The 64,317-nt window shown below is 33.6% G+C and overlaps 4 protein-coding genes across 5 annotated transcripts; 1 reads left to right on the top strand and 3 right to left on the bottom strand.

The window, feature by feature from the left end:
- Nucleotides 1-17,473: 17,473 nt before the first annotated feature.
- LOC128184664 (perlucin-like protein) lies at nucleotides 17,474-19,526 on the bottom strand. The gene is made up of 5 exons (XM_052854230.1): nucleotides 19,405-19,526; nucleotides 18,874-18,983; nucleotides 18,238-18,331; nucleotides 17,760-18,000; nucleotides 17,474-17,605 (listed from the first exon to the last, which is right to left on the bottom strand). Exons 1-5 carry the CDS (start codon nucleotides 19,427-19,429, stop codon nucleotides 17,572-17,574), a joined length of 504 nt encoding a protein of 167 aa, XP_052710190.1. The 5' UTR covers nucleotides 19,430-19,526; the 3' UTR covers nucleotides 17,474-17,571.
- Nucleotides 19,527-24,355: 4,829 nt separating this feature from the next.
- On the bottom strand, nucleotides 24,356-27,842 carry LOC128184665 (perlucin-like). Its single transcript, XM_052854231.1, has 3 exons — nucleotides 27,815-27,842; nucleotides 27,338-27,548; nucleotides 24,356-24,494 (listed from the first exon to the last, which is right to left on the bottom strand). Exons 1-3 carry the CDS (start codon nucleotides 27,840-27,842, stop codon nucleotides 24,458-24,460), a joined length of 276 nt encoding a protein of 91 aa, XP_052710191.1. The 3' UTR covers nucleotides 24,356-24,457.
- A 7,920-nt stretch (nucleotides 27,843-35,762) lies between these two features.
- LOC128185892 (glutamine synthetase-like) lies at nucleotides 35,763-52,590 on the top strand. Of its 2 annotated transcripts, XM_052855595.1 has the most exons (6): nucleotides 35,763-35,934; nucleotides 46,261-46,419; nucleotides 46,938-47,120; nucleotides 47,317-47,453; nucleotides 48,372-48,571; nucleotides 51,821-52,590. In XM_052855595.1, the coding sequence occupies exons 1-6, from the start codon at nucleotides 35,787-35,789 to the stop codon at nucleotides 52,170-52,172; spliced, it is 1,179 nt and encodes a 392-aa protein (XP_052711555.1). In that variant the 5' UTR covers nucleotides 35,763-35,786; the 3' UTR covers nucleotides 52,173-52,590. The 2 variants fall into 2 exon arrangements, with proteins under 2 accessions (XP_052711555.1, XP_052711556.1); XM_052855596.1 differs by lacking the exon at nucleotides 46,261-46,419.
- A 1,599-nt stretch (nucleotides 52,591-54,189) lies between these two features.
- Nucleotides 54,190-61,078, bottom strand: LOC128185893 (S-adenosylmethionine-dependent methyltransferase Rv2258c-like). Its single transcript, XM_052855597.1, has 4 exons — nucleotides 60,746-61,078; nucleotides 60,279-60,463; nucleotides 60,024-60,149; nucleotides 54,190-54,945 (listed from the first exon to the last, which is right to left on the bottom strand). The coding sequence occupies exons 1-4, from the start codon at nucleotides 60,913-60,915 to the stop codon at nucleotides 54,380-54,382; spliced, it is 1,047 nt and encodes a 348-aa protein (XP_052711557.1). The 5' UTR covers nucleotides 60,916-61,078; the 3' UTR covers nucleotides 54,190-54,379.
- Nucleotides 61,079-64,317: the final 3,239 nt, after the last annotated feature.

Genomic DNA, 64,317 nt, shown 5'->3' with positions numbered 1-64,317 from the left:
GGATAGGGCCATTTGCGTTAGCGCGACATCGCATTCAGATAAACGAGACATCGCGCTAACACACAACACGCCGTCGCGCTAACGCAACTTTGCACAACACGCCGTCGCGCTAACACACAACACGCCGTCGCGCTAACGCAACTTTGCACAACACGCCGTCGCGCTAACACAAATTTGCACAACACTTTGCAAGTTTCACAGTCTAGTAGGAAGTCGTGTCCGGAAATATCAGACTGCGCATGCTGAAATATGTAGGCCTGCATGCAAGCATGGATGAAAAATAAATAAAATGTACTTTGAAATATTTTTCATTTATTATCAATGCATATGAATAAAAATATAGTTACTTGTGTGTCACTGTATAAGGATATAAATTATTATGAAATCTACCAATTGATACATTTACCATAAGTATTTGATATAATTAATTAATTCAGCAATGATATATTTATAACATGTAAATGTCACAAATTCATATTAGGTGCTCTGTATATTACATGTACCAAAGCAAAGTTATTTTAAAATGTAAAATTACAGGTATATAACATGTCACCCTGGCGTCGGAAGCAAATTGAAAGGGGGGGGGGGGGGCTAGACTGATCCTCAGAAATATTGAGAAAAAAACCCATAATTCCCAAAATCATGAAAATCCTAATCCGTGGTGGGGGGGGGGGGGGGTAATCCTATACTTCAAAAACAAAAATCTTTCCGGCCATACATCTTTTTTCCCCAAATCATGAAAATCCTAATCCGTGGGGATGGGGGGGGGGGGGGTTATGCCTTTTACTCCAACTTCTAAATCTTTCAAACGTACATTACGGAACAATTATGTTTCCTGCGAAAAAAGTGTGTGTGGGGGGGGGGGGGGGGGGGGCTGAACCTTCTATTCTGCTATGTTCCTAATGGTTAGGTATACATGTAACTTAGCAAAAAAAGAGCCCCCCACCCGATTCGACGCCTATGTGTCATGAATATATTATTCATGATTTAATGAATTTTATTAAATATTTAAGGTAAATGTATCAATTGGTAGATTTTATAATAATTCATATCCTTATACACAATCGCAACCTCTCGGGTCTTTCCGACAGGCTCGGAAAAACACCTCGAATGTATTAACATTACCAGATGTTAGAATTTTATACAAAATGGAGTCGCTTCCCATTAAAATAAGTATCTGCTAGACAGCCGTATAAGTCGCTTCTGTGTTATATTTTAGGGGATATCATTTACTTTAATGAAGTCTAGCGTATATCTCGACAAATCGTAAAATGTGTTGTATTTGTATCAGGTTTTTTTTTTTAAAAAAAAGGGGGTTGTCATGGACGCCTAGGTAATACATTCGAGGTGTTTTTCCGAGCCTGCCGATAAGGCCCGAGAAGTTGCGATTGCCTTATACAGTGACACACTAGTAACTATATTTTTATTCATATGCATTGATAATAAATGAAAATAATAATATATATTTCAAAGTACATTTTATTTATTTTTTATCCATGCTTGCATGCAGGCCTGCATATTTTAGCATGACTTCCTACTAGACTGTGAAACTTGCAAAGTTGCGTTAGCGCGACGGCGTGTTGTGCAAAGTTGCGTTAGCGCGACGGCGTGTTGTGCAAAGTTGCGTTAGCGCGACGGCGTGTTGTGCAAAGTTGGGTTAGCGGGACGGCGTGTTGTGCAAAGTTGGGTTAGCGCGACGGCGTGTTGTGCAAAAATGCGTCAGCGCAACGGCGTGTTGTGTGTAAGCGCGACGGCGTGTTGTGCAAAGTTGTGTTAGCGCGACGGCGTGTTGTGCCAAAATGCGTTAGCGCAACGGCGTGTTCTGTGTTAGCGCGACGGCGTGTTGTGCAAAGTTGCGTTAGCGCGACGGCGTGTTGTGCAAAGTTGCGTTAGCACGACGGCGTGTTGTGTGTTAGCGCGATGTCTCGTTTATCTGAACGCGGTGTCGCGCTAACGCAAATGGCCCTATCCGGACACCATAAAAACATGACTGACCAATCATGTAACTGTATACATGATGGAATAGTTGTGTGACTGTATATAAACAATGTAAAAATGAAGCGGGCAGCCTGTTAATGTATTTTTGGTTACAGTTATTCCCCTTTAATTTATTGATTTTTGATAATTTAATTAATGTTTCCAATAATTACCAATAGTGTGATGATTATTATTTTTATACAATAATAAATATTCAGTGCATATAAGTTGTTATGCATAAGTAGTTTTGGGTTAGGCCTGATAAGTTTGTTTATTCTTTATTTCCCGTTTTAAGAGACCATAAATTATTTTAGGCCGGCACATATATAGGGACATTGTCTATTACTAATCGGAGTACGACTGTTTGGGGATAAACTCTGAACAGGTACGGCTTGATTGAGTGTGGGTGTGAGTTCCTGCTCTTTCCTATCTTTGTGTGATATTACATACGATACAAAGAGTGCGATCATTCCTTCTCTATATCGCATTGATATAAGTCTGCGGTCATCCCCGTTTGTTTTGGTGGTGGTTGCGGCGGAGCACTAGTGTGTAGTTAACCCTGCTGGTGTTCTGGCCTTTTTAGCCCAAGTGTGTGGCACTCCCTGCTTGCGTTAGGTTGCGTTGTTGGCGTAGGTGTGCGATCATCCCTGCCTGCGTAACGCTGAGTCCCTAGATATGTGCAGGAGCGGTGATTAAAGTCTGCACGTGTAAATAGCAATCAGGGCTATCCGATTCTATCTTGGGTACGGGCCCGCGGGGATCCCAGGCAGTGACCCCCTTGCACGTTACAAAAAGACTTAGTAAAAAAAAACTTAGTGCCGAATTCCGAATACCATATATGTTATCTACACTATCATAAATTACCACTATGTTTGAAGTTTGAATTCCTTGAATTCTGAGGTGAATAGTCAGAGCTATGCGTGACATAATATACAAATTTAGAGGCTGTAGGCAATATCAAGACTTAATTCTATTATTCATCAATATGATAACAAATGGTTTCCCTTATACATGTTATCATCTATACTTATAAATTAAGGCATTTTGCAAATAAGCTACGAAATGCATGCACCAGAGTAACTGCTTACACCTCTGGTATTTCAACACGAGTGAGATGATGTCCGTAGGCTATAATAGAATTTTAAATGAGAAGTAATTATTGTGAAATTAATTAAAAACCTACTTTCATTTTCGATAAACAAGCCCAAAATAGCAAAAATGAGAGTAAGGTGGTGGACACGCTTTGGCGGATCTAAGTCACTCGGAGTTTTTAACAAAATAGATACTTGCAATTATATAATAATAAATAATCGTGTGAAGAGTGAATACATTTAACGGAAATTTATTTTGAGCAAATATAAAAATAAGGATTCGACAAATGTTGAAAAAATAAAATGCGCCGATTCGTTTCTTGAATCCGCAATTTTAGTTTTTATTGAAAGAACGTTCCAGACGATGGTCAAAACGAGATTATAAAATGGCGGAACACCACCATGACCATGTGCGTCGAGCATCTCAGTCATCTGCTGCATTATCTGCATCTGCTGCTGAAACCCAACAAGTGTGTGTAAGTATTCAAAGATATAGTTTTAATATTTGTAAGAATATTATTGTATTTATAAATAACGCCTGTTTATCGTATTATGTATAAAGCTATAGCCGAGAATATTTTGACGATTTATCCACTGAAGAAATTTCCGAATATCCTATGCTTACACCAGATCCAGTACAATCTATTTAACTACACATAGCTTTAACATGTTAAAAATCAGACACGTAGCATCAGCATAGTTTTGAAAAAGTGGGGGAAGAAATCATCCATAGAATCTTTACAAAGAAAAAGAAAAAAAAAACCTAAAACAAGCGTAGTATTTAGCATCAGCATCGTTTTGTAGCGTGGTATGCCTTCAACTTAACTTTTAATTACCTTATTTTCATTTCAATTTTTTCCATGCTCCCAAAAATGTGGGGGGTGGAGGTCAACTCCATGTTAATTCAATTTTTTATATGTAGATTTAAGAAAAAATGTTTGCTGCAAGAAAGTGTGTGTGTGGGGGGGGGGGGGGGTTCCCATGATGCTACATGCCTGGAAGCCAGCCTTCAGTGAGTGCAGCGTTAGTTTCAATTAAATTTGAAGTGCTTGGTAAACAATGCATGCGCGGATCTAGAGGGGGGGGGGGGGGGGGTCGGGGGGGGGGGGGTCCCGACCCCCCCCCCCCCCCCCTGGAAAATGAAAATTTATTAAATTTACATAGTAAAATTATCGCGAAAATATGCCTCGGACCCCCCCTGGCAAACACAATTATCCTTCGGACCCCCCCTGGAAAAATTTTCTGGATCCGCGCATGCAATGCATGTAGAGATAACAAAGTTTAAAAGGTTTAGGGCAATTCTGTTCATGACCACACAGTTGCTTATGAAAGGAGGCAAATAATGGTAAACAAGAAATGTATAGCATAATTGATTGGTAATTATAATTGCCTTTTGAACAATCCCTGTTGCAAATATGAGTGTTTTGCCAATTTTTTAAAAAATTATTCTCATGAATTTTTTTGTAAAAGATGCATTAATATACAAACCTTTTTTATAAGTATTCTGTACTGGTGTGTGACCAGTTCTTGCCAAGTACCATTTCTTCCCAGTGCATTGTTACATCATTTTTTGTAAACAATTTTATATGTTCTTAAAATGACATAAAAAAGAACTGGCAAGAAATTGTCCTTGGTGAGAATATCGATCATTTGCCAGTATACCTTAATAAAGTAAAATAACTTATTCAAGAGCTAATATAAATTTTAATGCAGAGATCGCACTGAACCTGTACAATGCTACAATGACTGTAACTGATAGTACCTATACACAATGACATTGACTTGAATTGTCAAGATGACATATATACACACCGCCATTTACAGTGATGCATTACACGCATACATTTTACAACTGTATGCTATACAATGGTATGCAATTCATTGATATACGCTATGAGATTTTAATGCAGTGATATGAGATTTAAATGCTATGCTATGAGAAAATGAAATAAAAGGCCAAATGATATACAATGTACTATGAATTCCTAATTAAACGTGAGGAATTAATATCTGCGTAAATTCGTGAGAAACCTGTCTCGCGAATTTTAAAATCTCACTTTTCATTTTCAAACATGTAAACTACATGAAACTATGATAATATTTCAGCATTTGCGATTTTATGTTCTCGCAATTTGATGGAAAACCGTTGAATCACAGAATTAAGTACTCCCGTAAAAAAAGGAATCTACAGTAGTACGTATGCTATGCTTTGCTATGACATAATTAAACAAACCCACTTCCACAATCCACACCTACAGGAGAGTTGCAAACATATAAAATATTAAAAAACCAAAGTTGACCAACAATCTGAATTTAAACATTTTGTTCTTAAAATATCAGTAAAAAAAACCGAGATGAAATGTTGTATGCTATATTATGGTAATAATGGTATGCTATGAGCCTCTGACGAATGAGAATCTAATGATATATGCTGTAAGATTCCGATCCTATGGTATCATATTTCAATGCTTTCCAATGCTTTCGTACGAGACTTAAATTCTATGCTTAGCTATGCTGTATATTGTCAAAAATATGGTTGAACTGACTGTACATGTATAGTTGTCATTTTTATTGTTATGCCTATATCGCTACCAGTGATTTATCTGGTCTGAATTTTGTCCCTTGAAGTTTCCCCTTGCAAGATATCACTTTATTATTTTTTCCCAAATTAACCTAAACTTCTTATAATTTTTTTGTCCACTTCCCCCAGAATTGCCTGTTTATTATTTTGAAAGGTAAAATAAAAGAACACTAAGATACAATTTGCATTTGTAACAAATCATTTAATTTACTTCACATTTTAATTTCTGATTCAATTTCCCATTTGACCGGCACTTCGATTATTTTTTTTTCCAATTTGAAATTAAGCCATGTTCCTCTATTAGAAAATCACTGGCTACACATCAAGAAACACTATTTATTCTTCATTGCATTGAGATATTCTATTTCACCTGAACACGTTAAACTGGATGGAAGATTTGTAGTTAAGCGTATGTGTTAAAGAAAATATGACAACCACTACACTGGTACGGAATATCTAATAAAATGCTAAATAAAACAGTCTGAAATCCAAGCACAAATGTTTCGAAAATCAATGATCATTGTAGAAAGTTTCTCTGTGTCCTACTGTTATATATATTACTGCACATGCGCAAACCATACATATACCCAGGAGTTGATCATGTGGTGATAGCTCTGTTAAGAAAACAGACTGTTTATTTGTAGAATTGAAAGTGATTAAAATGACAACACATGGTTAACTTTCTTGCAATAATTGCTTATTTACTTCTGGATGTAATGTTGGAGGCTACAACTTGATGCATACCTTAATTCATGCACTCAATATGAGTTGAATTTACATTTTAAGGTTACTTTTCAGTACAACTACCAAGGATTCAACATCTCAGAAAAAATTTCTTTGTTTGATAAAATATTATATATGTTTTTACTGGCTATGAGGCATTCAGAGTTTAAAAACAAGGGAAATCGAATGCCGCTGATGAATAATCTCGATGACTATACACCATGGGCAGATAGCAATTGGAAACCATTTCATGGTTAGATAGAATAGCATGTTAATTCACTGCAATTTTGCATAGAAAATATTCACAGATATATATATATATATATATATATATATATATATATATATATATATATATATATATATATATATATATATATATATATATATATATATATATATATATATATATAGAATATCAATTATGCAAACCCAGCTTCCTTCCCCAACAATTAGTCTTTTGAATTTATTGGACTGTACATTACAAAATCGATTTTTAGTGTTAACGCAAAAAAAGAGATGACGCAGTACGCAAAAAAGTTAATCTGGAAGCATGTAATTCCGATACTGGCTGATTTAAACTGAGGCGAATTGTATGGGGACCGCTCTTTTGAAAAATTTGTTAAATGAATAGATTTAATTTGATAATTGGAAAATTCATTATTTACATGTAAGGTGGCATGGGACATCTTCATGTTGTGTCATATTATTTATCGAAATATAAAATCAAGTATAATTTCAGAAATAGTTTCTTTCCCATAACTGTCATCTTACAGCGTAGCACAGTGGGTTAGAGGGTTCACTATGGACCTGTACCAAATAAATATTAGATTTTTTTGTGTTTATTTGCAATGATTTTTATTCAATTTTTTTATGTCACATTTATAAAAATACATTTTCTTATAACATCAAGCAGCGTTTTCAGATGATTTGTCGACAGAGTAATAATTAAGAAGATATGAAAAATTATGTTTTGGGGAAATACTAAAAAAGAGGTATAGCACCTTTTCGCATTATTTCGCCAACACCTGTGTTTGGACGGAAAGTACCTACTACTAAAAATAGCTTCAGGTACATGTACCTATCGAAATATGATTTTCGAATCTTAGATACTGATTTTATAATGGGGTCTGTAACTAGGCTTCAGTATCGCCAGCTACCTCACGATACGATACGTATCAAGATATATTAATGTGATACATCATGTATCACGATATAGTTGTCAACTATAGATAAACTGGTATCTATGGTTGCCTACCTCTATAAGAAATATAGTATTGCATGAAGAAAATATGTCAACTATTTACAAAATCAACAAATGACAAGAGATATAAAATTCAATTGATTAAAACAAAATGAACAAATTTTTCTCACTTTAATTGAAATTTCTTAATGTCTTCATGTTATGTAAACTATGTAACTATTCTGCAAGTCAATAACAATTAACTCATACAGTGTATCACGATACACATGTGACGATACGATATGCGTATCGTGGGCCCTCGCAATCATTACGATCGATATATCACCGTATCGTTACACCTCTATCTGTAACAATCGATTTGTCATAAATTAGGAAAACTCTGTGTACATATATAATGTCAGTTGATATTCTGAACCGTAATAAGTTCAAGGAAAACACAATGAATCTAAGTGTAAATAGAGTACATGTATAGTGTTACTAAAGAGATCTGTTTATACTGAGTGTGCTCATACTCAGATTGAATTAAACAATATAATTTGAAAAAAAATCCAGAAGATTAGGCCATCATTAAAAAAATTTCTGTTTGATGTACTCCGACCCACATTTTCAAAAGTTGGTCGGTAGGTAGGTTGTTTTTTTTAATCTGACATATTATTTTCTATTGCGTGATTTAATTGCCGAATATAAAACACAGTTGTGTATACACACCTCCCACTTTGGGCCTGAAAATTCGAGAGAGAGAAAAACATAGTTCGGGTGTATAATAGGCACCAAGACTTTTGACCAAAATGTCATGGTTATTCAGGGAAAAGTGTACGAGGAAATGTTTTGTACTGGAAATTTTACATTCACGGTGTAATGTTTCTGCCGCAGATTTTTTAAAAGTCTTGACTTCCTGCATAGCGGTAATCTTCAAAGAACTTGAAGGGGTGACTGATCACAGACACCAGGGTATTCACTAAAGATGATACATTTCTTTGCCCCATGGGTACATTCTATGTCCGAGATAATCAGCATGAATTAGTGGCAAGCGCACGTTTGTACAACAATGGCTTCAATAGGACCGCAGAGGTATTAATAATAAAGGTGAAATGAATCTTCAAGATGAGTTGTTTTAATTTAAATAATAGTAATTATATAATCAGGTCCTTAAGATTGCGTCTTAATTTAAAAAACAAAAACAAGGGTAGACTTACTCAATCAGGCCCGCAATCGGGGTCTATTGCACAGATCTATTAATAACAACTTTAATGGCGGCGTACACGGAGATGGCAAATGTACAGCTCAGGTTGCTAAATAAACAGTTTATAGTAATTTTAAACGGCCATTTTAATACAATTTTTTTGTCAATGGACTATGAGCAATACATTTTCTACTAAATTCACCCAAACACTTTTTTTTTTTTTATTGTTTTATAAAAGCGGTAAACAAACAGAAAACAGGCTATATACTGACTTAACGATAGCCAATGTTCTACCCGTTTAAAAAAAACATAAAAATTCCATTAAGGTGTATAGTACGCAACCCTTTCTCACAAAGAAAATTTCTAGAAAAAAGTGCATATTAAATTCTGCGAACTATAGTAAACTAGGGACGTATATACTAAGTTAGAATATATACATGCATCCCTGGGGAAAAAACATGCGTCAGAAAAACAAATTTCAAGATGATTTACAAACAAAGCTTAGAATTGAGTATGCTTTAATGATCTTATTCTTAAAATGCTATTTAATATCTAAAATGTTAGACAGCCAGTTTTCTACAAATATCCAGTGCACGGCACGCGGTTGAAACTGTATTGTCAATGAGCAAAGCATGGCTTCATCTATGATCTTTTTTCATCGATGTTATATAGATGTTTGCAAGTTACAAGCGATATTTTTATGGATTAAAGCATCTTCGGGATATAACAAACGAAACCTAAACGATCGATATATTTTTTTTTCCAAAAAAAAATATTGAACTTCGATTAGTGATTAAAAAACGATTGAGTCGGGCCAATATTAATGGGTCGGTCAGAGTACATCAAACAAATCAATTTTTAATTTAGGCCTTAAGATACATGTAATTTAGACTCTCTATCCTTTTTATACTTCCATAAGTGAAAAAATATTTACTACTTGGTAGAATCAATCCAGTGACGTCAAAATCAAAAGACCTCTGCGTCACCACTAGGCCACGCATCTAATACTTTCATAGGATGTCTTCAATATATATATGGTTATATACATGATTGTATAAGAAAAGTCACTAATTGAAATATTTGTATAATTTCAGTATAAAGACCACGTTAAACCAAAATGAATTCAATGTAAACGTGTACAATACCTGTAAAACATAATTTTAATCAGATTTCTTTGGTCAAGCATTAGAGTTGTTCAAAATAGTCAATTATCCAAATTTTTTATCACTAACAAAACCTGAATATTTTAATGATGTCGTGTAAGATAACTAAGACTCTTTTAGTATGGTAATTGTGTAATTTACGTTTCTTTGAATATATTTTGACTAAATATTGTACAATACTGAAAATGTCCGATGTTTGCAAAAGTGCCATATTTAGGCGAAATCTATTAAGTGATCTTTCCAATAATAAATGCGAACTTCGTTTTTGCAAAATAAATTTTGGAATAAAATAAAAACCGCAAACCTTACCTTAAAGAGAAAATGTGTAAATATGCATAATGCAGGATTTACTGAGAGTTCTCTCCTTCTAAATTTGAATTATTTAATTTGTATACAATGTCATGCATGTATTCAATGCATATACACTGCCATTCATCATGTCTTTGCTAACACTGTCAAGAAATGTGGGGGCATGTGGCTTATGAGAGCTTGCTCAATTTTTTCTTTCATCTAATTATTCATTAAATTTAATTTAGTCAAATTGAAACTGGCACTGTGTTTCTATATCAGAGAATTGTGCAAATATGGAGTTACCCTAATCTTGCCACACAATTATTTCTTACCATTAATCCAATGAAGATTGCAAATCAATTGTGATACATGTACTGAAACATGAGTGAAATCTCACTGTTATCATTAGCCTAAAGATAAAGAAACCTACCTATCTACCTAACATTAATTTTTCTAAGAATTTTAAAGGAAACATCCCAGATTTTTGGGTTTTTTGGCTTAATCTATTTATTTGGTACATCTTTTGTTTTAAAAACATAAATATCAATATGATATTTACATAAGAAACAGCAAAATAATGTTGTATTTATTTAAAGTTTGCTTTCTTTTTTCTTTTTTCAGATTATTCCAAATCACTGCCTAATCCAAAAGGTGATTTTAAAACTTCAGAAACTTCAACATGATCTTATAAAAAGGACTATGAGAATCCAATTCTGGATAGAGCACTCTTCATTTTCGGATGTGGTTACTGAAGTTAAAGAAATACAAAGTAGAATTGAAGTTGAATTCAAACAACATTTGAGTGAACTGGAAAAGATCAAAGGAGATGTTGGTACAAATGAAAGTGAATTAAAGAAACTCAGAAGTGATTACCAGAAACTTCTTCAAGATCGCAATGAAAAGGAGAAGAGAATAACAGATTTGTCATTTGCTTACCTTGATTTTCCTGATGAAAAAATGGAAAAAGGAGAAGAGAACCAATAAGATACAACTCATGTGGTTAAAGTTCCTCTCTAAAGAGACATTCTAATTTTCCAATGTTTCACAGCAAGGACTGCTCATTATACTTTCATTTTTTAATTAAGGTATAAATAATGCCAAAAAGAAAAACAGGTTGTGGATTCAATAGAAATAAACATGTCGCAACTCCGAAAAATTTAACTTTTAAAGCCATTGGTTCCCTTGACAATTATGTATTATTACAAACTTTACCTACAAAACATGATTTGGGACAAATGAATAATCCATGTTTCAATTGTGGCTCTTTCATGTGGAAAGAAGAAAATCATATTGGTACGCTTGGACATTCTGCAGTTTTCTCAACATGTTGCTCAGAAGGAAAAATTTTGTTACCAACAATCAGTGACCCACCTTTAATACTGCAAAATTTGTTAACAAATGAAAATGATGAGGGAAAAGAATTTCGTCATAACATAAGAGCTTACAATTCAAGTTTAGTTTTCGCATCCCTAGGAGTTAATGAAGATGTTTTGCCATCAAAAGGTCCATATACATTTCGAATCCATGGCTCAGTTTACCATAGAATAGGACATGTTTTTCCAGAAGTAGGAGAACAACCAAAATTTTCACAAATATACATATATAATACAGAAAATGAAACAAACAACAGAATACGCTGGAACTCTGATTTAAACAGAAATATTCTTGAACTGTTACAGAATATGTTGCATCACAACAATCCATTTGCAAAATGTTTCAAACATACAACTGAACTATTTTTAAACCAGAATAGAACTGTGAATATGAAGCTCATTTTGAAGGCAGACACTTCTAAAGACCCAAGACGTTACAATTTGCCTACTGTATCGGAACTATCGGTTATTATTCCAGGTTCATCTGAATATCAACCAACTAACAGAGACATTGTGTTATACAAGCGTGCATCATATCACCATAATGGTCAAAAACTCCTTCATATCAATGAGACAAATCAACATTATGATCCATTACACTATGTTCTTTTATTTCCTTATGGTGATTCAGGGTGGGCAATTGGAATTCAACACAAAAACAGTAATAAGCAAACTTCAATAATGAATTTTTATGCTTATCACATGATGCAAAGAAATAATTTCAACACAATTTTGAGAGCTGGAAGACTCTTTCATCAGTATGTTGTAGATCAGTATGCAAAACTGGAGCAACAGCGTTTAAACTATTGTTTATTTCATCAAAATGAACTACGTTCTGAACTTTACCAAGGACTTGCTGATGCTGTACAAGCAGGTGATACAGACGGTAAACATACTGGGAAAAAAATTATCTTACCATCATCATTTATTGGCAGTCCAAGACACATGCAACAAATGTATCAAGACGCAATGGCTATTGTAAGAAGATTCGGAAAGCCAGACCTGTTTATAACCTTTACATTTAATCCAAAATGGCCAGACATTGAAAGAAACCTGTTGTCAGGCCAAACAAGTACTGATCGTCCGGACTTAGTCGCACGTGTATTTCATTTGAAGTTAAAGGAACTTTTAAAAGACATAACAGTAAAAAACGTATTTGGCAAAGTTATTGCATTTGTATATACCATTGAATTTCAAAAAAGAGGACTACCCCATGCACATATACTTTTGATATTGCATCCTACATGTAAACCCAAGTCGTCTGATGATTATGATATGTATGTCACAGCAGAAATTCCGTCTCAAACCACCACACCAGAATTGTACAAAATTATTACTCAACATATGATTCACGGTCCCTGTGGACCTCCAAACCCAAAATCTCCATGCATGGAAGATGGAAAGTGTTCTAAACAATATCCAAAAGAATTTTGTGAAAAAACTGTGCAGTTAGCAGATGGATATCCAAAATACAGAAGACCAGAAAATGGTTTATCAGTTCAGAAGAATGGTGTTCTACTTGATAACCGTTGGATTGTTCCGTATAATCCTTACCTTTGTTCCAAGTACTCTGCTCATATAAATGTAGAGATATGTTCAAGTGTAACTGCTGTAAAATATCTGTACAAATATGTTTATAAAGGACATGATAGAGTTATGGCTAGCATTCAGTGTGATGAAAACAATGAAATACAGCGTTATGTTGTTGCAAGATATGTGTCTGCTTCAGAGGCATGCTGGCGAATTTTTCATTACGATCTTCATGACAGATCACCAGCTGTTCAAAGACTCGCAGTACACCTACCTGGACAACATAATGTGGTCTACAAAGAAGGAAAAGCAGAAGAAGCCCTTCAAAATTTTAAAGACACAACTTTGACTTCATGGTTTAAAGCAAACATTGAAATCCAAGAAGCAAGAAATATTCCTTATCACCTATTCCCAGAGCACTTCACATGGAATGCTTCAACATGTTCTTGGAAAAAGAGAAATTAGGAAACACTATTGGACGATTGTATCTTGCCAATCCTGCTGAAGGAGAAAGATTTTTTCTTCGACTTATACTCCATCACAGTCCCGGCTGCAAATCTTTTCAAGATTTACTTACTTTAGAAGATGGTACAGTTTGTAACACATTTAAAAAAAAAGCCATGAAAAGAGGATTTCTTCAAAATGATGAGGAATGGATTGAATGTATGAGTGAAGCAGCAGCATCTGGATCTCCCAGTCAGTTGCGTTTACTTTTTGCAACGATATAACTGTTTTGTGAACCAGCTGAACCCGTGAAATTATGGAGCCAGTTCTACTCCCAACTTTCTTAAGACTTACGAACAAGTAAAGAAAATATCAACCACTCTGATGAAGGTACACTGTACAAAACATTGCTTCTGATTGATGATCAGTTACAGGCGCACGGAAAGACATTACAAAGTTTTCCTGAGATGGCAGAATTGTTTGCTACAGTCACTACCAACATACATATACCAGTACCAAATATTATAGAAGAAGAATTATCTTACTGTGCACAGGACTTATGCAACATATTTTTGGAACATGAAAAAAAAATGAATAAGGATCAGTTTAAAGTTTACAATACAGTAATTGAAGCTGTTTTTTTCACCCACACCCAAAGCCACGCTTTTCTTTCTGGATGGTCCAGGAGGTACTGGAAAGACATTTGTTTACAACACAATTTTAGCAAAAATACGATCTATTGGTAATATTGCTTTAGCAGTAGCATCATCGGGAATTGCAGCAGAGCTATTGGAAGGTGGTAGAACAGCACATTCACGATTTAAAATACCAATACCAATACTTGAAACAAGTACATGCAATATATCAATACAGAGTTCTTTAGCAGAATTAATTCGGAATGCTTCAATTATAATTTGGGATGAGGCCCCAATGATGCACAGATACGTGTTCGAATGTATTCATAGAACATTCTCTGACATAATGAAAAATGAAAATCCATTTGGAGGAAAAATTGTTCTACTTGGAGGTGACTTCAGACAAGTTTTACCGGTTATCCGCCATGGTTCACAAGCAGATGTGATGTTCAGCAGCCTTCAACATTCATTTCTATGGAGCCATGTGTGTAAATTACATTTGACAATAAATATGCGAGTACACACATTAAATACCGCTGAAGGTGTATCAAATGCCGATACTCTTTTCGAAAATTTCCTCCTTAACATTGGAAATGGCACAGAGGAATATCACACAAAGCTTGGGATTTCAAAAATCAAACTCCCTACTGAGACTTGTATCACACCTGATGAAAGCGGTTTAGAGAATTTGATAAAGCATGTTTACCCACATTTGTGTAAAAAATCCTTTGATCAACAAATATGCAACAGAGCTATTTTGGCAGCAACCAATGAAAGAGTAGACTTTATCAACCAAAAAATTATGGAGGACTTTAAATCAGACAGCTGTGAAATTTATTTAAGTGCAGACAGTGTTCAAGACCCTTCACAAACATTCATATATCCAACAGAATTTCTGAATTCCTTGACTCCCTCTGGTTTGCCCCCCCCCCCATTCTTTGTTCTTAAAAAAGTATTCACCTATAATACTCATACGGAATTTAAATCCAAAAGAAGGACTTCTAAATGGAACCAAACTAGCTGTTATTAATCTTGGCCGTCGTATCATAGAGGCAAAAATTATGACTGGAAAACATTCAGGAAAACTGGTGTTCTTGCCACGAATTACCTTAACACCATCAGATTCAGGTCTTCCCTTTCAACTTCAAGGTAGACAGTTTCCAGTTAGACCAGCATTTGCAATGACAATCAATAAGTGTCAGGGCCAGACTTTAGAATACGTGGGAATAGACTTGACGCAACCAATTTTTACTCATGGACAACTTTACGTAGCTTTATCTTGAGTGAAATCTTTTGACTCAGTTTCTGTACTGCCTGGTCTACAATATCTCAATAGTTATTACACAGACAATGTTGTATACAAAGATGTTCTTATTTAGGTCTTTATCATGTTCCCCATGCAACAAATTGGTGTAATCTTTTTGTGTTTTTGACCCGTCCGTCCGTTAGTCTGTCGGTCAATCAATCTGTCAGTACTGTTTTTATTTAAGGTCAACTTCTTTAAAATTGCTGCATGGTATTTAGAAACTTTGTAGGTACATATATTTAGTACACAATGTCTAGATATGAATACTACCAGAAAATTCAAATTCCTTTATTTTCATGAAAGTTTACACCCTTTTTAGCTTAAAAGTTTAGCTATATATTGAATATTGTAATAAACATTTCATAAGTGTAACGCCTCACTACTGTATGGAATTTTGTTAAACTTTGTAGGTATTTAAGACACATTGTGTAGATGTGCGTATAACCAGAAAATTCCAAATCGGTTATTTTTCTGGGAATTCTGGTTCTTTCTAGCTTAGAATTATTACCATATAAACAATACAATAATAAACAGTCAGTTCAACTCCTCTTAAATTGCTGAATGAAATTCGATAAATCTTTGCACATTTTTAGAACGTAATCTGTAAATATTCATATTAAAAGAAAATTTTGAATCTTTTATTTCTATCATAATTTTGGTACTTTTTCACTATTTTGTTGAAGACAAAAGTATAGATGTGCAGGAATTTCTGATGTTATTAATAGGAAGTTATGCCCCTTATAAAATACAATTGTTGTCAGTGGATCTAATGCATTAATTCAGTGTAGCATAATCAGGTAATGCGGGAGTCTTGGATATTTAAGTGTGCTCTTCATTTTATTTATTTGTAAAATAAATGTTTTCATTCGTTTATTGAAATGAGATGTTGCAATTATTTCTTTAAAGTTGTTTTCAGCAGACTGGATGGTCAACAAACTAACCATCAGATCAACCTTAAAATTTCATATATGATATTTTTGGCCAAAAACAGTAATTTAGTAAGGAAGAATTGAAATATTTTTACTTCCAATTTTTAGATTTTTCTATATATCTTTATACTGACCTCTTCATTTTAAGAAGGTTAATATAGTCTTTAAATGGCCATGACCATCCAGCCCTTTTAATGTTAAAGATATTGATCAGCCAAATTATTACATTGTTGATATCACCTATTCAAACTGAATGTAAAATAATAACTGTTCCCACAAATAATGCAATTTTCACACTTTTATGTATGTCCCATGAGGAGCTGTGTTTGTTATTTACTGTAACTAAGACTAAAGTTATAAAGTGAACTCATCTTTTCAAAAAAGTTATATCACTTATTCAGCTTTTGATCTAGATATACATAAATTCCCAAATCAAATCAAAATGTAACTTCATACATTTGAACAGGTGATATCCCCTATTAATTTTTTTAAAGAGTAAATTATAATAATACACTTCAGAAAAAGTTATGGGGATGATAGAAATCGGTAGATTATTATTAAATTGGAAAAGGGCCCCATATCTAATTTTCATAATTTTAAATATTTCATTATTTCAAGAAGGAAATTATTCCTAAAATTTCTTTCTGATAATTATTCAATTGAATAACGATATATTTGGTTTAATTAATGTTCAGTAAAATTTACATCTATTTAACAACAATATAAAGTGAAAATTCCCGCGCTTGCGCGGGTTATCATCTAGTATAATAATATAAAAGCACGCCCGGGACAAGAGTCGATGGAATCTCAGATAACCATAAGACATAAGACGGAAATCTATGCCCCGTTTATCGATTGGTCCAAATCTACAGCGACTGAAACTGACAAGAAACTGACATGGCTGAAATTGACATGCCTTGTTTATCGATTGGTCGAAACCTATAGCGACCCAAGAAAAATCACGGACTGCACGAAATAATCAAGTTCTTTATTTTGTGCTAACCATATCACTTTTGAATGAAAATTCATTTTTTGAATAATGATTAATTTGTTTTTTATCTGTTTATTTTTTGACGTGTGTACCAACATGAGTATAAATTATCAGCAGGAGAATCAATCATTCAAAATAATTGTGTTTACATTATCCAACAACGTCAATTGCGCCACCGATTGATCTGTAAAAGAAAGATAAATAAGTAAATGGATTGATGGAAGGAAGGAAGAAAGGATATATATATATATATATATATATATATATATATATATATATATATATATATATATATATATATATATATATATATATATATATATATATTTTTATATTACTCTGATTCGCAGATGAAATTATACAACAGGTGGCATTCTGCGTCATTCCAATGGAATTGTACGTGAGATCCGAGGTGGGCGCAGTTTTCATTGATTCCGCCATTCGGTTCCTTGGTGTCGGCGTACCAGTCGGTGTAGAGGAAGTTCTGTTTTGTTGAAAGCCAGAACCAGTTTCCTTCCACTAACATGTCCGTTCCTCCAATCCAAAAGCTGCCGTTACCATACCTACCGCCTTGTGGAACTGTTAAACATAATTATGTAGTGTAATGCCTAGGAATTTGGATTTTATATCATTGATTGGATAATTAATTATTCATTGATAAATACTGAAATTTAATTAATCATTCTCAATCTTATATGTTGCTGTTTAAAATGGCCTTTACTTTGTGTTGATTTTATTTATGTGTAATTCTTTATGTCATAAGCGTAGTAATTTGATTTTTATATATTTTGGTCTAACGAAATGCATTGGACTCACTATGTAGTTGGTGTGTGGCGTAGTTCATCAGGAACTGTTGCTCTTGTGCAGACTCGATCTCAACCAGATAACCGCCTAACTCAGTACACATCGACTTCAAGTCAAAATAGAGCAACAATGAAGCACAACTGATTTGTAGCCAACTTTCGCTTTAAAAATAGCATTTTTATACATCATGTTCAATCTTGATAAAATAGTTTTGAAAACCTGTTGTCATTTTTAAATATTTTTATGGAAAATTTAGTTACATTAGTTATTACTACATGTACACAGATTTTAGGTGAAATTATAAAAACGATAAGGAGTTACTGTAGCGGTTGTAAAACTACATGTAACATATACATTGTATTAGTTTATTCATCTCTCTTGTTCAGTATGAAATATGCTTTCAAAATTTAATTTAAAATACTTTTTGATTGGTTGAAAATCGTTGACATTCATAAGACTGAGAAAATGCCAAATAGATCGTAATCTGTTGTTAGTTACATGTTATGTATTGTAGATCTGTAGAAAGTTCCATGATGTTTGAATCGATCGATACTTGTGACTATCATTATTTAAGCTATCTTCATTATTATAACAGTATTTTTAAAACATGCAAGTTTAACAAATTAAACTAAGTTATGGAATCCTTACCACTGCCTCACTCCAGTTTTCTTTGAGGTGGGTGACAAAGAGGTAACAAGAATCAGCATGGTTCACCCAGGGAGTGTTACACGTACCGCCCAATCCAGTAGCGATAACGCCTGCAAGGGGACAATATTTAATTGTTTATACATGTACTAAATAATTTTTGAAAAAAAAAATTGCTTCGTCTTAGGACCAACATTAATTAAAAAAATTAAGAGTTCTTTAAAATTTAAAATAATGATTAAAAGATAATAATAACATTGAAACACTAGTTTCAGTATTTCACAAAACATCTATGAAATATTTTATTTAAATGTATATCATGACATATTCAACGATTGTGAAACATTCTTTTTATTCTTTTTACTTTGATTAAAGACATTGTATGTTGGTTCTATGTTTGACTATACAACGATGATATATTTAAAAAAGATAGATTCAAATTGAACTTAATATATGACAAACAGTTAGTAGTCGTGTACTCATTACATGTAAGTATGATGTACATTTAAAAAATAAAACGATTTGTTTACTTGCCACAGAATGCCAACAGACGAAGCATGTTACAGTCACAATCGCTGTCCTTAATGAGATCACAGGGCCCGATAGGAGATAAGGTTTGTGCACGGTCTTTATATATATATATGTCACGATAAATGTGTGTGTATTAACTGAGCATTCTGGCCGGTTCGAACTGCGTGCACTTACCCATCTAAATCATTGTTTGCACGTCTATTTTGGCTTCTAAACAAGGATTTTAAAAGATGATACGATTTTTTGATTGCCAATATACACCCTAATGAATGCGTTATGGTGGTAAAGTACTTATCTTAGACGTGAAATCGTGGTACACATGTAGTCTTTGCTTCTTATTGGGGTAACGCACTTTTTTCAAGCCATAAATAATACTAACTACAAATAAACAGGCGAATGCATTATTTACTAACAGTATATGCACATAAAATAAGGAAAAAATGCATGAAATCCAAAGACCACGAAAGGAATACAACATGTCGGGCACGAGTTTCAGGTGTAAAGAAATCGAAGAGTTTATATAACAGGTACTTAATTGTGTGACAGTGCCTATTTACGAGTGGTCAAGTTCTTACGTATTGTTGCGGTATTAGATAATAGTCCTTACGAGTGATTGAAGTGTAGTCTTCGCATATTATTGGGGGAAAGTTTCAACTTTTTTTTTTTTTTTTTTTTTTTTTTTTGGGGGGGGGGGGGGGTTATATTCCTTACGTTTTATAGTGCCAATAGATTATATTCTTTCGAGTGACTGTAGTATTAAAATAGTTCTTGCTTTTATTGTGGTATAGTCCTTATGTGTTCTTGTGATTTAGTCCTTACGTGTTATTGTGTTGAAGTCATTACCTGTTGGTATGGTATAATTCCTCCGGTTTTTTTTGTGGTATAGCACTGTCGTTATATTGTCGTATAGTTTTGTGGCATAGTACTTACGCATAATTGTAGTATTAATAGCTTTACATGATATAATATTTAGTTTTTACGTTTTTTTGGTAAATTCCTTAAGTTTTATAATGGTATAATATTTTACGTGTTGTTTTCGTGTAGTCCTTATGTGTTATTGTAATATAGTCTTTACGTGTTATTGTGGTAAAACCTTTACGCATTATTGTGGTAAAGTCTTTACGTGATATTGTGGCATAGTCTGATCGTGTTATTGTGGTATAGTCTTTACGTGTTATTGTGGTAAAGTCTTTTACACGATATTGTGATATAGTCTATTACGCCATTGTGGTATTTTTTTATTTCGTTATTTTGTGGTATTGTCTTTATGTGTTAATGTGGTTGGTCTTTACGTGTTATTGTAATAAAGTCTTAACATGTAATTGTGGTATAGTCTTTACGTGTTATTGTGGTAAAGTCTTTATGTGTTATTGTGGTATAGTCTTTATAAGTTACTGTTGTGTAGTCTTTACGTGTTATTGTGGTAAAGTCGTTACGTGTTATTGAAATAAAGTTTTTACGTGTTATTGTAATAAAGTTTTTACGTATAATGGTGGTATAGTCTTTACATGTTATTGTGGTAAAGTTTTTATGTGTTATTGTGGTAAAGTCTTTACGTGTTATTGTAGTGTAGTCTTTATGTGTTATTGTGGTATAGTCTTTATGTGTTATTGTGGTATAGTATTTAGGTGTTGTTGTTGTTGTATAGTCTTTACGTGTTACTATGGTAAAGTCTTTATGTGTTATTGTGGTATAGTCTTTACGTCTTATTGTAACAAAGTCTTTACGTGTAATTGTGGTATAATCTTTACGTGTTATTGTGGTAGAGTCTTTATGTGTTATTGTGGTATAGTCTTTACATGTTATTGTGGTATAGTCTTTATGTGTTATTGTGGTATAGTCTTTACGTGTTATTGTGGTAAAGTCTTTACGTGTTATTTTGGTATAGTCTTTATGTGTTATTGTGGTAGTGTCTTTACGTGTTAATGTGGTATAGTCTTTATGTGTTATTGTGGTATAGTCTTTACGTGTTATTGTGGTATAGTCTTTACGTGTTATTGTAATACAGTCTTTACGTGTTAATGTGGTAAAGTCTTTATGTGTTATTGTGGTATAGTCTTTATGTGTTATTATGGTATAGTCTTTACATGTTATTGTAGTGTAGTCTTTGTGATATTGTGGTATAGTCTTTATGTGTTATTGTGGTATAGTCTTTATGTGTTATTGTGGTATAGTCTTTAAGTGTTACTGTGGTAAAGTCTTTATGTGTTATTGTTGTATAATCTTTACTTGTTATTGTGGTATAGTCTTTACGTGCTACTGTGGTATACTGTGGAATCATTGAATTTCGTGGGGGCCAATTTTCGTGGATGGCTTAAATTTTACAGATTCGTGGGGACGTAATTTCGGGTATTCTTATATATCTACAAAGGGAAATATAACTTTATTGCCCCAATTTATCAGTTCGTGAAGGATGTTATTTCGTGGATGAGAGGTACCCACGAATTCCACGAAAATTGAGCCACCACGAAATCTAATGATTCCACAGTAGTCTTTACGTGTTATTGTGGTATGGTCTTTACGTGTTATTATGGTATAGTCTTTACGTGTTAATGTGGTAAAGTCTTTATTTGTTATTGTGGTATAGTCTTTACGTGTTATTGTGGTATAGTCTTTACGTGTTAATGTGGTAAAGTCTTTATATTTTATTGTGGTATAGTTTTTACGTGTTACTGTGGTAAAGTCTTTATGTGTTATTGTTGTATAATCTTTACTTGTTATTGTGGTATAGTCTTTACGTGCTACTGTGGTATACTGTGGAATCATTGAATTTCGAGGGGGCCAATTTTCGTGGATGGCTTATATTTTACAGATTCGTGGGGACGTAATTTCGGGTATTCTTATATATCTACAAAGGGAAATATAACTTTATTGCCCCAATTTATCAGTTCGTGAAGGATGTTATTTCGTGGATGAGAGGTACCCACGAATTCCACGAAAATTGAGCCACCACGAAATCTAATGATTCCACAGTAGTCTTTATGTGTTATTGTGGTATGGTCTTTACGTGTTATTATGGTATAGTCTTTACGTGTTAATGTGGTAAAGTCTTTATTTGTTATTGTGGTATAGTCTTTACGTGTTATTGTGGTATAGTCTTTACGTTTTAATGTGGTAAAGTCTTTATATGTTATTGTGGTATAGTTTTTACGTGTTATTGTGGTATAGTCTTTACGTGTTACTGTGGTATAGACTTATTCCCGTAATTCTTGTATTTTTTGCTTTATTGTGGTAACGACTTTTACGCGTTATTATGGTATGCATTATTGTGGTAAAGTCTTTTACGTGTTATTGTGGTATAGTCTTTACGCGTTATTGTGGTATAGTCTTTACGTGTTATTGTGGTTAAGTCTTTATGTGTTATTGTGGTAGAGTATTTACGTGTTATTGTGGTATAGTCTTTATGTGTTATTGTGGTAGAGTCTTTACGCGTTATTGTGGTATAGGCTTTACGTGTAATTGTGGTAAAGTCTTTACATGTTTTGTGGTATAGTCTTGTTGACCTGCAAGGATGAATCATTTACTGGTTTTGCTAGATAATATTTTTTTAGGTTTGTTAACATGTTTTTAACATTTATATAAATTCAATAGGATGAACATGTTTTATGTTGGTATTACTAATTGTTGAAGGGGCAGATTTGTAGCTAACTGGTATGAAAAAAGTGCCATTGTAACAATTGTGTGTTTATTGCACAATAAAACGTGCGCTGTTTCTTTGTTTATTTCTCCCTACCTATACTACTATATTAAAATAATAGACTCGAGATAACTCTAAATTCAGTGCATTTCATATGAAAAATCACGATACATGTAGTTCCGAATGTCAACTCGAATCGAGTGAAAAACGTTGCTGGAGAAAGTGTTGAATTCTTCATTAATATGAATTAAATTTTTAGATGAAAGGTATTTACAGCCTCAAAATTGTTTATTATGGTTAATTTGACTGTTATTTTTAATGCGTTTCGGAGCGATTATGCAATTTTTTTGCTATATTATTGGTATATGGGAGGCATTGGCCTGTCCCGAGACACAGATTATTTTAACTAAGCAGAGTGTAGTGAAATTAATAGCATTATTGTCGGCTTAAAGCTTTATTATGTAAATGGCAATAATACAGTGTGTCGATGAATCTATTTCGAAAATGTCCAATATCGTATACAATCTCAACCCGTGCACGCACGGGTCAAAGTCTAGTATTTCAAAATATTACATATTATAATATAGTATTTGTTTTACTACTTTCACCACTACTTCCAAAACAAAATGCATGCAGAATTGATGCAAGAAGCGAATTGGACCGGACTGTCTTGCCATCCAAAATGGCGGTGTAAATAAGTGAAATTTTTGTTGTTCTCAATGTTAGGCCCATTTAGGCTTTTAGCAAGTAGTAAATGAATATATGTTAGAAACAAACGGTTAGAGATATGTTGCTATGGCAGCTTAGAAAAGCTTAGAAATAGCGCACGTTTTTGTGCGCAATAAATACACATTTTTTTCGATGGGTAACACTGTACATGTAGCTCTCTGGTCGTCCATCCAATCTTTTTTTCAGACCAGTGAGCTGCAGTTCTGCAACTATTTAATTTGGTGAGAGCTGCAAAACCAAAGCAGGTTTTTGGCCGCTTTTAAATATCACCAGCTTGCCAACGTCGCGATAAAAATGCTGGAAATGCTTGTCGAGAATTATGTTAGTCTAGATTCAAACTTACATTGTAAAGTCAGTCTTCATTCTTTAGGTAGTTACTTTATATGGATAAACAGATTTGCATGTGTTTGTATTGATAACGTTAAATGCTGTAAAGATGGGCATGGATGTGCGCCAATAAGGTAATGAGAATGGTTTTTTCAGTTGTGTTAATTTACAATTGCTTTCTTTTTTTCTTAGAGAAACGGTAGCTTTTAGAAACCTTTTACTCAGAAAGTACGGCAAAGAATCAAATCAATAAATTGAAAGGGCAACTACTATCCCCCTTCCAAAAAAATGCTAGGAATCCAAATTGCTCTTTAAAAAATTTTTTTTTATATAATATTGATTATCGTTGTGTTAAAGAGCGTTTCATCCAATTACTGAAGGACTGCCTCCTAAGTCCAACCTACAACATGATAGAGTATACAGATTAACCCTCTAGTGCCCAAACCCAATTATGTCAGTCAGAAAATTCTGACTTTTATGAATAAAACTTGCATCATCATTTTTAACAGGAAATCGGATAGTTTAACGCAATATCTCAATTTTTCTACATTTTACAGCTTGTAGCATATATGCTACATTTGGCATTACCACTTCATGTTGCATATATGATACAAATACTCGAATAATTCAAATTGAAAATGCATTTAATTTGCTAAAATATTTTAATAACTGACAACAATTGTAAAAAATGAACAAAAAACAGACTTAAAATTTTTAAGTATAACCAGATATAGGTCAAACTAAAATAACCAATTGTCAAATCTGAACAACTCATATATATGGCACTAATGGGGAAGCATTGTTGAATGTTTCATTTTCATGAGAAAGCTGTAAAACAGTTTCTGTTTTTGTTAGACAAAGATGAGCACACAGGCACCTGACATTTTAAATTTTTGTCATAATAAAGATAAATACCCTAATAATAGTAATACACAAGGTACCCATCGCCGCCATCTTGGATTTATTTCAAACTGTCACATCAGGTGAAATTTCTACTTAAAACTCATTGGTTAATTATTTTTGACCTTCTTAATCTCTCGATCGGTCATTCAACATCTAAGCTTACAATTAATTAAACCAAAATGGTGCATTACACCTGACATTAATAAAAATCATCCTTCAAACTGCACCTACTGCCCTAGATATGAAACAAAAGGCTAAAGGGGGGCGGAATTTTTCTGCATTGCGTCAGATATACTAGTTTTTGAAATCGTATGGTCAGGAACCATGAGTTTGAAAATTGGAGTGGAGTAAGAAATCTATCAGGAGGAGCTTCCTCAGGTTTTCCCTTAAAATCAGTGTATGGGTCTTTGTACTGCTGGTTTGAGCAATTCCATTCCTGGTTTTGCAGCTGAGGTACATGTAGTACATCTAAAGGGTCTGCATCTTCAGTTATTTCACATAAATTCAATTCCCTGAGAGGAGGATCACTATGATTTTTATACTATTTCTCTCCTTGGTGTAAGCTGCTTCCAAGGGCGGGGGGGGGGGGTGTAAATATTAGGAGTCAGAATCACATTCATGAACAGAGGAAGGCTTTTGATTTTTTTAGTTGATATAAAGTCTCAAAATCATGAGTCAGATGATTCACATTCACTGATAAGAAAATAAATAAACATTAGAAATAAACATCCAAAGTAGAAATGAATGATTTATTTGCAAAATACAGAATTATTAATGCAAAACCTGTATATTGATATCTGGATAGTTTGTGTTTTATTTAACTGTAAAGCAAGTGTTTAATGCCCAATGTTTCATATGTGATACATAGATTTACCTTAATATTATTCATTGATAAGCAAAAAATAAAAACAATCTTTCGAAATAAATTGTGTAGTATTTACTGTACATAACAATACACATCACAAACAACTGTTTATTTTTCAATATTCAAGTTATTTGCAATGTTTAAAGTGCCCAAAATTTAAATGAGCTGTATTTTCTGTAAATGCCCGGTGTATCATATGATATACAAAAAAATAAATTCCCGATGTATCACATATGCAACACATCATTTCAAATAAATTTTTGCATTCAGTTATGTATTATTTTAGGGATTTTTCATACTCCATTCAATTATTTGATCCTTTTGAAAGATATTTTTTTAAGTGTTCTTACAAATACTCACTATGTACTCTAGAAATTGACTGAGGAAACTCTGGCTCTGTACAGTGTTATGTTCTTCATGGAGGCAGCCATGTTTGATAGGGTAAACAAGTCATGTGACGTAGAGTTAGGTTAAAATCCAAAACTAAACTTTGCTAATATGATAGCGGAGAGTTCAAATCAAAGGGAGATAATTTATTATATACAATAATTATCATTAAGCATATTATCCAAGTCCATGTAGCATATATGCTACATGGGGCACTAGAGGGTTAATGCTGACGGCTATGTTTGAGCTGATTGACACAATGAAGGCAACATCTTTAAATGCTATAAAATAACGGTTCTATTTTGAGTACATATGCATTTTTATTCATAAACTATACAGGATTTTTCCGGTTTTTAAGCAAATACATTATATCAAATATCAATAGGCTATGAAATATCCCAAAAGAGAAATCTATGAGTTAAAAAAAACAGCCGATGATGTGTCCCAAAACTGAAGCAGTATATCCTATAAAAAGGTTTTGACTGCCCCCAAATATCAAGTAAGGTTTCGGAACTGTTTTGTTTAATAATATATATATATATATATATATATATATATATATATATATATATATATATATATATATATATATATATATATATATATATATATATATATATTCTCGGAGAGTTTTTTTTAATGAATAACACATCTGATGCTAAACCGGATCAGACAGCTTTAATACATGAAGTCATAATTATGCTTTATTTTCTCATTTGAAAAAGCAAGATATAGCTGTTTGTTCGCTCTATTTTCAATCCTCATACATCAAACACTTTATTTTTCCTAATATTCAGCGCCTGGTTAAAAATACATGTATGACTGTGTCTGTACTAATATCTAGTCTTAACATATTAGAAAAAATTATTACTTATTTTGTGTGACTGGTAATTGTTTGGAAATTACTTATTTTGGCCTGTAGTCACTAAATAAAACTCGCAAAAGATTAAACTTGTGTATAGAGGAACACTGATATTGATAATTTAAAAACATCAATGTTAAGAATGTCAAAACAGTTCGTGTTATATAATCTCATAAAATCGTCAAAGTTTTCACCCGTTTTATAACCATTTATTACTGTAACGTACTGTTTTTCACAAATGAAAGACTGAAGCGAATGACAGTTGGCATCGTTCCAGTGAAAATGATATTTCCCGCCATTCAACATGAGACAGCCTTCCCGTGTAGCCCCATTCGGTTCGCCTGGTCCCCAGTCTGTGTACTCGATCCTCTCCTGACTGCTTATCCATATCCACTGACCATCCACCAGTACATCAGTACCACCGACCCAAAAGTGACCTGATATTTAAATGATATCGATTGCGTAATAGATGAATTGCGAGAATGATTTTAAATAATGCTCAAGGAAAATGTTCACTCTAATTACTTTTTACTGGCACAGTATGTTGTGTTCGTTTGTTTTTGGATTCGATCTTGCTTTTGTTTGTTCGTTCGAATGTCTGTTTGGTTTGTTTCTTGTGTGATATTTTTTTAGCATTTTTAACCACAGGTGAAATATTCCATTTAACATTTATAAGGTTAAAAAGATACATGTCGTATGCTACCTTCTGGATTTATTTCAAGAGCATGCATATATATCTTAGTACTTGTACGTGGTTAATGATAGGGTCGAGCTATGCTTCTTGTTATAACAAAACAGATCTAGCATGACCTGTTGCAAAACGAGAATCTGTAATATGTGATATTTTTTTCACGTATTTCGCACAGTTTTCAAATCTTTGAAAACATTAACCGTTGATTGGATAATCATTGACTTCCGATTTTTTATTCACAAGAATTTATGAGAGGTGATAATGATAAACATGGTAAAATTCAATGCAGGGGATTTCCATAATTTATAAAGTTGGGACAGAAAGGAATAAGAAAAACTTAATATAGTTGTATCATAACAACTAGAGCAGTCTCCAATGCAATTTGTTACTAAAACTCAGGAGACTTCAAATGCACAAAATGCTGGAGAGTGGGTAAATTGTAAAAGCATATTGCTTCATTAGTCAAATATGTAAAAACAGCGAAGATTTATAGAGACACTAGCCAAGATTATCTACACAAGTTTTGACAGTTGTCAATCAAGAATTCTTGTGTACTACATACTTGTATTCTTTCATAGTTTTCATTAATTTTGAGGTTAATTGATCATTTAGTTATATCATAACACCTCCAGTACTATTTTATAAAAGTCCACCAAGGGTTATATGGAGTGTTATGATATTTAATTTATATAGATCCCCGAGATCTTTGTTCCAACTGGTCCCAGCCTGGCGGCTGCCCTAGCCAAGGTTTTCCGGAATGTCTCCTCCTCAACCTGGGGAGTAGCCTGCGTCCCAGTCTGTATAAAAAGAGGAGACAGAAAGACAGCTTCCAGAAGACTACTTTTTTTAATTAGATACAACACATTGATATGACATTTCAATAATAAATATCAATATTATTTACAATAACATTTATCAACATTAATATTTATTGCAAAAATCTCTGAAAATAAAATATTATTTGAACCCTCTGGATATATTAACTTTACTTTTGAGAATGCGCGCAAGCGTTATAATTTATCTTACCTGTATAAAAAGAGGAGGCAGAAAGATAGCTTCCAGATGACTACTGGAGAGCTGTGTTTCCCGCACCCCCATTTTATACGCACGGACACTGCGCTACAACATTCTCCTCCTAATAAGTAAATGCGATCAAGTGCATGCTAATGATCTGACGCACCGTGGTCAGTAGTAGTATTTTATTTAGATTTCTGACCCGGCGTCGACAGACTCATCACTGGACTTAGTAATAACACATTTCTCCATGAACATAAATAAACATACGTAAACAGACGTCGAAAGCAAATTGAAAGTGGGGGGGGGGGGGGGGTTAGACTAATCCTCAGAAATCTTGCCAAGCAAAAAAAAATACCCAAACTTGGCAATGTTTTCATCTTTTAAAGGTAAATTTAGGAACATTTATCTTTCCTGCGAGAAAAAGTGGAAGGGGGAGGGGATGCTGAACCCTCTATGATGCTATGTGTCTAATGGTTAGGTCTAACTTTGCAAAAAAATTAAGCCCCCCCCCCCCCCCAGGTTCCGACGCTTATGTACGCTATCTATTTATCGCATGTACTTTAAACGCAATTTCTATAGAATTTCCGCTATGATAACTGCCTGAGAGTGTGCAAGACCCTAACCTAGGTCGTTAGGGTCGCAATGATGCAATGATGAAAGATTTTGTTCCCATGAATCTTGGTTTCAATCACACTTCTCGGGAAAGCATCGTTGACAATCACACCACAAACATTTCTAAACAGCTCTTTACAGATCCGATTTCTGACACCGTTATTCTGGTTTTAGATGGAACATATATTTACATACAAAAAAGTTCGTCTTACAAGTTCCAACGCCTTACATACTCAATGCATAAAAACCGACCTTTAGTCAAGCCTTTCATCATTACAGCAACAGATGGATACATCGTCGATGTGGTAGGTCCATTCTTTGCCAACGGTCGCAATAATGACGCCTCCATTCTATCTCATATTGTGAAAACAAACGCCGGCAATTTCATGGGTTTTTAAAAGAATAAGACGTATTGATCGTTGACAGAGGATTAGGGATTCGGTGCGATTTCTTCAAGAATGTGGCTTTCAAATAGAAATACCGTCATTTCTACCTAAACTAGAAAATAACATACAACAAAAGAGGCTAATTCGTCAAGGTTGGTGACCAAAATTCGGTGAATGTCGAGGCAGCTAACGGAAGGATAAAAAAGTGGCTATATCTTAACAATGTGGTCCATAACAGTCAAATTCCGTACATAGAAGATTTTGTGCGAATAGTGTGCAGTATGATTAATAAATACAGACCGGCACTTAAAACCTGCGACAATGGTGATCTTAGTCTTGGTTATAAGATGTTAATAAAATCTCGAGAAAACGCAAATGCTCTGAAACAATTGAGTACAACAGACACGCATGCATTTAGAGCTAATTCCAAGTCATGGAAAAGAATTGATGCTAATGATGTTGTTGTTGATTGTCCTGTTCTTAGTGAGGATGAAGTGAGAGAGTTAACATTTGGTGTATATCAAGTCCGGCAAGCAAATTCCTACGTCATAGAGCACACTGAAAACGGCCAGTACCACATAGACGTGTCTGAAATTGAATCTGGATTAATTCATAAAGAATTCAATCCAGACATCGAAACAGTACTCTTTACAACCTGTGGGTAAAGTACACTACCAAAAGTGTGTGAGGTTGGTACTGTCAGTGTAAATATGGCGCCCGCACTGTCGGATGTTGCGCCCACATCTGTAGTGTCATTTGGTATCTTGGGTACTCTCCCCATCAGTGCAATTACGCTGTTAGTGCTAATAAACAATTCATTTCAAACATTAATGATGCATACGAATGCCAAACAGATTCTGATGATTTTTCTGACTAATCATAATATTAAAATAAACCGACTACTTGTAAATTGAAAATTGTGTTTAGTTTTCTATATTCTTGAGCGAGACATGACGTAACTTTTGTACCAATCCTTACGAAATCTAAAGCACAGGTAAGTCGGAGTGGAATTTAAATACCCGTTTAACTCAGCAAGCGAGCATTTATGAATGGGCATTCACACGGCTTCCACCCCCATCTTCTTTTATTTTTTGTAATACTGTTAACACATGTATTCGTAACAACACCTCATAACACATTAATGTCAACGTCGAATAACGTCAATTTCAGCACGCTCGAAAGTCACTGTTATTTGAAATTGAATTCACAAAATTAATAACGCGTGTGACTACCATTTGCGTTCACGCATTCTTGACAGTGACGCCTCATTGATGCCACTAAAGTGTTCAGAAAGGCTTGAGGGATGTTGTTCCAGATGTTGGTTAAAGCCTGGCCTAAATCAACCAATGTCACTGGCTGATTTGGTAAACGGCGTAAACGTCTTTCCATTTCATCCCAGACGTGCTCGATCGGCGACAAATCGGGGGAAACAGCTGGCCAAGGCAAGACATCATAACGCTACCTCCACCAAATTGTCGACGTTGCACAACACAAGCGTCCTGGTAACGCTCCCCAACGCGACGATACACCCTACAACGGTCGTCACTGCTATCCAAATGAAATCTGGATTCATCAGAGAACAGAATATTGGCCCAGTCCTGTATTCTGAATCGCAGATGTCGTGTGCACCACGCTAGTCTGGCGATACGATGACATTGAAGCAGTACTGGGCGCACCGCTGGACGTCTTGGTCTGATGTTTTGCTCGCGCAGACGATTACGCACAGTTCTTGGACTACTTGTAATTGGTCGAAGCCCTGGAATGCTACGGGTAGTCAAACTTGCTGTCTGGAAACGATTTCTTAGATGCACAAGTCTAATGTCTTTGTCCTGTTGACGTGACGTCACACGAGGTCGCCCAGAGCGCGGTCGATCCTGAGTGTTGCCAGATTGTTGAAAACGTCTCCATAATGACTGGATGGTGTTCCGATGAACTCCAAAGTGTCTTGCTACAGTATTTTGTGCCATTCCAGCTTGCAGCATCCCAACAGCACGATTACGTTGGTTTTGGTTGAGTCGTGGCATGACATAGGGTTAAATTTTGTTGAAACTTAAGTGATTTCCTTAACAAAAAAAGTTTAAACAAATTCTTTACAGTTCTTATTCCAAACAGTATTGGCCCGTACAATTCGTGCGTACAAATTCTTCAATAAACAACAGGTGCTCACTAATTATGAAAAAGTCCGTGCACCAGGACGGTTACCATCCGATATTGTCAAAAACATTACCATTATATAAATTTTTTAATAGTGTCTGTTTGGGAGGGTAACAGTTGAAATTGACACCCCGAGGAAACCATTGTCAACCGACGCGAAAAGGAGGTTGACAATGGTTTACGAGAGGTGTCAATTTTCCACTGTTATCCTCCCAAACAGGCACTATTTATTTTATTATACTGAATGTCTTCATTTTAGAGAATTTTTTACTGCTTTAAGTGAATTCTACAGCGAACCGTACGCGCATAATTTACGCGCATGTAACAATTCGTTGTGTTACCCGTTGCGAACGCTGAGGGTAATAGAACGGATTATCAACTGCGTCTAAACCAATCAGATTTCAGTATTTAACATGAAAGTATAATAATATTGATTGTTTAAATTTTATAAATACAAACAATAGATATAGAAAAATTATACTAAATTTTATAATGCACAGATTCTTTTTTCCACTAGTATATATATCTATTATGAAGAAAACTGTGTCTAACACCTGGGACTAATTTAACAAAAAGCTATAAAAAAAAGTCTTTAAGTTTGCTTAGCTTTCTTGCACCATTACCTTTGAGTTATTAGAGGGACAAAACTGCTTTGTGCGTGTGCGTGGGGGGTGGGGGTCAAGAGGTGGGTCAAATCCAATCTCTTGAAAAACACCGGTAGCGGACACATAATTGTTGTAGACTTGATCATCAGGAAATAGTTACCTTCTATCTTCTACAACCTATTCAATAATTGAAAATATATATCTAACTTGTTACACTGGTCTATACACAAGATGCTATGGAACAGTAAAATTGAAAATGCATACACATGCATGTTTTTCATATGCAAGGATAAAAGAAAACCACTGGTGACAAAGCTCGTCGTTCCATGTCATTGTTTTTATGGCAAAGAAGAAGTTTAAAAAACCTGACGTAAATTGAATGATTGCGACTCTTATCTTTACTGAGACTACATTGTTCCCTTCAATTTTAACTAATTGAGTTAAATCGAAGATTTTATTTTATCAAACTGCACCAATTATAATGTTTGATTTGATATAAGCTTAATATCTCTAAGATAAGATATTTTTTATTCATCTGTTGTCAGTGTTTAAAATTAGTAAGAGTTGTGGCAATGTATGGGTTATCGACCCAACAAAAAATGAGTTCTCTCTGCACTTCAATTTTGACTGCTTTAAGAAAAATTGTCAACTTTTTATGAGTCTAATTACCCCCCTCCACCTCCTTTGTACAGTATAAGGGGGTCTTTTAATAGTTTAATTTCATCCACAACTAAACATGGAAAACGTTTTCTACTTGAGTGGAGTATTCTCGATCAGGCGTACCAAAAGTTGTTTTTTATAATTTGAATTGATGAATAAATCTCAATGTTTTGAGCGAAGGGTTAACAGGTAGGATCTACGTGTTTGATTTTTTGATATTATGCTTTTTATAGATTTACCAGAATAATCACTTTACTGATATTAGATTTTAAAATATGTTTTATTTGTTTCAAAGTGTAGTCTCAAATTATGCATTCTTGGTATTATTTAAGCATATATATTTATTCCAGCAGTTAAAACACAATTTAAAAGGCCACAAGTTGGGTATATACATGTATGGGCACGCTCGGCGCCAAGATTCACGGACTAGGACTCGGCAAAGCCTCGTCCCAGACCATGAATCTTGTCCCCTCTGTGGAATTTCACTGTCCCACACGAGTATATAATGAATGATTCTATTAATATTAATGATTCTGAACGGTTTGCCATTCTCAAACGTAAATATAAGTAAAAGACAGCAATGTAAAAATGTTCACCGGAATGAACTTGGTTGGTACGTGATCAAATCTTCTAAGAAGCCCTTTGGGCTTCACAGGATTTGATCACGTGACCAACCAAGTTCATATCCCAGTTAACTTTTTGAATTGCTGTTTATTTCTTAATTGTGTGTCTATGGAAGGGAAAAGAAACTCAATATTCATGTGTTGGCCAAACGATTTTATGATATTTAAAAATAAAATATGTGGAAATTGTGTATATTAAATTCGATATTTGGTAAATCATTGGTTTGTGCAACACCATCATGATGTCTCTGTAAGATACATTTTTTATCTGTCATGCATATGTAAATCAATTTAATATATATCTGATACTGTTTTTCGTCTTACGCAAAAGAAAATGTACTGTCTTTCCACAAATTTATTTAAAAATTAAATTTGTTGTTATGACTACAAATTTAATTTTTAGATAAATTTGTGGAAAGACAGTACCCTAAAGGAGAAGAGTTGTCAATAGTGACAATTCCTCGCTCGAAATTACTACTAGGATGACAAAACGTGTCTCGGTCGCTTTACGAACTATTTCACGGTTATTTGACGAACTTTTATCCGTTCATTCAAGTGTAAATGTGGATTAGGCAATAAACCTCGTATTCCATGATGACCGCAGTCAGGCGAAGATCTTGTATATTTCAGCATGCGTTAATTTCTGTCATTCAAACCCCACGTATTTAATATTATTCCGGTTTGTATATTTTCGTTAGCCAAGGGTTTCCGATACACTACGCTTCTCATAACGTATTGTAGAAACGCATTGTAAGGGAAACCCTTGGCTAGCAAAGATGGGTTTGGGTAAATCTTAAGTTGAACACACTTTTTTTCAGCTATACTGTCTCTTTAATTTTTAAAGCAGTTCAACTCTATATCAAGTCAACAAAAAGTTTCTAATTTTTTAATACCTATGCCATTAATGATTTGCATAGTATCACCCTACATTATACTTTACATTTACAATGTAGTAAACCTCTTTCTGCACTAAATTCTTAAATCTGTTATTTTTATCATATATTTCATTTATAATTATTATAATTCGATCTTTAGTGTTCTATTTTTTACCTTAATTAATTTTTATTGCTTATGTGACTTTTGTAAAAATTACATTTTGTGTCTCTTCCTCTTTTCTTTTTCCCCATGGCTAATTTCAAATCTTTTAATATTGCAATATTATGTTTCATATTATATTATGTGCTTACTATTCTTTATACCTATATAACATAATAAATAAATATCGATTGTAACTTTGATCCTTAGGGAAAGGAATAACGTATTAAGTACGACTTTGTGTCCAATCCGTTAATGTATCCATTTGTTGGGAACGACAGTTTATAACTGTTCCTGAGCATGAAATTAATACATGTATTTGTAGTAATATCTTACTATATTTACATTTCCCAGTGTCTTTGCCTGTGATAACACTACGTATCGATTTTGTACTATATAACCCATAATACAAATGACTCCAAATTGAAGCGCCAGCGGGGTTTGCTAATTTATATTTATATATTTAATTGTACGATGGCTTAAAATTATACAAATATAAGTAATAAGGAATCATTCTTTGAATATTATGAGGTGATAATTTCAGTCGGGCGTGATCAAATCTATCATAAAGCCCTTCGGGCTTTATTGGATTTGATCAAGCCCGAACCGAAATTATCACCTCATAATACTCAAAGAATGATTCCTTATTTCTTATTTAGATGTAACTCCTTGTAATTCCACATTTCACCTTTGTGTTACGAAACAGAGAGCGGAAGTTATAGCGATTTGTCACTCTTAGTTACAAATACTACACGTTTCGTACATTTTCGGTCGACATTTGTAAACATTTTCATTGCATTTATTTTAGTTCACTACCAGTTATTTATGAATTAGTTAGTTTTGAAATAACTTTGACATCTTTCAGTCGAAAAACGAACTGTGTGTCATTTAGATGGCGACAAAGGAACCGGATCATTTACTCTCAGGAATCCGTAACAGGACAGGGAAAGTGATTTTGGAATACGTTTTCCTGAATCACACAAGATGTGATATCTTGGACCAAACGCGAGTGGTGGATTCCGAGCCGCGGTGTGTGGGCGGTGAGTAGTGGGGGGTGACGGGTCACCTTAGTGTACTGAGTAGCTTCATTTACACTGCAACATTGAACAGTCTCATTTAAGCAAACTCAGGAAATCAAAATCCTCCCCTAAATAAAGGGGGGGGGGGGTCAATATTGTACAGGGGACTGTTTCTTCAGGCAGTGATGATTATACTTGATATGACACTTCCTCTACAGGTTTATTTTCTAAGTCGACTATTGACCTGCAGACCCCGAGGTTATAAAACTTTTTTGAGTACGAACTTAGGCGGCCGGTGGTGGTGACTTAAGTCTATCTTTTAAGCAATGATTTATTACATACACCAATACATTCAAATTCGATTAAAGAGATGAACGATTCGGTTTTACTTTTTAAAATAAGCATGACTTAACTAAATCATTGCTAAGTTTGCTTTATGTTACGGTATCAGGCATACTTAAGTAAGACCTTAACAGGGCTAAGGATTCCGCCTAAGTCGCATTTATGACCCTACCGAAGTCAAATCTTAGCACGCTTTCTGTTACAAGCCCCATCTGCGGTCTTTCACCCACGGCGGTTTTCTGAATAAGGTATAGAGCTATCTCAAAGTCTTACTCAATACCTATGATCTATATAAAAAGAAGTGCAAGGCATTTAAGATTTTTACATATGGTTATGTTTCTGTGTTAAACGCTCTAATTGCGTCATTATTACATGTATTTGAATTAAAATGGAAAGCGTTAATCATTTCATCGATAAAATGTCTATGTTTATGAATGTGAATTTAAGAGGAAAGGACGAGGGTTTAATTTGCACACATTTGAAAATAAGGTTTCAAAAAAACATTAAACGGGAATTTGACCAGTTGACCAGGTAAGATATGTAATGTTTGTGAAATATGGTGACATGTATTTGAAATCAACATGTAAACTTCCGAACTTGTTGGGCAAGAAATTAAAGTAACATCAAACATGGTCAAAACACTATCTTTCATCAACACTAATGAACGATTCATGTCCTGTCAAGGAGCAATCTGGCAAGAGGATGACCTTGAACAAATCTCATATTATTTGAACGAGACAAAACAACATTTCCCTTTAACAAAAATGCCTTACCCAGCTCAAAATATCACAAGTATATTCCATTGGAAAATATTGAGCATTCTTTTAGACATGAATAAAATTCATACAGTTTATTTGAAAAATAACAATCTTCAGAAAAACAAGAAAATACTTATTGTGGGTTCTTCATTTATTTATTGGGCACATCAAAGATCAACAATGCTAAATTCCTCAGAATTTGGGTCTAAAAAGTGTTCAAATTACTTGGCATGGAATTAGAGGAATGAAATGGTGTTCCCTTGTCGAAACTGTTAATTCTCTAACAGATAACAATAGTCCTGATATCATGGTTATTCACTTGGGATCCAATGATATTTCTTTTTGTAGCTCACTACCTCTTATCAAGAAAATGAAAACTGATATAAGTTTGTTTACTGAAAAATTTGGAAATACAATTTTGATTTTTTCGGAAGTTTTATCCAGGAGATTTTGGGGTAGAATTGATGGCTGGGAGGGAGAAAAGAAGAAAATTTATATTAATAAAGAAGTAGGATCATTCGTTGAAGAAAAGGGAGGGAAAGTAGTACTACACAATAAAATTTATTGGAAAAATAAATCACTGTTTAGGGGAGATGGAATTCATTTGTCCGACAAGGGAAATGACATTTTATTAGAGGACTTTAAGGAATGTCTAGGAAGATTGTGTTGATTTTATAATTGTGTATAGTGATTTTTAGTTGTAAATAAATGTGTAATATACAACATTTGATTTTAAGATTTTGGCATTAAGTCGGAAATTCTGATTTGTGCCATACGGTGTGATTTTATTAAAATGGGGAGGAATGTAGTATATGTAATTAAGATCGGGTTCGGCATTCCGATCAGCTGATTGATTATTCCTCAGTTGTGAACAGAACCTGAAATAGTAAAGACGTCCCCCGGTCGGCTAGGCTATTCAAGACACAACTCAGGTGGGTAGTAACTTTAAGTTACCCCTCACCACTTGTCACGTTTAATACTAACCAATAAATAAATCCAATTACTAACATCACTTCACAAGCATTAGCCATGATGAACCACAAAGTGTGAGTGATGAGTTTGCAGAATGAAACACTTCTGTATACAAAATAGAACCAAGACTGGGACGTTCGGTAGAATACAAGTGAAGAATGACGCTGGTTTCAAGCGAAATATACACGGATTGGCGGGATTGGGTAGTCTTAGCTTAAAAGCCAGACAAATCTTGTTGATTTCAAAGAACCGCGGCTGAGTGGCTAGCAATGAAATAGACATGCCTTCGTTATGTTGCTATTAGACACAGCTACCCAAAGTCCAAGCTCTGTTAAAATTGTTCAATTATAATAGTTACCTTAACACTTGATGCAAAAATAAATTATATTGAAAATTTACATTTGGATAGTCTTCCTATACAGGATATGTCGAATGTGGCAATGAGATACACTCATTTAGTGGTACATGTATTTAGCAATGCATCGCGTTTCATGTTTTCGGACGTTTGAAGAGTTGCTATGCAATGATCAAAACAAGTTATCTGATACAATTTTGAAGAGAAAATACCATACGCTAATATTTAATATTTAAATAATGTTTCTGCTGACATTGATGGAGGAAATTTGCTGTTAAATGTCTTTCATTGAATACGCTGTAGCTTGAATAATTGAAGAAAAATTGACAAACTGTATGGGACTTAATCGGCAATTTTATATGCTCTAAGAACTGCATGTAAAGATTTTTTTCACAAAGCCAATTAGATACAGACATAATTCGTGCATTTTCAAAACATTAACACAGATAAAACTATTTTACAGTCATAAGTTTTCTGTTTGAAGAGAAAATATCATACGCACATAACTAGTGTTTTGCTGAAAAAATTGCTGATAGTTAAAAAAAAAAACAAAAACCACGCAACAAAATATCTTCAAGTTTATTCTTCTTGTTTTATCATTAATATGCTGATAGAATACAAGAAAAAAATTAGGTTGAAAGCGGCTTTAATTGCTATGACATCACAGATCACAACTATTCTTCTATACTCAATTTCAAGTGTATTCAAACTGAGAACACACCGGGAAGAGATGCAACCAAAATTGTCTTTTAGATATTTCGCTTCATTAATTTATGTACATGTACATATAAATGTACGTACAAAATAATTTCATTGTAATAGCTCGACTTCCTGAGAATTCAATATTTAGTCAAATATGACCCATACTTGCCATCACTTAAAACCACGAAATCAATGTATATCTATTCATACGACAATTGCAGGGCATTTGTCTTTATATTTAGTGAAAATATCAATTATTTTGACCACGGAACATCGCCTACCTAATGATCTTTCATATTTATTTCAAATTAAAAAGAAACTTAAACATTTCTAAGTCAACGAATTATTTGGCTTAATAATTAATTATTATAAAAGGACAGCTTTCCATAAATTAATGTTTATATTTTCTAAATCTTGGTATTAAGACACTAAATTTTATTTAATTAAGGGAATATTGTGAACAGACACCAAGTAAGATCGTTGTATTTCTTCTGCTTGAATATTTGGACAATTTACAGTTAATTAACGAAGCATGCCCAATATGTAAAAATGAGAGAGAGAGAGAGAGAGAGAGAGAGAGAGAGAGTTTCACACAGACATCGTCACTTCGTTGTTTACACTACAGTATTCTATGCTCCCTAACCTCTTTCAAAAAACTTTTGACATAATCACACAAATAACTCTCTTTAATTTGTACGTTTTTTTTGTTTGGTTTTCCTAAAACTCTAATTTTATTGACTTTGCTGCTAAAAAGTACAAACATTACACATTCCCATGCTTGCAGATGAAAAGGGTATATGTACATGTACAGTTTGTCTACATGTCAACATTTTAACATGATTTACCGTGTTGTACGTATAATTCCATTCACTTTTCTTTGGATCATACTCCAAATTGTACTCAGCAGAGAACGTACTACAAAACTTTTATAACCTCGGGTTTTAAAGTTGTACTCAGTGGAGCACGTACTCAGAGTACGAGTTTGAAGATGTGTTTTATAAACTTCGGAACCTGGGGTCATATTTCTACGGGGTTCATTATTCTTCTTTACACCGGTGTAATGAAGTATAATGACCCCCGTAGAATAATGACCGGGGGTCATTTTTCTACGTAGAATAATTGACCCCCCCTAGCTGAAGAATAATTGGATTTTTCTGAAGAAAAAAGACCCAGGGGTTATTTTTCTTCATGTTAAACATGAAGAAAAATGACCCCCATAAAAAAATGACCCCCCCCCCCCCCCGTAAACATGAATAGAAATTGGTTACCCCGTATCCAAGATATGACTTTGAAATTACTTTATTTTTCACTCTGTTCAACTGATTTTGAAGTTATAAACACCGATCTTGTAAATAAATCGCTGTATATAGTTTTTCCTATCTGTAGCAAGCACACGCAAAACACTCTTACATTGCCACAAATTGATTGTTAACAGTTACGTCACTTCTCTCGTCGACAAACGGCGGGAAATGACGCATATAAAGAAAAATTCATACACAATGAGCATATTGTGTAATAATTAACGAACAATAATCATGAAAGAATAATTGTTGTAATAATATAAGCAATATTCATTGGTGAATGAATTGTCAATCGAAGAATGATACTTGTATATATCTTTATGGAAAAAGACTAAGGGGACAGGTAACGTAGGAATACGAATACTTCTTATTTACATTTCTTGGGGAAAGTGATTTTTAAAAAAAAGCATTCTGCGTTAGTTTTGTTTTCTTCTGCGTAATACATGAACATCAATATTCTAAACATTTGTTGAAATGTTGTAATTGTGATCATGGATTGACTTTATTCTTTTAGGGCAAATTTGTGAAGAGTACCTGACTATAGTAAATCTTAAAAGATAATAAACACTGATCGATTATAATAAGAAAAGATTGTTTCTAAAAGCGTTGATAAGAGGTTAACACCCATGTTAGGGGTTTATATCCCGCTTGATTTTGATCACACGATCTTTGTTGTATCCAACGTTACCAATGCTCATACAAACTATTGATTCATTAATCATCTTGATATTAACTAAACTTACTAAAGTATGCCGAGGATAAAGTAAAATATATTTCCTGTACGAGTACTCTCAGCACTTTGACGATTTTCCTTATTGGCCGTTAACATCTACTGGCGTAATGGCTCTAACTTCAGCTTGGCTATAATGCCTAACAGTGGAGTAAACTTTTCATAATTTTGGTTTCATCATTAATTCTAGGTGATGCACTTGTATACCGAGCAGTTTGTATTGCGGAAATCCTCAATGCAAGTATAATTCATGAATAATATGGAGAATATAGAAGATGCGACGGCGAAGCGCGAAGATGCGAAGACGAAAGTGCTAAGTTGCGAAGGCGAAGAAGTGATACTACTACCGCTTCTTGCCTTTGCAACGTCGCACTCTCGCCTTCGAATCTTCGCGCTTTCGCCTTTTTAGCTCACCGAGACGAAGTCAATGGGAGCATATGCTATATCCCTGGCGTCTGCGTCCGGAGCTGGTTAAAGTTTTAGTTGCAGCTCCTGTATCTAAGCTATTACTTGTCCTCTCTTCACTAAAGTTACATAGAGGATGCATCTGGACCTACTGAATCTGGTTCCTAACTTTCAGATGCTGGAGGAGGTTAAGGGTTTTGGAGCAGGTGCCTTAAATAGCAATATCTAAGTTACTGCTGGTCCGTACTTCACCAAACTTGCATGGATGGTGTGTCTTATGATACGGATAACCGGACAGGCTTGAGTGCTGAATCTGAGTTATAGGTTTCAGATGCAGGAGGAGGTAAAGGTTTTTGCAGCTGGTTAAAGATTTTGGAGCAGGTGCCCTTTAATGATAATATCTTAGTTACTACTGGTCCTAACTTCATTAAACTTGTATGGATGGTGCGTCTTATTATAGTGATGCACCTGACAGGCATAAATGCTGAATCTGAGCCACAGGTTTCGGATGCTGGAGGAGGTCAAGATTTTAAGAGCTGGTTAAAGTTTTTGAAACATGTGCCCTCTGATGACGATATCGTATTATTACTGGTCCTAACTTCACCAATCTTGCATTGATATAGTCTTATGATACTGATGCACCTGACAGGCTTGAATGCTGAATCAGAGCCATATGTTCATGATTCTTGATGAGGTTTAGTTTTTTGGAACAGGTCACATGTTTTATAGCTAGAAAGATAGCTTGCATAGTTGATTTAACTATATTATAAATGAAACGCAGAGGTTGCTTCAGATGCAGAGCCTGATCTCCATTATCAAGGATGCTAAAGAAATCTCCTACCTCACTTAAACCTGCTTGATAGATAGATATGGTTGTTGTTAAATGATGTAACATGATCCCTATGATATTGTAATATTATAAAATATCGTATCATACGATATTGTATAATATGATATTGGTTTATATGATATATTATCATATCACATGAAATTGTATTTTATGAGATTTTAATATATATTGTTGTATCATATAATACAATGTGTATAGTATGATTGTATTATATAATATTTTACTTTATCCCATGATATTGTATCATTTGATATGATAGAATGTTTATCAAATTATATTGTATTATATTATACAATATCATATTACGTATCAAATATGATACAGTATCATACAATACAATATCATACTATAATGTTTACATTCACTTTCTTTCCCTCTATTAAATTGCATTGGTTAATTTTAGTGATATTTACACACAACACAGAAGACCCAATCACCAAATCTGGTGCGTATGAATAATTCAGTATTTCTTCAGTATTTCTCGAAGAACAAGAACTAACTCTTCTCGCGACTTCAAACCGGATAACGACCTGATATTATACTTACGCTGATAAATATTTCATTGATGTAAATATATTTTGGCACTTAAATTATTTCAATTGATTAATTTCTTAGTATACCAAGAGTATATTCATTAAATTACAGAAAGAAAAAAAATAATTGTGTTATTAGAATTGAAAACGCTGCGTACTATTTTTGTCAGTATATTTCGGCTGTTCCAGTGGCCATTCTGTTAATTTCGCATTACTTGTTGAATAAGACAGAGCCTTTAAAAAAAAAATCATATTTGCGGGAAGGAAATACATGTTTAAAAAACGTAAATATAAGCATTGAATCATTATTTTTTGAAAGATGTGGTCTCATAACTTCAACAATGAGTGCAAACAAATTTTCATAACGCGCTAGCGCGCGTTATACAATTTGTATGCACACACCGTTGCAGTTATGAGACCACATCTTTCAAACAATAATGATTCAATGCTTAATTATACAATATAATCATATATATAATCATATATAATCATATATATATATATATATATATATATATATATATATATATATATATATATATATATATATATATATATATATAATATAATCATATATATATATCATATGTTTCAATGTTATGATGTATTGTTACAGTTTGATATTGTTTCATATAATATTATATTGTATTATGTTTTATGATATTGTATTGTTTGATCAAATACAATAATGTATAACACAATACAATGTCATATCATACGTTACAATATCATATCTCACAATTTTTTACGGTATTTTATGATATTATATGATATATATTGTAATTATGATAGGATGCAATTTTAATTTTATATTATTGTATTGATTAACATATGAACATATGAATAACATACAATTTTTTAACAGATGATATACGATATTGTATCCAAACAGAATCCATGAATATCCAAGATCATAAAGGATGGTTTTCATGTAATATGAGAAAGGTGGTCTCATAAAGGTGATGCCTCATAAAGGTGATGCCTCGTCTCGGTGAGCTTTGTAATCTGTGATTACCTATGTTTTATAATTGCGGAGCTCTCCATCGTTGAAACGGTTCCGAGGCATATTTTGGAAATTTTATTTTTATTAAATTAATAAAATAAAATTATCCAGTGGGATGGGGTCCGAACTCCCTCTCCCCTTTTACTGCGTGAAATTATTAATATTGAATTTTCCGGGAGGGGGGGGGGGCGGACCCCCTTTCCCCCTCGAGATCCATGCATGAGCAAGGAGTGTCGCATAATGAAATTACATTGTTACTGAGTTTGGTCCACGGTAAAGAGACGGCTGTTAAGTGACAGTCCTGAGTCTGGAAGTGCATATGTACACATTATGGCGGACATTACATTTAGTGTGGAGTAGATAATGATTAGGCATAGCCAGCACTGGTAAACATATATGTTACATTTACTTTAAAATATTTATAAACATTCATAGTAAGCGCGATGGCCTAGCGCATGCGTACCAATAATAGCATGGATTAATCTGAAAACCTTGGCGAGTACGGTGCCTGTATAAAATTCTATGTAATCGACCGAGACTTGCTGAATGCAATCAAAAAAGGCGACGGCGAAAGTGCGAAGATGCGAAGGCCAGAGTGCAAAGTTGGGAAGGAGCGATAGAAGTATCGCTCCTTCGCCCCTCGCACCTTCGCATTTTAGGCATCACATCTTCGCGCTTCGTCGTCGCATCTTCGCACTTTTGCTCTTTCGCCTTCGCAGTATCGCATTTGCAACTTCGCATCTTCGCCCTAAGGTCGAAGTGGCCCTATCGGAACACCATAGATATATGTAAATGTAATTGTTAAGATGACAACCATACCCCGATGCAATACGTCAATATCTTGTTATAACGGAATGATTTTTATTTTCTAAGATATACCCCTTCTTTCACTTTAAGTTTATTTGAATATGAATTATAATTTCTGTTACTTTCTGTAAACTGCAGCAATAAAAATTGCAATAGTGTAAAGACTATTTCACAAATTATAAAAAAATATACTGAAAAACTTTAATCTACAAGGGGGTCATTATTCTACAGGGGTCACTTTTTCTTCATGTGGAGTGTGCTCATTTTTATGAAAATGACACTTATTCTTCAGGCAAAGGGGTCATTTTTCTACGTAGAATAATGACCGGGGGTCATTTTTCTACGTAGAATATTGACCGGGGGGGTCATTTTTCTACGTAGAAAAATGACCCCCGGTCATTATTCTACGGGGGTCATTATTCTTCATTACACCGGCTATTACACTTAGTAATCAAAGTGTAAACAGTCACAACTAGACAACCATCTCAAAGGGCCCCGCTTAAATAATGGACAATAGTACGAAAAGCATATCCGAGAATGTTTCTTTGACCTTGCCCTATAACTCTGAAATTTTCCAGCTGGCATACAAGTTTAAATTCAATCTTATTACCCCTTACGTATAGGCATTTTTATTCAACCTGAGAAAGATTAAGCAAATTGGAAATAATCTACAGTCTAAAACTGATTATAAAGAGGTCCGGTATGACCATCACATTGACTTGGTTAAAATTATAAAATCACTGCACGCCATTAACCTAAAGCTCTGTTGATGTAAAATTTGCATGATCCAAGACGACCTTGACACTTGACCTAGAGACAGCATTCAAGGTCACTGCACACCCTTTGATCGTAGGCACTGTGTGAGTGAAGTAATGGCTAGATTGGACCAATGGGAGAAAAGACCCAGACATGAATGTTTCATAAATTTCTGCTATGACCTTCACATTTGACCTTGAAACTTGGTTCAAGGTCACTTCACACCTTTTACTAAAAGGCACTCTGTGGGTGAAGTATGACCCACATCGGGCAAAGCGGAGAGAAGATATGCTCCGGACAAGAGATATCGGATGGACGGACAGACTGATCACTATAGGGCGCCCGCACAGCGGAACCTTAAAAAATTATCCCTGTTCGAATGTTATAAAACGCCTATTTGATTCATGCATAATGATATTTTTTAGAGAGATAGATAAATAACGGTTGCAGAAATAATTAATGGTAGAAATGAATACAACGAGACCAGCTTAACGAGTTCTGTTTAACTTGATTATTGTACAGTAATAGTACTCAACCGTTATACCACGTGACATAGCAAAGAGACATGTTTCAGTGTTTGTATTGTACAGTAGATATTGTATGAATTAGTACTACAGTCCATAGTCTATTGTACGGTATATTATATAGCATATACTGGTAGATGAAAAAGGGTAATTGTTGGCCTTGAACGATTTTCTGTGCATTGTTGTTTATTGATTTGACTCTTTGTTTAATTAGTTTTTATTAGATGGAAATAGGGATTGAAAAAACGATGGATGTAAGCGTAAATTATTTTGTTTGCATGAAAACTAATCCTCGTTATTTCTCCATAGACTGTCCTATTTGGAATATAAACCTGTGGAATAATGCAGAACAAAAGGACTCCCAGGAAATGATTTTGAAACCAGTGGCTATGTTTGAAAATCCGTTTTTTCATAGCCCACACAAACTTGTAATGTGTGACGTATGGGTGTCCATGGAAACCCCTTCAGGTAAATTTAGGGTAAATGTATTTGAAATGTACAAGGTTTTTTTTACCATTTAATATATATATATTTATATATTAATTATGTATTTTATATTTTTAATAACAAGGCTTCTAGATACTTTAAATAAGACATGAAACTCTAAAATAATTCATTCAAACAATAACATACTTTATTTGGTAATTAATGCGGGGTATGAACTTTTAAGGTAGCAACATTGCAGAAAAAATGCATAACCTGCGTTTCAGTTGATTTTTTCCAATTAGAAAACAAAAAGTAACATAATGATGGGATCATTATCTGTCTTATATTCTGAGGGAAGTGTACATATTTGATCCCGGTACATACCCTGAACCCCCCCCCCCCGGACCTAAAATAAAATAGATATGTCACAGGCGGGACTTGATTCATTGTTCTGAATTATTTCTTTGTGTTTGATATTTCTGCAACCTTTTCCTCGTAAATGGCTGGTTGATGTAAGCTGTTTTTGTAGACAATTGAGTTTCAATATCGTTTATCTACAGATTTCAATACTAGAGTTGGATGCACAAAAACCATGAATCGTCTGGATTTTGATCCAGTCACGGGTTATCGCCCGGAAAAGGCCCGCGAACCTTGGTTTGGCATCGAGCAGGAATATTATGTCATTAATGATGAAGGCATTCCATGCAGTTACGATCCTGAAAAATTCAATTACGATACATTAGGTAACTTTTCATAAAAGTCAGAAAATCAATGTATATTTTATAAATCCTTAAGATCCGCTACATGCTCCTGATTTTGGCATTTTCAAAAGCAGGGATACACAGTATTTGTTCTTATATTCTAACTCATTAAAATCAAACTTAACTGGTGTTTAAGATTGCATAAACGTAAAATTATACCCTTTCTCAAACCTCCTAGTCATGTACAATCATGTTGGCCATCCACACAACAAAAACGTCGGCTTGGAAAGAGAACTATCCAGCAGCCACTTTCTGGCTTGTCTATACGCTGGTGTCAAAATAGGAGGCCGCAACAGGGAGAACGGGCCATCCCAGGTACTCCGCCATTGTATTCATATTCAATCTTCTTTTAATTAGCATAATTCTACGTAATATATATTGTTATTAATAGTAGCAACACTAGATTTACAGACCATATGGGTCTCAAATTGAGTTACATGTTACGAGAATATTCAACAAGTGACAATCATTATAAATATTGCTTATAAATAACAACCGTTATCATGATACATGTACCGCATCCAAACCTTATTATTATTATAGTATACATTTTATGTGATACATGATTTTCCTATATTTGCACTTAAGCCTAAAAACGGTCATTGGACCCTTAGCCATGCAGGCAATCTGTTACAGAAATAAAAAAAAAAACCTTAATTGTTTTTAATTTACTATTAGAATTTACTATCAGTATACAAACACTGTTACTTCATTTTTTGACGTTACGGTCAGAGAAACTTTGAAGAAAAATAAGTTTAGTGATAATTGATAAAACAAAACGTAGGATAAGTACTCTCAAAATATTGCCAGCTTATTTACAAACAATAATCAATTAGTTAATATTTCAAAATAATTATTTTCCAAAACATGGCATACATTTATTTAGTTCCACGAGTTCTAATTCCGTTGTGGCGAAGTCATAATTACATAATAAGCGAATCTGTGAATGTTAACATAAAATTCGTCATACTAATGAAATGATGGGAGTGATTAACTAGTCTTTAAAAAAAACATTTGAATAATTATGTTTACATTGCCATTTATATCGTTCATGCCCTTAAATCCTATAAATGGCAGTCTTTTTCAACAACAGTATTAAACTCATTTGCTTCAAATCTGTCTTAATATTAATATTACGCATAAATATACCATAAGATATTTAATTAATTCAACATTTATCAATAGTTACTTTTATCCAGACCAATATAGTAACACCATAACCTATTTTTACAGTGGGAATATCAAATAGGTCCTTGCGAGGGCGTGGCTATCGGGGATCACCTGTATATGTCGAGGTATATACTGCACAGATTGGCGGAGACGTTCGGGGTACGAGTGAGCTTTAGACCCGCCCCACTCCCAGGGGTAAGGACGATTGCGGGTGGACATCTCAACTTCAGTACAGTCCAAATGAGAGAGGAAGGGGGCACAAGGTATACTTTGTTTATATAAAAACCTATATTGTTAGGACATATGAACACGATAATTAGCTTATTTTCTGATAATAAAAAACCCGAAGACACTACAAGAGATTTTATTGTCTTTCTATAGTGTGAGATACTACTGATTTAACAGATTGAATAACACTATCTATACTTTGTCACATTCATACATAAAACCAAGTCAACATATCAACAATGACTGAACTAGGGGAACTTGCAGCGAATCACAGTTTCCAAATGAATATAGCTTGCTAGATTGCTCAGCCTGGTATCACGTCAGGTCTCAACCAAGGTCTTGTAATTACTCAAGTTTATATTGTTATTTCATAATAATTTAATTCTGATTGTAACGCCTCATTTGATTGGCTAAACAAATTCATATATAATAAGGAATAATTTTAATTTCTACCTATGTTATACGAGTATATTAACATAACTTGGAACAGTTTACGCTTTTTATAAACCGCTTCGCGGTTTATAAAGCCTAAACTGCCCCAAGTTATGTTATATCGTATAACATAGGTAGAAATTCAATTCATTCCTTAATTCAATCCATTCTTATTGCACAAAGAAAGCCTCTAGAACACTGTTCGTTCAGAGTTTTACCAGTGTTAACAACTTTCAATATACCATCGGTGCAATGTGATGGCAATGGTATCAATTGTAGCAATAAGCATAGACCAGTTTTGGCATACAAATGTTATTGATTAAACCATTGTTACCATTGGGAATCCAATGTAAATGTTGATAATAATGATTACTGTTTTATAAGCATGTCAAATAACAAGTTTAGTATCCTAATTATACAACAACGTTTTCATCATAATATTGCAACCCTCGTGTCATACTTCAAGGACAAATCGCTTCCCCATATTTCAAAAATATAATCAGGGCCCCGCAAGGATTTGCGGGTGCCCTATAGTAATCACTCTGTCCGTCCGTCCTTCTGTCCGTCCGTCTGTCACTCTTCCGTCCACAAATTTTCTGTTTTTTTTCTAATAACTTTTTTTATGGTTGCCCAATCAAGTTCAAATTTGGTATGGTAGTTCAGTAGGCAGAAATACATATTATGATGCTAAGTTTGGTTCCGTATGTCTTCTGGTTTGGATCTGGGGTGGTGGGGTAGATTCCTTAACTATATGCATAAGAATGAATGGGCAAAGAGAGAGAACTGCTGAGAATGTTACCATTGTATACTTGGAAGGCTGTGCAATATTTGTCCTTTGGGATTAATTAACCTTCCACAGGAAGAAAATCCTAAGCTTTATCTTTATCTGTCACATTGAGATTAATTACTGCACTGCCTGTGTCTGCAAATGAACTTTGTTTTGAAGTTAAGGTCAATTTTGAATGATGTGTAGTATTGTGTACATTCTTTGAAATATGGATTTAAGATATAATACTCATTCTTTATTTTGGTTAAAATACCGTACACAATGATTTATAATAATTTTATTGAATTCTAAAATCAAGATATATATTAAGATATCCTTTTTCACTATTTTATTTTTTAATTATGTATTTTATTTCTTAATTATTTATTTTATTTTTTTCTGCCTTAATGCTGTTAATTTTAACAGGTAATCAGAAAATAACCCCATTCTGTCATTTCTGAAAGAAAAAAATCTTTTTGTAAATTTAGAAGAAAAGGATGAGAGAGTAGAGTAATCCCCTGGGATTAATTATCTTGCCTGCTGCAGAAAATTTAGAGGCTTATCTCTATCTGTCATATGAAGATTAATGAACACCTTTGTCTGCAACTGATGTTTGTTTTGAAGTTGAGGTCATCCCTGGGTGATACAATGTATTTGCATTCACTGAAGGATTGCATTTTATAAAACACCTGTTTAAATCTTTTTTAAATACACATTTAATTTAGTGTTTTTTTTATAAGACATTAGGTTATCCCTGTTTTATGCAGATACAAGGTTACTATTTAGAGTTTTTGGACATTCAGGAATTATCTTGAAATTTTTAAAAATACAGTTGTTACTTATAATTTTCATTTTTTTTTACCACCTTTTATATATTGCAGTTCTTTACATCTTATGCCGGGTATTTATTTTTCATCATTGTTAATATAAAGAGGATGGAATTCAAAGTTTTTTTTCACTTCTCTATATAATTGTCATAGCGGGGCCCTTCCTGACTGGTCAGTTTTCTAGTTTGAGGACAATTAAAATCAAAGTACTGAAGTACTGAAAGCCGGCTCTTTTGGCGTGTCTTTAATTATGCATTTTGTGTAGTAAAGACTGAAAAATATATATATCTCTCTCTTATGCTTTTAATGTCGGCAAGGCGTCAGAGAGCGACCAAATTTTGTAAGCGGCTATAAACAAAAATATGTCTGTCTAGTAGAAAAAAGTTCAACAGTTGCTGCCTTGAATTTTGCAGCAAGCGTTATATATTCAATCCTCATTTCTTCAGCGCACGGCAAAGTAGTTCATGGAAATTTATGCGCATTGTATGTGTCCAAAATGCATAGTCTTGTTTTCAAAACACGTTACTAAAAAACAAAAAAGATAGACAATTCTCCCGAAATTAAACAAAGAAACAAAATGCCAACACTTTTGACAAAACGTGGCTCTTTGTGTAACTATTTGGTATAGCGGAAGCTTTTACTTTGACGCTGTTTGGTTTTTTGTTTACTTTTGAAGTTGTGCTATTCATAGTAACATTGGCGATTTGCCTGCCTATAGCCAGAACTCTGCTTTCAGCAGAGCCCGGCTGAAAAAACAAAAAAACAAAAACAAAACAAAAGGGACATTAAAACTTTTGTTTCACTTTATTTTATTGTAAAAATCATCATGACATCTTGGTTTTTCGATTCCTGGTACATACATTACCAATTTCTTTGCTATGACTGCTCAATTACTTTAATTCAGAACATTCATATTGGATGAAATTTTTTTAAAAAATGCAAATAAATCAATAATGATACCCGAGAAATCACATGACCTAGGTTTAGAGCAAGACCAAATTGAAAACACATCCAGCAAACTGTTAAAAATTCTATCTACAGGTATTCTGTAATTCGCTGTAAGGAGTTCTTTACACACTAAGTTGCTTAGGTAGTGCTAGGTCTGTTCTGTGAATCATATACCGGTTTTTCGATGATTGTTCAATACATATTGGTATTCATTCCTAATTTATTACATGATTGTCATAAAGTAATAACTGTATTCGTGATAAGCTAACTTTAAGTCTACAGCTCTAACGATTTTAATGAATTTCTTATAGGTACATCATGCATGCAATCGAGATATTATCTAAATCGCATCAACAGGAATTGTTCAAATGTTATGACCCTTCGCCCGACTCGGAAAACACAAAGAGAATGGAAAGCCAAAACACTGAGCACTGGATTCCAAAGGTTGATGAATTCACGTTTGGTGTAGGATTGAAAAGATCAACGACAGTCAGAATTCCTAAACTGGTCGACATGGATGGCCGTGGGTATTTTGAAGACAGGCGACCTGGGTCCAATATGGACCCGTACGCCGCAGCAGATGTACTAGTTCGGGCTTGTATACTTGGAGATTTCCTAAAACCGGGGTTTGAATATTTAAAAAATCTCTGTCTACCTGATTAATGGTTGTTTCGCTCTTTATCTCTTTTATTGTTGTATGGAAAATTATGAAAATTATATCCAAGGAGGGTCCAAAGTTATCAACATTTAGTGATGTAGATGCATATTTATCCAGAGGAGCTACGGATGTGTCTGTTTTTCTGTTAAACAGCAAACTGGCATTTAAACCGTGGCTCATCTATATCTTTTAGGATATCTTACATTCACAAACATTTAAGCTACCATGATTGTTTTTTTTAATTCATTGTTTGTGACTCTATTTATCAGTCATCCTGTAATGCAGCAACTGCACGTCAAATGTCATAAAAGATGAATAATATTTACGCTGGTTGTGTGTTTTGTTACCTTTAATAATTAAACAAATCGTAGATATCGTAATAAAATCGATTAAAAAGATACTAATACTTGTTTCATTGCTATATCCGGGAAATCGTCAACCTGAGGTCCAGGCCTCTAGATTCTAGGGAACCAACTAGGACATGATCACCCCAAAAATCCTGTAAGAATGTGACAGGTCATATAAGACCCTTGTTACGTTGTTCTAAATGATAAAGAACTATCGAGTTAGAATGGCAACAATATTATATAATGCATAATTATATCCCCCATACATGCATGTAGTATGTAATAGCTGTTATCCTAGAACAAAAACTGTATATATTTTAGGATTCCCCACCGAAAAGAATGTAGGTTCTTGTGTGTTCCCCTTTCGCTTCTCTAAAGTTGGTTTTCACAGTTGTATATTTTATTCCTCGCCGTCTTTTTTTGTTTTTGTCAAGATTAGAAAAATGTTCAAGGGCGTCAGTCGGGGGATGGACATTAATAATTTTTCACATTTAAGCAGCATATACAAGTACTAGCGTACATCCGTACATATTAAGGTGTGCGTTGCCTAATTTGATATTTTATTGAAAATGTTTAAAATGTGTTTTATTGGAAACTTATTGGTATTTTGAAACTTTCGCATTCGTTCGTTTTTAAGTGCTCGTGGTGTTATGAATGTTTTGCAGTAGTATGAACAAATAAGCTTTGAATTAGAAAAATGGCTTTAACATGCTATATGATATTCCTATCATTGTTGAAACAAACACATCCTCAAACCTGCTTTTCAGCCACCAGAACTAGAAAGGTTATCCAGTTCGCTGGATCGTCATGCAATGCGATAATTATTCATAACATTAAGTCAATATTATCGACTGTACAAATTACTGAAATTTAGAGGCCATATCAAATAAATATCATATTTATAAAACTGAATAAATATATGCTTACCTGCCTTTTTTTTATCATCGTAAGAAAAAAATTGTACTAGTGGAATTATAGTACACGACACGCCTCGTTCTTGTAAAATAATTTAACCGTAAATTAGTAATCAGTCTCATACGTTCAATATCTAGTAATCTGAAAGGGGCCAACAGGTTTATGAAATTCGAGATATGAATTCCTTCAATGATGCCCCATGGTTAGAGCATGCTCAAATAATGTATATCCGAGCTTGAAATTTAGATAAGCACAATGAAACTGTTTTAAACAGTAGATTGTTACTGTAATAGGAAGAAAATTAGCAACACATTTTAGAGTCTCTATGCCCGATATGTCTGACGAATGAAATATATTCTGAATGTCTATTGCTCTTCTTAAAACGGTATATAATACAAGTATAATGTGTTCTTGATCTTTGGTGTAAAATGATATTAAATTAAACATATTAGTTATGTATCAGGATTACAGGAGATATCAAGCTTAATGTCAAGGATTTTAAAAAATTATTTTCAACAGATTAAATCTAATTAAATCTGAAGGCTACCAGATGCATCTAACAAATGCCAACTCTAAACAAACTTTTAATGAAATTTTCTTTAAATCTGAAGGCTACCATATGCTTCTAACAAATGCCAACTTTAAACAAACTTTGAATGAAATTTTCTTTGACCAAATTTATGCAAACACAACAGTCGGTGATCAGCAATGGCTGCCAAACACGTACAGACATCCTTCAACAAAATTGGAGTCGTATATACTGCAGATGGTCTACGTGCGTTGATGTTCTTTTCTTAAACGCCTTGATTGCTTTAAAATTGATTTATTTTCCAAAGAAAAAATAATGAATCCTTTTACATGCATAAATATTTACTTTGTTAAATTTCACAGTCACACGAACACACAAACTTGTTTTTGAGAAGAGAAGATTTAATGTTTAAACTTCATGCTTACACTTTAAATATAATTCTGTGATCGTGGGAATTCGTTGACTTGATTTCGTCGACAGGCGTTTTAACTATTGTAAATCCATTATCAACAAGAAATTGCTCCCGATCTTCGTAACCCCAACTCCCGCCATGACCCACAGCGGGCCTTTCCGACAAACTATTCGGCAGACAGAAAAACACACTGTAAGGCAGATGATTTTGAGCTGCCTTTTTTCCTAAATTAAAGGATATATTTGACGAGATGTTAGGATCAAATGCAATCACTATTCCTTGAGGTTTGAGCATGCGCCTCACTTGAGATAGAACAGTTATCGGATCTGGAAGATCATGCAATACATCCTTCAAGATGATAGCGTCAAACTTTTGCTGCCATAGCAGTTCGAGGCTTTTTGAAAATATTTCAAACTGAATATTTGGTTGCTTATGTGTGACTTTGCAGAAATGGACAGCGTCTTTGTGTATATCGGTTCCAAAGATATTACTCTGTGGATAGTACTGTGCTAGTTCGTTGGCAAGTTTTCCGTATCCACATCCAAAATCAAGCATACATAACGAAATTTCTGTGTCTGATGAAAAATAAAAATAAATATTCTCGCATGTCAAATGAGTAAATAAATATACATATTTTATCAAATTACATAGTTTTAAATTAGTCTTTTATATATATATATATATATATATATATATATATATATATATATACACTGAACGTTTTAAATTGTTAATGTAATTATATTAAGATTTATTTTAATTCCAGCAAGTCTTAAGGTGTTTTGCATTTAAAATGAATTTGTTAGTGTACAATTAAAGAACAGTATCATTAAAACTTGTAATTATAAAGGTTGCATTTTTTATCTGGGCCCGATTTTTCGAGAGGTGGTTAACGCCTTGTTAAGTCTGTGTTAAGGTCACGGAATGGTTAAGTAATGTTCAAAAGTGGGAACATACTAAAGACCTGAAATACTAATGACCTGAAAGACCTGAAATTTTATATAAATGATACTTTTATAAGATTTTAGTCAAATGAAATTATTTTGTGGGGGTTTAAATCATATTTCCAGGTATAATTTTGTTTAAAAAATATCATAATGATCAGTTATTCAAGCAGAAATATGAAAGACCTGAAAATTTGAATTGACCTGAAAATTTCAAATGACCTGAAATTTTATATAATTGATATAGATGATACTTTTATAAGATTTTGGTCAAATGAAATTACTTTGTGGGGGTTTAAATCATATTTCCAGGTATAATTTTGTTTAAAAAATATCATAATGATCAGTTATTCAAGCAGAAATATGAAAGACCTGAAAATTTGAATTGACCTGAAAATTTCAAATGACCTGAAATTTTATATAATTGATATAGATGATACTTTTATAAGATTTTGGTCAAATGAAATTACTTTGTGGGGGTTTAAATCATATTTCCAGGTATAATTTTGTTTAAAAAAATATCATCATGATCAGTTATTCAAGCAGAAATGTGAAAGACCTGAAAATTTGAATTGACCTGAAAATTTAAATGACCTGAAATTTTATATAATTGATATAAATGATACTTTTATAAGATTTTGGTCGAATGAAATTACTTTGTGGGGGTTTACATCATATTTCCAATTGTGTTGAAAATATTATAATGAGCTGTTATTTACGCAGAAATATGAAAGACCTGAAAATTTGAATTGACCTGAAATTTTCAAATGACCTGAAATTTTAAATGATTGATACATTTCTATGTTCTGTGTCAATTTTAATGTCTATTGTTGAGTTTTTATCATATTTCCAGGTATATATGTGTTAAAATATATCAAACCGAAACATGGGCTGTTAGATGACCTACACAACTACACCATCGCAAAATTTCAGGTCAGCCCAAATTTTCAGGTCAATTCAAATATTCAGGTTTTTTATATTCCTGTGTAAATAATATATTTTAACACTTATATACCTTGAAAAATAATAAAAACTCACAAATAAACATTAAAACTGATACAGAACATATAGAAATGTGTCAATTATATATAATTTCAGGTCAGCCCAGATTTTCAGGTCTTTCGTATTCCTGCGTAAATAATTGATCAGTATGATATATTTTAACACTTATATACCTGGAAATATGATTAAAAACTCACAAATAGACATTAAAACTGACACAGAACTTAGAAATGTTTCAATTATATATAATTTCAGGTCAGCTCAAATTTTCAGGTCAATTCAAATTTTAAGGTCTTTCGTACTCCTGCATAAATAATTGATCAGTATGATATATTTTAACACTTATATACCTGGAAATATGATAAAAACTTACAAAAAGACATTAATATTGACACAGAACATAGAAATGTATCAATCATTTAAAATTTCAGGTCATTTGAAAATTTCAGGTCAATTCAAATTCTCAGGTCTTTCATATTTCTGCATGAATAACTGGTTATTATGATATTTTTTAAACAAAATTATACCTGGAAATATGATTTAAACCCCCACAAGTAATTTTATTTGATAAAAATCTTAGAAAAGTATCATTTATATAAAATTTCAGGTCTTTCAGGTCATTAGTATTTCAGGTCTTTAGTACGTCCCTCAAAAGTGTGTACGAGCTTAAACATGTGTTAACTTTGTGTCAACTTAAATCCATCCCCAATACCAAGATTTGAGTTATTGATAATATTTCATGAAAATGTGACTAAAATTCTTTGTTTCTTTAAACAATTTCTTTAAATTAGGGTAATTACATTACCTTTTTAAAAAAAAAGATTTTGAAGGTTTAAACTGCATATAGATCTATATTGAATTAATCTAGTGATATTTAAATTTGATATTATTTGTTATTTACTTCATTGACCAGATCCTGTACATGCACATATTTTAAGTGCATAATATGTATTTTTTGAATGTTAAATATATTTTTGACAATTTTCAATTATCTATAAGTTAAACAAAATCGTACACTTTACATTTAATGGTAAGAATTATTCATTTAAAGATTTGGAGGAATGATAAAATGCAAAGTGTGAAAAGTATTCTGTTGGATGACGCTGACTACTATAGTCCGTCCCAAGTTATTGCTTCCATCACTTTTTGATATTTTTTTAAATTAAAGTCTGTGAAACAAATACAGTTGAAATGGATGAAATGGAAAAAATCCAGGATATCTTAATTGAACAATTATCATTTTTCACTCATAAATGTTCACAGGAACAAAAACAAATTTCTTACGGAGATTTATAACATATGGGAAATGTATACATCTTTTCTCCATTCGGAAGTACTCGGGATACCCCGTGTAATTTTTCAACGTTATCATCCGGGCTTATATTAATGGCTGATGCAGTGCAAAATCCCCGTAGAATTTCTATTTTTGGATGTGTATTGAAACCTGAAGCGGTAGAGGGGGCGTTTCAAAACATAATCTGGACATTTTTCACATTGGTGGATGAAGTATAGAGTATGATTTGTACCTGATTCTCCCAAAGCTATGTCTAGGCCCACAAACTAAAGCCAAGGAGAAAAGTAACCAACCGTCTACATTATACAGAGACCGGAAGTCAAATTGCTTTTGATTAAAATAATTTAACCACTGCGTTAGCAAGTAATCACTTGATTATGATCTAACACGTTGTTACAAATGTATCCTTAACAAGGTGTTAAAGAACTAGTCATTGGACAAAAGTATTCGTCGCTGGCGTCAAAATGCCTTTGATGTTGTAAATTAGTCGCAGCTATTTTTGTATTCGCACTATTTATAAGAAAGCACGTCGAGTTCGGAATTTCTTCCCATAAATACGTCATAGTTTTTAGATTACGTCAGAGTTTACAATTTTTGTCGGCTGTCAAAATATTCTATAAACAAAGCCTGGGAAAATGTACCCTTGTAAGTTAGAGGAAATTCCGATGGCAGTAAGAATGGAGGTTATAGAAGCTTACAAGACAGAGAAGAATAAGGCAGAAATTGGGAGGTTGTTGGGAATACCTAGGACTACTATTGTTAGCATTATTAAAAAATTTGAAGTTCATGGAAGTGTGGAAAACAGGCATCGATCTGGGCGGAAGCCGAAGTTCTCCGTGCGCGATGAAGTCCAACTTTCAAGAATCATGAAAAGTAACAGGAGAGGGACACTGGATGATATAACAAGTGAAATAAATAATGCAAAGGATTCTACTTTTTGTTCAAAGACTGTCAGGAGAAAATTATTTAAAATGGGATACAATAGACGGGTGCAGAAAAAGAAGATGATCGTCAGAGTATCACTATGTAACAGGAAAAAACGCGTCTCGTGGTGCAGAGAAAGAAAAACCTGGACTGTTGATGATCACTGGAAGAACTGGATATTCTGTGATGAATGTCAGGTAGTAATAGGTGATAACAGCCGTGTATATATCTGGAGAAAGACCGACGAAGTTGACAACCCCCATCTCGTGTGCGCGCCATCGAAGAGCATTAACTGTCTGTTATGATCTGGGGTTGTATTTGTTACGATGGTAATTGAACATTGACCAGTGTAAACGGTAATATCAACTCCGAAAAATATATTGATATATTAGAAAACAATTTGTGGCCCGTTATTGTTCGACATTTTCCTCATGGAAATTATGTGTTTAATATGACAATGCCCCCGTTCATAGTTCCCGATTACTGAGTGCACATATGGAAGAAAATAATATAAACATTACATCATGGCCAGCTCAGTCTCTCGATATCAATATCATTGAGAATTTTTGATTGAAAGTTAAAAGACACCTGCAATCTACAAGAAACACCATCGAGTCTAAAGATCAGCTGATCGTGGAGGTGACACGATTCTGGCAAAAGCTATCGGTAGATTATGTTCGTCAGCTTTATGCCACAATTCCAACCCGTCTTCTAGAAGTTATTAAAATGAAGGGCACTCTCACAAAATATTAAGGTAAGACAACGAATATTAAAATCAGGAGAGTAGTTTTTATTGAGAAGTTAATGTTAACAAATCGCCGCCATTTTGACGTCACCGACGAATACTTTTGTCCAATGACTGTAGGTACAGTTTTAGTTATATTTTGCTCTATTTTAAAGTGATTTTTAAAACTATCCCAAAAAACTGTAATGTAGCATTTATTAAAACAAGAATATAAAAATTAAAACTATTGATAGTTGTTTAAATAGAATTTCGCAGAGATAAATTTGACGTCATACAAAAGTGCATTTTCTCGTATTTTCCCTTAAAACTAAGCAGAAGACACCAATTCTTCAGCAGTTATTTAAAAAAAAAATCCGCAGCCGTCGCCCACACCGAAATTCACATCATAACTTGATCGTGTGATATTACATGAAATATATTAATTCCGTCGTGGGCGATGGTTGCAGACATATTTTCCTGATCAAAAAACTATAAAAAATTTACAATTTTTTCATCATTTTTGACTACATCTTGAAAAAATACGACAAACTGATAGCGCCATTACTCTCTTTTGAAAAGAGAATAAAAGAGCATGACCTTGTACTTTAAACACGCATTTGTTCGAGATAGTACATGAATTTGTGTATTTTCTTGAGATTTAAACAACTTTTAAATTTTAGGGCATTAATTGAATAAAAACTTTTTTCTTCTTTAACCGCCTTTTGAAAAACCGTGCCCAGGATAAAAAAAAAACTCTTGTTATACCGTGAGATTGCTGTTGACAGTACAAAATAGCTGGATTAATATTATTTTCTATCCATGTTTGGTTTGTGTTGGACAAGTCGCTGAACTTTCCCAGCCATTCTAGTTCATTTGATGGATATTGGTAGCCTAGTATATAAAAAAAATTAACATTATAAAATCTTATATTATCGTTATTGAAAAACATGATGTACAACATATGTAAAATTCAAATTTGAACCCGCGACCTACATAGCTGAAATTTTTAAAAAGTCAAACCTGTATTAATATCTTTATTTTTCATTGCATTTTCTAACTTTTGAAAGCAGTCAGCAAACATAGGCAATGCCAATGAAGTGTGAATTGCTTTCCGAATCCGACCCGAATTCATTATTGTGAATTTGCTGTTTTCATATTGTACAATGCCTTTTGATGCCATACACAACAACCACTCCTCGACATATCTAAAAAAATATATCGATTCAAGTTCTATAAATTCCATATTGAATTCAATGAACACCCGATTAATTAAATTAGGAATATTTGAGAGCAAAGCAAAGGAATATACAAACTACCAGATTTGGTAGCACGATTTGTAACGTTATATTCATAAGCCTTTGTTCTTAGTTAAACTCTTCTAATTTTCTATACGTTCGTATTAATACGTCCCTCGATTGTAAAAACTTATCGGATTTTCTTTTGCTTACTTTTTTGAGCAATACAATGAGATAAATGTTGTTCAGTACCGTTGATTGAGGCCCGCTTCCTTGCTGATTTCACCCTTCGTGCTAGGTTTTCCCAATCGTCCCATGGCGTCTATTATTCCAACCTTGTATCCTAGTGCCAATACCATAGTATGAAGTCCGCTGTTCACAATCGCTTCAATCGTATCTTCATAGTTTGATTCTTTTGCCATTTGGACGATATGTTATATACAATTAAGTGTAAATAGCTGTTTTTACTTCTGCACACGAAGGCTATATACTAGTATTTTCAGGATTTCCTTTTCTCATTGTATTGCTATGACGTCCGGAAATATTTTTCAGCTCACTGAAACTACGCATTAGGAAAAATACCAACTTTATGATTAATATTTCCAATTAATTATTTACATCCACTAGTTTTACAAGGAAAGAGTCATTTATTTATCATTTCGTTCGTGAATCAATTCACTATCCCCTTAGCTCTCGATCCCACTGCAAACGTTTTCGCAATTCCTGACTCTTCAGTTATTTTTTATTTCCCTACTGTGGACTAAAATTCAGAAAACGGTTGCATCACCATAAATAACAAGAGCAATTCTAATGCACTTACTGTTTTCAAAATTGTATGACCACACATAATTAACGTTTTATATCATATTAATAACAAGAGCAATTCTAATGCAGTTTTCAAAATTGAACGACCACATATATAGTTAACATTAAAGTCTGCTGTACTTACACAGGTCGAGACCACTATATTTTGTGACGTCTGCATAAATTTGCATACTAAATTAGCCATCTGTTTACTTTTATCGACAAACCAATCAGGTGAATGAGTTGCAAGGCATTGTGGGCTACTACAAGTTTCAGTGTATACAAAGCGTATTGAAAATATATACCATTTTGAATTGTCCTTTGGAAACTCATTTTAAATGGTTTTTCAGAATTTATGAAATTAATCTGGACAATTATTATGTCTGAACTTCAATTTCTATGCCCACATTTAAAAAATATTGCATATAAGGACTAATATCAACCTATTTAAATACCCCATTGTCAATGTTCAAAAGAGAGGTACATCCTATAGAATTAGAAGCAGTGAGTGCCGTTTTTTCACGTGATATCCCATATTTAAGACAACATTATTAGAATGCGCGTTGATATTTTCTTCAGGGACATTCATCAGAATGCTTAACGGACAAAATACTATATGCTGCACAGCTTGTGCTTCTGCGTTTGTATATTTGTGCATTCTTACTACCGTGGCTATTCACGTATGTTAAAAATGTACAGTTACCTGTATTTATTTCTAGTGCACAATGATAAAGTCACCAATACACAACTGTGCAGTTTTTTCTTATCAAAACCTATTTGTACTTGTATGCGTATGTTTGTCAGTCGTTTGATACAGATCATTTTTGAAGCAACAATTGATCAACTAAAACAACAGTATTTTTCAATGTGAGCATGGAACAAAGTTAATGGTACGTAATCTTTCCTTTTTTACCTTCTAAAGTAAAAATCAAGATGTACAAACATTCCGGCAAGCAATTAAATATTGTGAATAAAACAGACAAAAACCACGTGCGTCTGTTGAATTGTAAACACGTTGTAGACCGTCATGTAATGCAACTCATTCACTGGATTGGAGAATCTGTTTGACGAAAATATTGTCACGTGCTAAATAATGCTATCCATATAAGGTAGTGTACCCGACCTGTTACATTGGTCTAGTCTTATTGCTGAAACCATAGTAAATAGTATACTTGTACCTTATAGAATAAAAAGGGATATGGATATAGAGTGATCACAATACCTTTTTTACATAGCATTGTTATTCATGCTAGTGTAATTTAAGTACCATTCTGATAATGTCAGCTCCACTATTCATGCATATTAATATCAATCTTATGTTTCATACAGGGCACATAAACAAAAATTCTCCTCTTTCGAATGTTGTAAGGAGAAAATCATAGAATAAGTATATTGTATCACAGTCTAAAATCGTAACGTATGCTAGATATTGACCCTTTAATGAACTACTAGTAAACAAAAGTGATATAAGGTTAAGAAATTAACGCAACAGAAGCGACCGGAAAAGACCAACGCCCAGCGCTAAGTGCAGTCATCCTTTCATAATTCGTACACTTAAGTTAAATACGATATGTTATGTTAAGAATCCTTATTTCTAATCAACACAACTTAGCCATTAAAAGTCTTACAAATCTATAGCCCTCCCCTATTCTCTTAACATGCAGATACCTGAACATTGTGCGGGTTCAAATATGAAACGCCCTTTTTAATTTGTTTACTATGGTTGATTTTAATTTGTGAATCTGTCAACGACAGAAATGGTGTTAATCTTCTAAATCTCATTCAAAGCAAGTCAATTATAGATGAACGTATTGTGACATCTTACCCTTCAATATGTAAAGTATCATTCGGGCCTCTAGATTTAAAATTTCGACATATAATTCTACGTCACCTTCTGATTGCATAGCCAATGATATGTATTTCATTCATAAACAGAATGCCGAGCCTCTTTTAATAATGTTCAGAAAGAAAATAAAATTTAAAAACCACAAATAGCTAAATAGGATTTAAGTTAATGAAAATACTCTTCTTTTATGAAGTACATTTATTTTATAACAGACTAATGAAATAAAATTATTAAAGTTAACCTACCAAAAGGATTGAATCAATCCGGGTAGCTTGTATGTTTCTTTGCTTTGCCCACGGATATCTCTTATTAGTTACACCGATGTCTGTTTAATTTATATAGAATTCATAGAATATAAATTGATGTATTTATTTGAGATCTGTCGAGGAGTGGATGATATGTATGCTATCAAAAGGTGTCGAACAATATGAAAACAGTCAATTCACAATAACTTATTCGGATCTGTTTTTGAAAGCAATTCACAATTTGTTAAAATTGGGTATGTTTGCTGAATGCTTTCAAAAGTTAGAAAATGCAATTCAAATAGCTTTAGATAAAATTCTCATATCTCTTTTAATCATTAAGTTAAAAAGTAACCTTTATATTTACAAGCTTTTTAATGACACAGCTCTTTAATTGAACCATATAACAATTCATATTAAATGCAAAACTATAATTTAAGACTTGCTGAAATTCAAATAATTTTTTATAGATATAATTACATCAACAATTAGTTTCATTTAAAACTTTGAATGTTTTGATGACAATGCTCATTGATTACATTGTATAATATACATGTAAAAGACAATTTAAATCTACGTAATTTGCTAAAATATGTATGGTTGATTTATACACACAAATAACCCGAAACAAAGTACTTTGACGACTATTCTATGAGATATCATTTTTCTATCACATCAGACACAGAAAGTTCGTCATGTATACTTGATTTTGGGTTTGGACAATAAAAACTTGCCGGTGAACAAGCACAGTACTATCCATTTATTATCTTTAATATCTTTGGAACCGATATAGACAAACACTCTGTCCATTTTTACAACATCACACAAAGGCAAAAAAAAATATTCAGTTTGGAGTATTTACAAAAAACCTTTAGCTGCTATGACAGCAAAAGTTTAATGCTATCATTTACTGTTACATGTTACTGTTCTAT

Source organism: Crassostrea angulata, chromosome 5 (genome assembly GCF_025612915.1).
Source record: "Crassostrea angulata isolate pt1a10 chromosome 5, ASM2561291v2, whole genome shotgun sequence".
Taxonomy (NCBI): domain Eukaryota; kingdom Metazoa; phylum Mollusca; class Bivalvia; order Ostreida; family Ostreidae; genus Magallana; species Magallana angulata.
This window is presented reverse-complemented; position numbering and strand designations above follow the sequence as displayed.

What these genes read in the sequence shown, in the direction of transcription:
- LOC128184664 (XM_052854230.1), bottom strand. Translation starts at nt 19,429, where the DNA reads ATGCTTCGTCTGTTGGCATTCTGTG. An exon ending in TCGTCTGTTGGCATTCTGTG is followed by an intron (nt 18,984 to 19,404) that starts GCAAGTAAACAA and finishes GTCCCCTTGCAG; the next exon opens with GCGTTATCGCTACTGGATTG. An exon ending in AAAACTGGAGTGAGGCAGTG is followed by an intron (nt 18,332 to 18,873) that starts GTAAGGATTCCA and finishes TTTGACTTGAAG; the next exon opens with TCGATGTGTACTGAGTTAGG.
- LOC128184665 (XM_052854231.1), bottom strand. Translation starts at nt 27,842, where the DNA reads ATGCATGCTCTTGAAATAAATCCAGAAG. An exon ending in TCTTGAAATAAATCCAGAAG is followed by an intron (nt 27,549 to 27,814) that starts GTAGCATACGAC and finishes TTTAAATATCAG; the next exon opens with GTCACTTTTGGGTCGGTGGT. An exon ending in TCTTTCATTTGTGAAAAACA is followed by an intron (nt 24,495 to 27,337) that starts GTACGTTACAGT and finishes ATCATGTTGTAG; the next exon opens with GTTGGACTTAGGAGGCAGTC.
- LOC128185892 (XM_052855595.1), top strand. Translation starts at nt 35,787, where the DNA reads ATGGCGACAAAGGAACCGGATCATTTACTCTCAGGAATCCGTAACAGG. An exon ending in CGAGCCGCGGTGTGTGGGCG is followed by an intron (nt 35,935 to 46,260) that starts GTGAGTAGTGGG and finishes ATTTCTCCATAG; the next exon opens with ACTGTCCTATTTGGAATATA. An exon ending in ATTCAATTACGATACATTAG is followed by an intron (nt 47,121 to 47,316) that starts GTAACTTTTCAT and finishes CAAACCTCCTAG; the next exon opens with TCATGTACAATCATGTTGGC.
- LOC128185893 (XM_052855597.1), bottom strand. Translation starts at nt 60,915, where the DNA reads ATGGCAAAAGAATCAAACTATGAAGATACGATTGAAGCGATTGTGAAC. An exon ending in GAAGCGGGCCTCAATCAACG is followed by an intron (nt 60,464 to 60,745) that starts GTACTGAACAAC and finishes ATATTTTTTTAG; the next exon opens with ATATGTCGAGGAGTGGTTGT. An exon ending in AAATAAAGATATTAATACAG is followed by an intron (nt 60,150 to 60,278) that starts GTTTGACTTTTT and finishes TTTATATACTAG; the next exon opens with GCTACCAATATCCATCAAAT.